This window comes from Macaca mulatta, chromosome X, assembly GCF_049350105.2.
Source record: "Macaca mulatta isolate MMU2019108-1 chromosome X, T2T-MMU8v2.0, whole genome shotgun sequence".
NCBI lineage: Eukaryota > Metazoa > Chordata > Mammalia > Primates > Cercopithecidae > Macaca > Macaca mulatta.
Genome location: NC_133426.1, coordinates 112,967,529 through 113,039,617, shown reverse-complemented (window position 1 = coordinate 113,039,617; position 72,089 = coordinate 112,967,529). Strand labels below are relative to the sequence as shown.

The following is a 72,089-nucleotide window of genomic DNA, read 5'->3' as shown; positions in this document are numbered from 1 at the left end:
TGTAGAGGTCTTTCACCTCCTTAGTTAGGTATATTCCTAAGCATTTTAATTTTTTTGAAGTTGTTTTAAAAGGGGTTGAGTTCTTGATTTGATTCTCTGCTTGGTCATTGTTAGTGCATAGAAGAGCTATTGATTTGTGTACATTATTCTTGTATCCAGAAACTTTGTGGAATTGTTTTATCAGTTCTAGGAGCTTTCTGGAGGAGTCTTAGGGTTTTTGAGGTAACCTATCATATCGTCAGCAAATAGTGACAGTTTGACTTCCTCTTTATCAATTTGGATGCCTTTTATTTCTTTCTCTTCTCTGATTGCTCTGGCTAGGACTTCCAGTACTTTGTTGAAGAGGAGTGGTGAGAGTGGGCATCCTTGTCTTGCTCCAGTTCTCAGAGGTAATGCTTTTAATTTCTCCCCCATTCAGCATTATGTTGGCTGTGAGTTTGCCATAGATAGCTTTTATTACATTGAAGCGTATCGGGGGAACACACCCCCAATATTTCAATGTAAGTTCTTTCTATTTTCCCTAAGTGTCGGCTGGTCTGAGAAACAAAGAGAAAGAGCACAAAGAGGAATTTTATAGCTGGGCTGCCAAGGGTAACATTACATATCAGTAGTTCCATGATGTCCACCTGATTTGCAAAACCAGCAAGTTTTTATTAGGGATTTCAAAAGGGGAGGGGGTGTACAAACAGGGAGTAGGTCACTTGCTTCAAGGGGCAAAAGGCAGAGCAAAGATCACATGTTTCTGAGGAAACAGGACCAGGGCAAAATCAGAAACTCCTGATAAGGGTCTATGTTCAGCAGTACACGTATTGTCTTGATAAACATCTTAACAGGAAATAGTGTTTGAGAGCAGAGAACCGGTCTGACCTCAAGTTTACCAGGGCTTGGGTTTCCTAATCCCAGTAAGCCTGAGGGTACTGCAGGAGACCAGGGCATATCTCAGTACTTAACTCAACTGCATAGGACAGGCACTCCCAGAGCGACTGTTTATAGAACTCCCCCCGGAATGCAATTCTTTTCCTAGGGTCTTAATATTATATTCCTTGCTAGGAAAAGAATTTAGTAATATCTCTCCTACTTGCACATCCATTTATAGGCTCTCTGCAAGAAGAAAAATATGGCTCTTTTTGCCCAACTCCGCAGTCAGTCAGACCTTATGATTGTCTTCCCTTTTTCCCTAAAATTGCTATTATTCTGTTCATTTTCAAGGTGTACTGATTTCATATTGTTCAAACACACATGTTTTACAATCAATTTGTACAGTTAACACAATCATCACAGGGTCCTGAGGTGACATACATCCTCAGCTTACAACGATAACAGGATTAAGGGATTAAAGTAAGACAGGTGTAAGAAATTATAAGAATATTATTAGGGAAGTGATAAATGTCCATGAAATCTTCACAATTTATGTTCCTCTGCCATGGCTCCATCCGGTCCCTCCATTCGGGGTCCCTGACTTCCCACAACAGAAGCGTGTCCTTTGTATGCCGATTTTGCTGAGAATTTTAGTCATAAAGGGATGCTGGATTTTGTCAAATGCTTTTTCTGCATCTATTGAGATGATCATGTGATTTTTGTTTTTAATTCTGTTTATGTGGTGTATCACATTTATTGACTTGCATATGTTAAACCATCCCTGCATCCCTGGTATGAAACCCACTTGATCATGGTGGATTACCTTTTTCATATGTTGTTGAATTTGGTTAGCTAGTATTTTGTTAAGAATTTTAGCATTTATATTCATCAGGGTTATGGGTCTGTAGTTTTCTTTTTTGATTATGTCCCTTTCTGGTTTTGGTATGAGGGTGATACTGGCTTCATGGAATGAATTAGGGAGTGTTCCCTCTTTCTCTATCTTGTGGAATAGTGTCAGTAGTATTGGTACCAATTATTCTTTGAATGTCTGGTAGAATTGTGCTGTGAATCTGTCTGGTCCTGGATTTTTTTGTTGTTATTGGTCATTTTTAATTACCATTTCAGTCTCGCTGCTTGTTATTGGTCTGTTCAGGGTATCTAATTCTTCCTGATTTAAGCTAGGAGGGTGGTATTTTTCCAGAAATTTATCCATTTCTTCTATGTTTTCTAGTTTATGTGTGTAAAGGTGTTCATAGTGGCCCTGAATGATCTTTTGTATTTCTGTGGTGTCAGTTGCAATATCTCCCGCTTTGTTTCTTACTGAGATTATTTGGATTTTAATTATAAAGATTTTATTTATCTTTTTGAATAACCAGATTTTTGTTTCATTTATCTTTTGTATTTTTTTTTTGTTTGTTTGTTTGTTTCAATTGTATTTAGTTCTGCTCTGCTCTTGGTTATTTCCTGTCTTCTGATGGGTTTGGGTTTGGTTTGTTCTTGTTTCTCTGGTTCCTAGAGGTGTGACCTTAGAATGTCAGTTTGTACTCTTTCAGTCTTTCTGACGTAGGCATTTAGGACTATGAACTTTCCTCTTAGCACCACGTTTGCTGTATCCCAGTGGTGTTGATAGGTTATGTCATTTTCCAACTCCTATTTCCTTACATTAAGGGAAAATACTCCCAAAATTGTTATTAATTTAAGAGTTGTGTTCAGCATTAAAAGGACAAGGGTGGCAGAGCCTCCAAAATGTAAATTTAAAGAAGATAATCTTAAATATTTTGATGCTTAAATTTATTTTTCAACTTGACTGGGCCATGAGGTGTCATATATTTGGTTAAACGTTATTTCTAGGTGTGTTTGTGGATAAGATCAACATTTGAATTGATAGACTGAATAAAGCAGATTGCCCTCCCTGATGTGGGTGGGCTTCTTTTAATCAATTGAAGAACTAAATGGAATAATAGTCTGAGTATGAAAGAATTATCTCACTTTCTGCCTTACTACCTCAGGCTGGGACACTGGTCTCCTGTCTTTGGACTTGAAATAGAACTTACACTATCAGGTCTTCTGATTCTCATACATTAGGATTAGAACTAGCACTATATGGTTGACTTTCCTAGGTCTCTAGCTTGCATGCTGCAGATAAGCCTATTCCTTATAGTCAGCTTATATACATAACATATATAATTATATATATATATATACACACACACACGCACGCATATACAATTGACTATATATGAAGATCAATTATATAACCAGTCATCCATGGAGGATTGGTTCCAGGAACACCCTCAGATACCAAAATTCACAATTGCTCAACTCTCTTATATAAAATGGCATAGTGTTTTTATATAACATATGCACATCTTCTTGCATATTTCAAATCATCTCTAGATTACTTATAATAGCTAATACAATGCTACAGTGCAAATTCTATGTAAATAGTGGTTATACTGTGTTATTTATTTATATTACTTTTATTGTTGTATTGCTTTTATTCTAATATTTTTGATCTGCAATTGGTTAAATCTGCAGACTTAGAATCTGCAGATACAGATAATTATATTATTACAGAAGAATTATCTTGGGCCACACATAAAATATACTAACACAAATGATAGCAGATAACAAAAACTCGCAAAAAAAATCTCATAATGTTTTAAGAAAGTTTATGAATTTGTGTTGGGTCACATTCAAAGCCATACTGGGCCACATGTGGTCCATGGGCCATGGATTGGACAAGCTTTATTTAGGGCTCAATGCCCCAGTTTCATCAAGGTCTTCTGACACGTCCCCATGAGTAATGTATTATTGTGTACCAAAGTGTCCTGAAGTTTAAAAGAAAGTTACCTTTATCCTGACTTCATTTCTTTTTCTTCATTGTGACCCCCACTTCCATTAAGGAATTTTCAGAAAGACTTAATCACACTGTTCTTTGTGTCTCTCTCTTAAATGTAATCACACTACCCTATTCAATAGAGGGCTAATTGTTTAAAAATAGAGTTCTGAAGCAAAAGCCTCAGGTGAATCTTTTTTTTTTTATTTCAATAGGTTTTTGGGAAACAGGTGGTGTTTCATTACATGACCCACAACCTGAGCGTTGTACCCTATACCTAATGTGTAGTCTTTTATCCCTCACCACCTCTCACCCATTCCCCTCACTTCCCAAAATCTAATGTATCATTCTTATGCCTTTGTGTCCTCATAGCTTAGCTCTCACATATGAATGAGAATATATGATGTTTGATTTTCTATTCCTGAGTTATTTCACTTAGAATAATAGTTTCCAATTCCATCCAGGTTGCTGCAAATGCCATTATATCGTTCCTTTTTATGGCTGACTAGTGTTCCATGGGAACATTTTCTTTATATACTGGTTGATTGATGGGTGTCTGGGCTGGTTCCATATTTTTGCAATTGCAAATTGTGCTGCTGTAAACATGCATCTGCTATCATGTTTTTCATGTAATGACTTCTTTCCCTCTGGGTAAATGCCTAGTAGTGAGATTGCTGGATAAATGGTAGATCTACTTTTAGATCTTTAAGGAATCTCCACATTCTTTTCCATGGTGGTTGTAATAGTTTATATTCTCACCAACAGTGTTAAAGTGTTCTCTTTTCACCACATCCATGCCAACATCTTTTTTTTTTTTTTTTTTTTCCTTCAGAGTCTCTATCGCCTAGGCTGGAGTGCAGTGGAGCAATCTAGACTCACTGCAACCTCTGCCTCCCGGGTTCAAACAATTCTCCTGCCTCAGCCTCTTGAGTAGCTGGGATTACAGGCTACTGTAATGTGTGACTTTCAACAATGAACAGATAATCCAGACGGAAAAACCATAAGGAAACATTGGACTTAAACCACACTTTAGAACAAATAGACCTAACACAGATATATACAGAACATTCCCTCCAACTGTGGCAGAATACACATTCTTCTCAAGTGCACATGCAACATTCTCCAGGAGAGATCATATGTTAACAACAAAACATGTCTTAACAAATTTAAGAAGAATGAAATCATATCAAGCATCTTTTTTGACCACAATAGTATGAAACTACAAATCAGCAACAGGAGGAAGACTGGGAAATTCAAAAATATCTGGAAATTAAACAACACACTCCTGAACAACCAATGGAGAAGGAAGCAATAAAAAAGCACATTAGAAAATATCTTGAGACTAATTAAAGTGGTAACACAACATACCAAACTTATAGGATGTAGCAAGGGCAGTTCTAAGAAAGAAGTAAGCAAAAAAATTAAAAATCTCAGATAAACAACTGACTTTATACCTCAAGGAAATAGAAAAAGAAGGATGTATTAAGCCCAAAGTTAGTGGAAGAAAGGAAATATCAAAGATCAAAGAAGAAATCTACAAAATAAATATTAGGAAGACAATAGAAAAGATCAATAAAATTCACAGTTGTTCCCATAGCCAGGATTTACAGAAAAAAAAAATGCCAGGCGCAGTAGTTTATGCCTGTAATCCTAGCATTTTGGGAGGCCGAGGCAGGCAGATCACAAGATCAGGAGTTCGAGACCAGCCTGACCAACATGGCGAAAACCCTGTCTCTACTAAAAGTACAAAAATTAACTGGGCATGGTGGCACGCACCTGTAATCCCAGCTACTCAGGAGGCTGAGGCAGGAGAATCACTTGAACCTAGCAGGCAGAGGTTGCAGTGAGGTGAGTTTGTGCCACTGCACTCCAGCCTGGGTGACAGAGCAAGACTCCGTCTCAAAAAAAAAAAAAAAAAAAAGAGCTCCTTTTCTTTTTAATAAAAAATTGACAAAAATTTAGCTAGACTAAGAAAAAAGACAGAAGATTCATATAAATAAAATCAGAAATAAAAGAAGAGACATCACAACTGATACCACAAAAATACAAAGGATACTACTATAAACAATTACATGCTAACAAATTGGATAACCAAAAGGAGATGAATAAATTGCTGTAAACACACAACTTAACCAAGACTGAATCATGAAGAAACAGAAAATCTCGACAGACCTATATGAATAAGGAGATTATATCAATAACTAAAAATCTCCCACCAAAGAAAATTCCAGGACCAATGTTATGCCCACTGTTGCCACTTTTATTCACTGTAGCACTAAAAGCCCCAGCAAGAGCAATTAGGCAAGGAAAATAAATAAAAAAGGCATTCAACTTAGAAAGGAATAAGTAAAATTGTTCCTGTCTGCAGATGACATGACCATATATATACTTGTAGAAAACCCTGAAGACTCCACCCAAAAAATTTAGAATAAACAAATTCAGTGATGTTGTAGGATGTAAAATCAACAGTCAAAAATGAATTGTATTTCTATACATTAAGAATAAAGTATTTAAAAAGGAAATTAAGGAAACAATCCCATTTACAACAGCATCAAAAAAGAGTAAAATATTAGAGTGTAAATTATAGAGGTAGTATATGAAAACCAGAATGAGGGTTCCTTAAAAAATTAAAAATAGACCTACCATATAATCCAGTAATCCCACTTCTGTATACATATCCAAAGAAAATGAAATCACTATCTTATTAATAATAACATAGTGCATACTTGAAGTTTGCTTAGAGTGATCTTCATTATTATCACCACAAGAAAGATAACTATGCGAGGTGACGAATATGTTAATTAGCTTGATTGTCATAATTACTTCACAATGTATACATACATCAATATGTCATGCTCTCCACCTTAAATATATATAGTGTTTACTTGTCAATTATATCTGAATACAACCGGGAAAAAACAACTGCCACCTGACCACTTCTAACTCTTCCGGTCTCCAAATCAAAACACAAAGAAGTGAGCTATTGTGCTGGCTGGGGTGATTGATCCTGACCACTAAAAGGAAATTAGACTTCTACTTCACAATAGAGGTATGGAAGACTATGTCTGGAATACACGAAGTCCCTCAGGGCAGAAGTCCCCCATTTTTTTGGCACCAGGGACCAGTTTCATGAAAGACAATTTTTCCGCAGACTGGGGGTGGTGGCGATGGGGGTGGATGGTTTCAGGATGAAACTGTTCCACCTCAGATTATCAGGCATTAGATTCTCATAAGGAGCATGCAACCTAGATCTCTTGCATGAGCAGTTCACAATAGGGTTTGCGCACTTCCATGAGAATCTAATGCCAAGGCTTATCTGACAGGAGGCGGAGCTCAGGTGCTAATGCTCACTCGTGTGCCACTCACCTGCTGTGCAGCCTGGTTCCTAACAGGTCACGAACTGTTTCCAGTTTTGAACCAGTCCACAGCCCAGGGATTGGGGACCCCTCCCTTAGGGTGTCTCTTAGTATTACCAAGCCTTGTGATTTAAGTGAATAGAAAACTATAACAACTGAATCCAGACAGGGCTACTAATGAACCCAGACCCTTCAGAAATGCAGGTTTTCGTCACCCCACCAGATAAAGAGCCACAACCAGCTGAACTGCTTGCTAAAGGCAAAGGGAATACAGAAGGGGTAGCAGAAGAAGGGGGTTATAAATACCAGCCATGACCATGTGACAAGTTACAGAAATAATGACTGCAATCGATATGAGTATTCCTCCTTATTTCATGAATATGTGCATGTATATATCTATTTTCGTAACTCTCTTATTCCCTTATTGTGTAACATAAGATATGTTGACAGTACATAACAGTATTTAAGTATTGTTAAATTTACTTTATAGTATTTAAGTTACAGGGTATCAAGGAGAGGAGTAAACATCACTCAAGGGCTTTACCTCCTTTTCTGGGGAAGGGGTTAGTGTGTTTTTGGTTGTACACAGGATAGGTACATCCTGTTAGGGAGAATTATGACCTAATTGTTGTCTTTATTTGGAGATTAAGTATGGTTTAAGGAGATGTATATGGGTGCCAAGCTGAAAAATGGTTGAACATGTGCTTGTTAATTTTATGTGTCAACTTGACTGGGCCACAGGTCCCCTAGATAGTTTGTTAAACATTATTTCTGAATGTTTCTGTGAGGGTGTTTCTGGATGAGATTAACATTTAAATTTGTGGACTGAGGAAAGCAGATTACACTCCCCAATGTGGGTGGTCCTCATCCAATCCATTAAGGACTGACTAGAAAAAAAGTCTAAGTAAATAAAAATTATTTCTCTTTGCTTGACAGTGTTCAAGCTAGGAAGCTCATCTTCTGCCTGCAGACTTGGACTTGGGGCTGGAAATTACACCATTGGTTATCCTGGTTCTCAAGCCTTGGGACTGGGAGTTTAGAACTATACCATTGTGTATATGTGCCACATTTTCTTAATCCAGTCTGTCACTGATGGACATTTGGGTTGATTCCAAGTCTTTGCTATTGTGAATAGTGCCGCAATCAACATACATGTGCATGTGTCTTTATAGCAGCATGATCTATAATCCTTTGGGTATATACCCAGTAATGGGATGGCTGGGTCATATGGTACTTCTAGTTCTAGATCCTTGAGGAATTGCCATACTGTTTTCCATAATGGTTGAACTAGTTTACAATCCCACCAACAGTGTAAAAGTGTTCCTATTTCTCCACATCCTCTCCAGCACCTATTGTTTCCTGACTTTTTAATGATTGCCATTCTAACTGGTGTGAGATGGTATCTCATTGTGGTTTTGATTTGCATTTCTCTGATGGCCAGTCATGATGAGCATTTTTTCATGTGTCTGTCGGCTGTATGAATGTCCTCTTTTGAGAAATGTCTATTCATATCCTTTGCCCACTTTTTGATGGGGTTGTTTGGTTTTTTCTCATAAATTTGTTTGAGTTCTTTGTAGGTTCTGGATATTAGCCCTTTGTCAGATGAGTAGATTGCAAAAATTTTCTCCCATTCTGTAGGTTGCCTGTTCACTCTGATGGTAGTTTCTTTTGCTGTGCAGAAGTTGTTTAGTTTAATTAGATCCCATTTGTCAATTTTGGCTTTTGCTGCCGTTGCTTTTGGTGTTTTAGACATGAAGTCCTTGCCCATGCCTATGTCCTGAATGGTATTACCTAGGTTTTCTTCTAGGGTTTTTATGGTATTAGGTCTAACATTTAAGTCTCTAATCCATCTTGAATTAATTTTCGTATAAGGAGTAAGGAAAGGATCCAGTTTCAGCTTTCTACTTATGGCTAGCCAATTTTCCCAGCACCATTTATTAAATAGGGAATCCTTTCCCCATTTCTTGTTTCTCTCAGGTTTGTCAAAGATCAGATGGCTGTAGATGTGTGGTATTATTTCTGAGGACTCTGTTCTGTTCCATTGGTCTATATCTCTGTTTTGGTACCAGTACCATGCTGTTTTGGTTACTGTAGCCTTGTAGTATAATTTGAAGTCAGGTAGCGTGATGCCTCCAGCTTTGTTCTTTTGACTTAGGACTGTCTTGGAGATGCGGGCTCTTTTTTGGTTCCATATGAACTTTAAAGCAGTTTTTTCCAATTCTGTAAAGAAACTCATTGGTAGCTTGATGGGGATGGCATTGAATCTATAAATTACCTTGGACAGTATGGCCATTTTCACGATATTGATTCTTCCTATCCATGAGCATGGTATGTTCTTCCATTTGTTTGTGTCCTCTTTTATTTCACTGAGCAGGGGTTTGTAGTTCTCCTTGAAGAGGTCCTTTACATCCCTTGTAAGTTGGATTCCTAGGTATTTTATTGTCTTTGAAGCAATTGTGAATGGAAGTTCATTCATGATTTGGCTCTCTGTTTGTCTGTTACTGGTGTATACGAATGTTTGTGATTTTTGCACATTAATTTTGTATCCTGAGACTTTGTTGAAGTTGCTTATCAGCTTAAGGAGATTTTGGTCTGAGACAATGGGGTTTTCTATATATACAATCATGTCATCTGCAAACAGGGACAATTTGACTTCTTCTTTTCCTAACTGAATACCCTTGATTTCTTTCTCTTGCCTGATTGCCCTAGCCAGAACTTCCAACACTATGTTGAATATGAGTGGTGAGAGAGGGCATCCCTAAAAGGATGAGTTCGTGTCCTTTGTAGGGACATGGATGCAGCTGGAAACCATCATTCTCAGCAAACTATCGCAAGAACAGAAAACCAAACACTGCATGTTCTCACTCATAGGTGGGAACTGAACAATGAGATCACTTGGACTCGGGAAGGGGAACATCACACACCGGGGCCTATCACGGGGAGGGGGGCGGGGGGAGGGATTGCACTGGGAGTTATACCTGATGTGTAAATGACGAGTTGATGGGTGCTGACGAGTTGATGGGTGCAGCACAGCAACATGGCACAAGTATACATATGTAACAAACCTGCACGTTATGCACAGGTACCCTAGAACTTAAAGTATAATAAAAAAAAAAAGAAAAGAAAAGAAAAGAAAATACCCACGAAGTAAATTCACCAAAAAAAAAAAAAAAAAAAAAAAAAAAAAAAAAAAAGAACTATACCATTGATTTTTCTGGGTCTCCAGCTTGCCTACTGCAGATCTTGGAATTCTCAGTCTCCATAATGCATAATGGTGTGAGTCAATTTCTTATGGTAAATCTTTTTATGTATGTAGGATAGCAGGTGACATAGATGATGACAGTAAAAATTATTGTTCACATCATATTGTAAGATTTTACATGGAAAATTCCTTTGTGTTTACATAGGCACCTAAAAATTTACTTTATAAAGTCTCTTAGGGGATATAAAATGATATATTGAACATAAGTGAATAGACACACCACAGCAGTAATAAATTATACCCGACCAAATGCAATTTAAGACCAACCATTCTCGAAAGTTCTTTGAGGGCTATCTCATATTGGTTCAAAGAATTTTTAGATATGAAAATTTATGTATCAAACACATAGCTTTAAATTTGGAGAGCAAAGTCTGATAGAACTAAAAAAATTAAAACTGATCCAAAAGAAAGTTCTTTATCCCAGAAGAAAATTTTTTGAAATGAAATACCTAAAATGATTTTTTAAATAATGTACCCAAGGATTTTATTCAATAGCAGCTTAGACACAGTAAGTGGTATAAAAGCAATTTGAAAGAGAGGTAAGCTATAATCCGAACAGCAACATGGAGTGACAACAAAGTTGGAAAATGTGGAAGAGTTAATGAGTGATTTACAGGACAAAAAATTAAGAGATATGTAATTAGAGTGTGAAACGGAGAGGGGAGAGAGAATTTGGAAAATGCATTATTTGTAGGATATGTGTTCAAGAACTTTCTACAAAGGATAAAAGGCATCAAGCAGTGGATTTAAGAAGTGCTAGAAAACTCACACATACCACATTAAAAACAAAGAAGTATTTAGTTTATGATTATTCTTTAAAGAACTGCCAAACTGCTTTCCAAAGTGACTTTGGATGTACGATTTCACACTGCCACCAGCAATAAATGAGAGTTTCTGTTGCTCTGAATCCTCATCATCATTTGCCATTGTTAGTTTCTTTGATTTTTAACTATTCTAATAGGACTAAAGTGGTAAGTCATTTATGCTGCCATAACATGTGTTTTTTTGCAATTTTTATATCTTCTTCGGTGAAGTGTCTACTCAAATCTTTTCTAAAGCTACTATTGGGATGTTGTCTTCTTGTAATTGAGTTATGTGTGTGTGAGTGTGTGTGTGTGTGTGTGTGTGTGTGTGTGTGGACATATGCTTTGCCAAAGTTTATCCCAGTTTGTGTCCTGCCTTTTCATTTTCTCAGTTGTGTCTATTGAAAAAATAAACTTAAAATAATTGGCTTTGATGAAATATAATTTACTTTGTTTCTTTTTATCATTCCTGATTTTTGTGTCCCATTTTTAAAATCTTTACCTAAACAAAGTTCGCTATGATATACACCTTTGTCTTCCCCTAGCAACGTTATAGTTTTCCTGTTATACTTAGGTCTATGATCCCTTTGAAGTTAATTTAAAATATTTAAAGTTTTATAAATGTATATATACACACTTTTTTTGAGCAGCTTTAGATTTAAAGTAAAATTGAATGGAAAGTGTAGAGATTTCCCATAAAGTCCCTGCACTCATAAATTCAAGTTAATTTTTTATGTAAGGTAGGTATAGGTCAAGGGTCACTTCTTTTCCACACATAAGATGTTCAAGCACCATTTATTGAAACGACTATCTTTTCTTTCTTGAATTGTCTTGGTATCTTTGATGAACAACGACTGACATTATGTGTACAGTTATATTTCTGGATGCGCTCTTTTGTTCCATTGTTCTACGTGCCTATATTTTTGCCAATAGCACATTGTCTTGATTATTGTAGCTTTATATAATCACAGATACAGTGAGTCCTCCAAGTTTGTTCACTTTCAAAATTGTTTCGGCTATTCTACGTTCTTTGCTTTTCCATTTTCTTAGTTTGTTTACTGTTACTATAAAGGAATACCTGAGGCTGGGTAATTTATAAAGAAAAGGGTTTATTTGGCTCATGATTCTGATGTCTGGAAAAGTTAATGTTTGAGCATTTGCATCTGGTAAGGACCTCAGGCTGTTTCCACTCATAATGGAAGGCACATAGTGAGATAGGACGCAAGAGAGAGGGGAAGGAGGTGCCAGGCTCTTTTTAACAACCATCTCTCTCAGAAACTAATAGGAGTGATAATTCACTTACCCCCTCTCCCAGGGAGAGTATTAATCTATTAATGAGGGATCTATCCTGATGACCAGAACACTTCCCATTAGGCCCCCCTCTGTCAACATTGGGGATCAAATTCAACATGAGGTTTGAGGGCACAAACATTCAAATTATGGAATTCATAAACCTTCTAGAATCAGTACTCCCATTTCTAGAGAAAAAGCCTATTGGAATTTTGATTAACAATGGGTATTTGATAACAACAGGTGTTTGATAACAATTTTGATCTAAGTATCAATGGATCCAGTCTGGGACATTTTAGAAATTTTTAGAATTCCAATGATAACTCCTCTCATGGTGTTATAATCTGTGAACACATTATAATTCTTTTTTATTCGGGTCTTTGACTTCCTTCTGCAAGATTTTGTACTTTTTGGCATAGAAGTCTTGCAAATAATTTGTTAGATTTATGCCTAAGTATTTCATCTTTTGATGCACTTGTTAAATTACTTATTGTTCATTTCAATGTCCAATTTTTATTGCTGGTATATAAAAATATCATTGATTTTTGTATATTTTCCTTATATCCTGAAATCTTGCTAAACTCAATTTATTAGACAGAATAGCTGTTTAATAAGCTCTTTGGCATTGTCTGCATAAGGAGTCATGACATAGAAAATAAAGAGAGTTTTATTTCTTCCGTTCAAATCTTTGTTTTTTAATCTTTTTTTGTTTTCCTTATTGCAATATCTGGGAACACCAGTATTATGTTAAATATATTTGGTGAGAGCAGACATCCTTGTGTAGCTCCCAAACTTAGGAGAAAAGCACTCAGTCTTCTATCATTTTATATCACTAACCATTACAAGTTGGAGGAAGTCCCTTTTTATTTCAAGAGATTGGAAGATTTTATCACAAATGGATGTTGAATTTTGTGAAATGCTTCTTATGTATTGGTTGATATTCCCTTGTATATGTATGGGTATAGCAAATTGTATTAATTGATTTTTAAATGTTTGAGCAAGTTTGGATTCTTGGGTAGTTCTTATCTTTGATAATATATTATCATTTTATACGTCCTTTAAATAATTGCACTTGATATTTTCTTAAGGATATTTGCATCTACATTAGTAAGAGTTATTGGTCTGTAGTTTTCATTTATTTTAATGTTGTCTGTATGTCTTCAATGAAATTCTGTTCTCATAAAATAAGATGTAAACTAATACTTTCTTTTCTGTTTTACAGAAATATTTCTATAGAATTAGTAATATTTATACCATAAATATTTCATAGAATTCCCCAGTGAAGATATCGGGATCTGTAGTTTTTATTGTTGGAAAGATATTTACTATGAATATAATTTCTTTAGTAAGTATAGAACTATGAAGGCTATAAATTCCTTTTCGAGTGATCTTTGGTAGTTTCTTTAAAGGAATTAGTTCATATCATTAATGTTGTTAAATTTGTTAGCATAAACTTTTAAATAATATTCCCTTATTATATTTTTAATGCCTGTAGTACCTGTAGTGATGTTACACCCTTAATTTTATAATTGGTAATTTGTTTTTTCCTTATAGTTTTTTTTTGTACCTTTTAAAACAGTAAGCTTGTGAATTCATTCATTTTCTTTATTGATTCTCTGCTTTTCAGTTCTTACTTTTACTTCTGCTCTTACTTTTACTATTTCATCCTTCTTTTTTCTGTAGGTACAATTTGCTCTTCTTTTTCTAGTTTCTTAATGTGGAAGCTTAGATCATTGATTTGAAATCTTTATTCTTTGTTATTCTGAAAATGTAATGCTATATATTTCCCTCTAAGTATTGCTTTAGAAGCATCTCAAAAAACAAGAATTGTTATGTTTCATTTTTTTTCCTTTAATACATTTTCTAATTCTCTTATGTCTTCCCCTTTGACATATTGAGTTATTTATGAGTACTGCTTAATTCTGAAATGATGAGGATTGTGAAATATATTTCTATAATGTATTTCTAGTTTGATTCTGTTTTGGTCACAGTAGGTACTTTGTACAATTTTAATTATTTTAATTTTGTTGATGTTTGTTTAGTGGTCCAAATAGGGTCTATCTTGGTAAATGACCCATGTGCACTTGAAAAAATGTTTATTATGCAAGTTGTTGGGTGGAGTGCTCTATAAGTATTAATCAGATCAGTTAGTTAATAGTTTTGTCTAGATCTGCTTCAAGCTTAAACTCTTTATTCTATTGATTAAGATAATCTTAATAAAATCTCCAACTATAACTGTATATTTTCCATTTCTCATTTAATTTTTGCTTTTTGCTAAATATATTTTAAAGCTTAGTTGTTAGGCACATATCCATTTAGGATTTTTAGATCTTCTTGATCAATTTATCCTTTACTATTGTTATGTCTGTCTTTATACTTGTTAATGTTTTTTTGTTCTGAAATCTAAGTTTTCAGATGTTAATATATTCACTCTAGCATTCTTTTGCTGAGTATTTGCATGGTATGTATTTTTCATTACTTTATTAAATGGCTTTAAGTGGATATAACTGACATACAATAAACTGTATGTATTTAAATTACATAATGTAGTTTTTGACACAGGTATAAACCCATGAAACTATCAGCACACTCAAAATAGTGAATATTTCAATCATTCCCAGAAGTTTCCTCATTCGTCTTTGTATTGTCTTACTATTTCTAGTCCCTGAAACTCCTGTCTTCTTCCCCAGATACCTACACATTTTGCATTTACTGTGATGTCATATTAATATAATCATATAGTAGCTACTTTATTTTGTGTGGCTTCTTTCACTCATAATAATTATTTCGAGATTCACCTATGTTGTAATATACACCAACAATTCATTTGAGTTAATCAGATATATTGATGGATGATAGTTAGCTAACTGGATACATGTAGCTATATCAAAGTTTGTATTTTATTCATCTACTTCTTAATAGACATTTGGGTTCTTCCCAATTTACAGTATTTGGCTAATTTAAGTGAAGTTGCTATGCACGTTTGTGCACAAATTTTTCCCACCAGCAGTGTATGAGAGTTCTAGTTTTTCCATATCCTCACCAGAACTTGGCATTGTCAATCCTTTAATTTTACTCATTTTGATAAGTGCACTGTGTTAATTCATTGTGGTTTTATTTTTTAATTTAATTTTATTTCTTTTTCTTTTTCTTTTTTATTATACTTTAAGTTCTAGGGTACATGTGCACAATGTGCAGGTTTGTTACATACGTATACATGTGCCATGTTGGTGTGCTGCACCCATTAACTTGTCATTTACATTAAGTATATCTTCTAATGCTATCCCTCCCTCCTCCCCCCACACCCCATGACAGGCCCCGGTGTGTGATGTTCTCCTTCCTGTGTCCAAGTGGTCTCATTGTTAAATTCCCACCTATGAGTGACAACATGTGGTATTTGGTTTTCTGTCCTTGCGATAGTTTGCTCAGAATGTTGGTTTCCAGCTTCATCCATGTCCCTACAAAGGACATGAACTCATCCTTTTTTATGGCTGCATAGTATTCTATGGTGTATATGTGCCACATTTTCTTAATCCAGTCTATCATTGATGGACATTTGGGTTGGTTCCAAGTCTTTGCTATTGTGAATAGTGCCACAATAAACATATGTGTGCATGTGTCTTTATAGTAACATGATTTATAATTCTTTGGGTATATACCCAGTAATGGGATCACTGGGTCAAATGGTATTTCTAGTTCTGGATCCTTGAGGAATCACCACACTGTCTTCCATAATCGTTGAACTAGTTTGGTTTTAATTTGCATTTCCTTAGTAATTAATGATGTTAGGCATCTTTTGATGTGCTAACTTATTGTGTATATCTTCTTTAACAAAATGATTGTTGAAAATTTTCTCATTTTATGTTGTGTTGTTTATCTTATTATTGAATTTTTAGATATTATTTTATGCTAGGGTTTTGATCTTCATATTGAGTTCTGAGGTTTTTAAAATATATTCTGGATATACGTCCTTTATCTGATACCTGATTGAAAAGTATTTTCTCTCTGCAGCTTGTCTTTACATTCTCTTAACCATATCTCTTGAGGAAGATAGCTTTAATTTTTATCATGTCCAGTTTGTTTATTTTTTCTGTTTTGAATCTTGCTTTTAGTGTTACACCTAAGAAAACTTTGGCCTATCTTTTCTTTTAGATGTTGTGCAGTCTCAGGTTTTACATTTAATTTGGTGATGCATTTTGTCAAAATTTTTCATATATGGTGTGAGGTATGTATCAAAGAAGGAAAGAAAAAGGGAGATTATCTGCGCTCTCTTCGAATATTAGGCATTTGCAATTCCTTGAGCCAGAACTAGATGGCGTTCTCTGGAGTTCTCATTTTCTGTGCCACAAGGCTCACTTCTCGGTTTCCGAGTACATTACATTTGAGTTGGAGGATGCCAAAACAAGAAAACATTAAACTCGCTGCCAGTTCAGGATACTTTGAATGTGGGCGTTCTTTCCCAAATTGCCTTCTGCTATTTACATTTCAGAGTCCTTACATAACTGCTCCATGCATTCTATTCAAGTTTTATGTTGTAGTCAGCGGCAGAGATAAATGAAGTGTCTTTATTTTATATTACCTGGAATCAGAACTGATATTCTAATTTCAAAACATTTCTACCACTACTTTTATCTCACAAACACACACACAACCAACAAACCAATGCCTTCTTTCCAAAGAGAATGAAATATCAGTGTTGCGCATACCCAGAAGCCAGTAACCAAGGCTGGCATTAGATGACAGAAACCCTGGCAAGTAAAGATATGTAAAATACTCTCCATTATTCAATGAACAGTCCCAGTAATACAATGGAAGAATTCTGTTTATCACAAATGTGCCACATAAAACTCTCCCTTGCATTAAAAACAAAATCCTCACATTTTATTATACTAAATAGTTCAACCACATATTTTTCAGCTGGACTCTCAATCCAGAAGCAAAATGTTTTTATTATTTTATGTCAGTCTGTGCCAGTAACTCACTACAAACTTTCCAAATTTAGAGAAAGATTTTTTTAAACTTCTCATTTAATACTTCTTTGTATCCTAAAATCCCAAATAAAATTGAATGTTCCCTTTTAATACAACGGCAGATTTATATTAAATGATATGTAAATACATCTGAAGATAATTGCTTTTGAAGTACACTTTGGGATTAGAAGTATCTCAGACTAATTGTTTCATCTTGCTCATTAAAGAATAGAACTGACAAAAGCCTCTCAAGGGAAATCCCACAGAAAGAGGAATATGCTCTCATGTCCGGTAGAGTGATTTTTATATTTCAAACTTTGTCTGAAATATCCCCCAAAGTTTCTAAAAAGTAATAATCCACAAAATTATATTTCTCACATTTCTCTTCATGCTTATTATTTATATTTATATTAAGCCCTTCTGGAAAACTCATGAAATTTAAACTACCTTTTTTTTTTCTTTCTGAGATTAATACAACAGAGATTTGCTAAATACTTCTGTGTTCCCTAGGTCAGAATTGACTAAAAAATAAAACTTGAGTGACAGAGAGATAGACATAAAAATTTTGGCTTTATTGCTAATAATCTATACCCAAAATGCTTGCAAATACTTGCTCCCTGAACTAAACAGATTTACTTATCCAGTCTCTGGCACTGCTAGAAAATCACTGCTTTCACCATCTTTCAGATGCACAGGACAGGTCCATTTTAAATTATGGCATAGAGAAAACCAGAATGAATCCTCCTTGCAGACAGCCAAAAACAAAAGAAGGGTCTAATCCAGTCATATTTAATTTTTTCTCCTAAAGTTCACCAAGCACTTCAATCATTCTTCCTAAGGAAGGAAAGTTGGGAGAGAGATTAGGAGTGTTGCTCTGAAATCAGTTTCCTTCAACAGTGAAACAAGCAGTAAGGAACATGGAGGATCTCCATCCCACTCTCATTCCAATGTTCCACCAGGTTTTTGCTATTTTAACACATATCTTAACCATTAATTAAGTTTTTGGTAAACCAAGTGTGTAGCTGCAACCTCCTGTCACCAGATCTAATTAGAGGTAAATTTCTTCCTATCCAGCATATTTAAACTTTCCTACTTGTCTGTTGAGCCTTGTGTTTCTGGCACTACAGTCCTGAATTGACTGTGAACTTCATCTAGCCACTTCTCCACACTCTCAGAAGCAAGATTTCCCACATCTCTAGCAGCAGACTATCCATTTACAAGCATAGTCTTGCTGTCTCTGTAGTCTCAATGTCTTGCTGTAAGTTTACTCCCTGTTCTACTTCCCATCCTATGTCCAGCTATGCTTCGCAGTGTGGTACGTTAGAGGTTCTAAGATTATAAGATCACATTTAGATAGACCAATAATAAAATGGCAACAATATGGAGATGCTCCAAATTTGGAAAAAAAAGCTCTTTTTCCTTATGAATTTCCAATAAATAAATTCCAAAAATTAATAAAATTATTCTGCTTTTGTGTGAAATTAAGTTAAAACCCAAAAAAATCTTAAAGTATTGCACCGTATCTTTTTTTCTATTTACTTTTGGCCAAAAGTTTTCCTGATGCTTGGATGGTGCTGAGCTTGCTTTAGCAGCTACATTCTGAGATGTGTTCTATTGGAATTGGATAGTGCTTTTAAGGTCTCAGAAATCACAGGAATTTTACCTTTTTTCCACATGCAAGAAAGAGCAGCATTCAAGAGATTTGACATCTATACTACTATACTACTCATTCATTCAATTCTTTCAACAAATACTTACTGGGTACCTCTTATGTGCCGGGCACTGTTCAAGGCACTATAGATGGAACAGAACAAAAGTAAAAATCTCTATAGTCCTGAAGCTGGTATTCTAGAAAGCTCTTCGTGGGTATGAGTAAAAAAGGAGAAGCAACTTCCAGAGTTTAAGACAATTATCCTATGCCAAATTATGTTCCCAGAACATAGTACATGGTTGTTGCCAAAGACCGTAGCAGCAATTGAATGATATATGATGAAAGGGGGGTACATGGGCAAAATATTGGCTTCATTATTGCCAAGTTGTTTTGATGATAAAACCTAATCAATTCAGTGTGAGATTCAATTCTAAAGTTCCAAAAAATGTTGATTCTGACAGTTTTTGCTAGCATTTGTATTGCCCCTGTGGGTTGATAGATCTTTGGAGTTCCCTACTCCACAATTTCAGTGATTCCAATAATTTTTTTTTTTTTTTTGACGGAGTCTCACTCTGTCACCCAGGTTGGAATGCAGTGGTGTGATCTCGGCTCACTGCAACCTCTGCCTCCCGGGTTCAAGCGATTCTCCTGCCTCCCGAGTAGCTGGGACTACAAGTGTGCACCACTACGCCTGACTAATTTTTGTATTTTTAGTAGAGACGAGGTTTCACTGTATTGGTCAGGTTGGTCTTGAACTCCTGACCTCATGATCTGCCTCCCTCGGCCTCCCAAAGTGCTGGGATTACAGGCGTAACCCACTGTGCCCAGCCTCCATTAAATAATTTTTAAACTTCTACATCACATATTGAAATCAACATTGTAAATGTTTATAATGTATTACAATTTTTATTTGTAATTATCTTGAATGAATGTCTGTCTCTCTATTAAAACATTAACTTACTAAGTGACAGGTAAGTGGGTAATGTCCCATCAAACAGGAAATGCAATATAATTTTTATTAAGGGAGTTTCTGCAAAGTGAAAGGGAAATTATGAAAGAGGTCTCATTTCCCCCATAAATCCAGGAGGATAGACTTCAACTATAATAGTCATTACTGTGAAAAAAAGAATATGTGTCAATGTCATCACAAATAAGGTGCAGTTGACTTATTCTACGAAGTAAAAATGCAGGTAGGTCTGGGTTAAGACCTTAGCATTTGTTTTCACATTCAGTTTTTTAAATAAATTGGACTTTCTAACATTTATTCTCACAAAAATCTTATTTCAAGTTAGGAAAAACAATTCATTTCAGATTTTAACTTTTTAATTGTGTGTATTTAACTATATTAATTGTCATATTTCCCCAAATGAAGGCTTTTTCTGTGAGCTATTTTCAAAATTCTAGGTTCTGGTCCATATACTCCTTCTAGCAGTTTGGAATGACTTACTAGTCAACATTTGTATTATTGGAACCAATTCAAACTATTCTACAATTAAGCAAGATGATAAACCTTGCTTGGTTTGGGACAAATGACTATTTGGAGCTAAAAGACTCAAAATAAAGTGCTTGCTTTTTCTACAGTTTATATTAGAATACAGGAACTCTTAAGTCAGCATGGAGTCATAGGTCAAGAGCAGCCAGTTCATGAATACAATGATGCTAGCTGCCTTCCACATAGGAGTAGATGGCTGTATTAAGAGAATCTCCCTCAGTGTCAGTGAGGAAGACAGCCAAAAAAGGCTGTCTGTTTTAAGAAACAATTCAATTGTTGAATAATGGATACTCCCAAAAATGGAATTTCAGGAAAATGTGGATGAACGATCTTGCTGACGGCTGCCCAAATGATTTATTGCATGCTGAGATTTTATTCACACACATATAGACTGCATACAGATAATGCATCAACTATATCTTTTAATTGCAGGTTGTTTTCTTGCAAAAACTGTTGAAATTAGGGATAATATATAAGAAAGTTTCTCTGCCATTGTTTTAAATTTTCAGAAATTTTCTTAAAAATAAAATCTAACAGTTTATATCAATGAGGTAAAAAATTCAATTAATATTTCTGAAAAAATGCATTGAAATTTTAAATTATTGTTGCTTAATATCTGACATCAGTGCTTTTCATGTAAAAAACGTGAATTCCATATTAAAATATCAAGTGTATTTCAATGAAATATTATAAAATAAAATGATATTTTCTTTAAAAATATTTGAGGACTTGGTCCATTTCATTTAAATTATTAAATTTGTGTGGATAATGGTGTTGATAATATTTTATTATTCTTAACAACCATAGGGTTAGTAGTGATGTCTCCTGTTTTATTTCTGTTATTGATAATTTGTGACTTTTCTTTCTCTTCCCCTTTTTTTGGTTACACTGGCTAATGTCTTATCAAATATATTAATCTTTTCAAAGAAACACCGTTAGGTTTTACTAATTTATTCTATTTTTTCCTGTTTTTAGTTTTGTGGATTTCTGCTCTAATAATTATTTTCCTTCTTCTGCTTATTTTAGATTTAATCTACTCTACTTTCTCTAGATTCCTAAGGTGAAAATTTAGGTTATTGATTTTAGTAGCAGGAATGGGGTGGAAATGTGTATACTTCGTCTTATCCAGAAGTGGAAAACTTATTAACTTTTAATAGCTTTCATTTATGAATGTTTAAAATGTTTATTATGTTACTATACAGTGGTACCTATTTATATTTTCTAAAATATACACATCATTATTGTTTTTCATCATTGCCTAAGTGTCCATAAAACAGAGCCTGATACAAGAGTTTGCATGCAAATAGTTTATTTGGCAAGTGGTTTTAGTAAGTCAGAGTGAGAAAAATTAGTGGCGAAATAAGGAAAGAAGAAAATTCAAACAAGGATGTGCTATTAATTTAGACATCACTACAGGCCGGTCATGCTCGATCTTATAGGATAGAAGTTGGTATCCACTTTTATTAGGATGAATAACTACTATGGGTGCAGTGCATTCAACATGGATCCAAGTAGCTGGATGGTGTCTTTGAAGGAAGGTATAGAATTGAGGGCACACCGTCAGATGTTGCTCTTGCAAAGATATACATTGAGCAGTGGCAGTAGCTTGATCACCTTTGACAAGAGCGAACCAATGCTGTTGAGCTCATGCTTAGGCTTAATCCCTGCCACCAAGACAATTCATGGATTTATGTGCCAGAAATAAGATAACTGAGGAAAGAAGTTGTTTGACATTCATGGCATGAGTCATTAGATCCACTTGGTTGTTGAGTGCCTTCTCTACAGTCAGTTCTCTTGCATGGCCATTAATATTGAGTCACAGAGATACATATGATTTGTTTTCATTCCCGTAATTCCATCTATGTGCCTTTAATCCATATTTTCTTTTTTTTTTTTCAGTTTCCAGCCCTTCTCATTCCAAGACTCAGACACAGCAGCCACGTTGTTCTCCACAGTCCAGGAAACAACTTCAAGCCACTAGTCCCTTTGTAAAGTGAAGTAGCAAGTGTACTGTTCACAGCTTTGCCAACTAAGAGTTTCTCCTTCGACACTAATCTTTAGGGCTACTCCAACTGAGGCTAAAGTGTAGGAGTAGTACATTTACAGCTATCTGTAGTGCTGACATCTGTGCATTCAGCTTGACATTTTCCTCTTCCGTCAGTTGGTCATAGATAACCTCCTAACCCATGATCATAGAAGTGTTTTGAGGGGGGCATTGTTGCAACAATGGTCAATGTCATGGCGGTTTTGTGTAATCTGCTGATTTATTGATACCTTCTCATGCTAGATCTCATATATGGCATTTCCATCATGGGGTGGATTGCTGTTTACCCTGTCAGACCTTATCACTTGGTGAATCTAAATGTACAACTTATGATGGGCCACTCATGTCACGTGCTATCTCTTGATTAGGCACTCTATTTCTATTATGCCTTAATAGCATATGAGGGTATGTTTTTAAATGGCAAGTCGTTACAGGAGATATGAGTTTTCTTCAGAACCTCAGAATTCTGTGTTATAGCACCTGTATAATGGCTAGATACTTCATCCTTAACCACCATAGATACCTTAAGCATTATCAGTTGTGCTGAGTCATATGGCTTAAGTAGCAGGACAATTGAGATGGTCTCGATCTCCTGACCTTATGATCGCCCGCCTCAGCCTCCTAAAGTCACATCTTTTATTTTTGTATGAAAGAAGTTGTACAGCCAGCTGTCTGTACATCTAGCCCTGGAATACTACTATCTATAAGGCATTGTCACAGCTTCTGACATTTCTGTCAGTCAAGTTAGCCAGACTCCACTCTGACCTTGCTTTCCATTATGGTAATGATACCTACCATGCCCCTGAGGTTTTATGCTGTCACCTGAGCCCTACCATCCATTTTAGAATCTTATAATCTCCATTGCAGCATAGTTTACTTCCAACCATGGTTTGCAGAGGAGAGCCAACATCAAGCTTCTAAAAAATGTCAGTATTCCTCCTCATCAACACATTCCTTATCGGAATATCTTCTCTGCCCTCTTAGGGAAAGTAGTTCAGAGATAGGTCCTCTTGTCTCACTCAATAAGTCACTTCTAATACTGCCACTTCATTTCACCTTCTCACCAATTCCTCAGTACTCTGGCAAGAAAGTTTGGGTGGGCTGTCATGGTTAAGGCTTAAAGATGACACCCTAGCAGTGTATTAGGCCAGCTCCAAATCAGTGAACTCTGAATCACAGGTGTGTGATCCCATGCCAATAAGTTCTCCCCTATGATTGCATATTCTGCTCCCTTTCCTTGCTAGTTTTACAATCTCAAAATCCGTTCTAACATATATTATCCTAGTTGATGTTAATGCATATTAGCCAGTTCCTGTATTTCCTTCTAAATATAAGGTGTTTTCCACCTGTTTAGAGATTATATTTTGCTCCTTGTGCTGTGTAACATGTTACTTTTGTCATGGGTTGGAAGCAATTAAAAATATCAGTGCTGGATATTAACACAAGCTATTTCTTTTGAGGTAGGTGTCTTAGATGAAGTTATTGGCTTGTCTCCAGGAACAGGGAGGCTGCTCTCCAATAGCATGGGTTTAAGGGGGCTGCTTCTGCTAGGCTGTGGGTTGAGGGGATTGATTCTTACACTCGGCTATTACCAGATTCATGGTTTTATTCTTTCCTTATCAGGATATCTCTATTTCTATGTATCTATGTATCTATCTATCAATCTATGTATCTATCAATCTATCTATCTATCTATCTATCTATCTATCTATCTATCTATCTATTTATCATCTATATATCGATCGATCTATCTAAATCTGTAAGCATTATGTATGTGGTGTTCTTGCAGCTCTGTAGACCTGGGCCAGATTAGAAGCTGGGCCTGATATTCAGCAGCCTGCCTTATGACTAGAAAAGATGAGGGTTTCCTTAACCCAGTGGGTTAGGGTGGATAAGAAGTCAGGCTCTCCAATCAGACACACAAACCTACATTAGAGATCCAGCTTAGGGCAATCTTAGAGTTGCCTTAACAGCTACTCAGGCTGGAAGGGATCTGAGTCCACAGTGTGTTGGAAGCCAAATTCATCCATTTTCACATCTCAAATGCCATTCAGTGATTCATTCAAAGAGGAGAATGGATGCATGTTTGAGGCATTCCTCCCTTAACTTCAATATGCCCCAAAATAAATGACATCTTAAGAGGGATCAGGTGTCCAATCTTTACCACAAACAAAACAGACACTTGGGAACTCACAGATATGAGGAAACTTGGGCTCTGGTTTTCAAGTACAGGCAGTCTGTGCACGAAGTTAATCAAAATTTCTCACTATGATGATGTAGTGCATCCTACTCATCTTAGAAATTAGATTTTCATCTGGGTCACAGAAGTAATATTTCCTTTCTATGGCACCTGAAATCTACCCTTGAAGTGGAGCTTTAGTCACATATCACTTGCTCTCTTGACTCACAATGCTATGAATGAATGAATGAGGTAATAACACAAATATTAGAACCAGGAGACAGAGATAGCTCCACTGAGAGAACTAAAGGTGGGTATTATATTGAAATCAGAGGGACACAACATTATTGATATGGTTTGGCTGTGTCCCCACCCAAATCTCATTTTTAATTCCCATGTGTTGTGGGAGGGACCCAGTGGGAGATAACTGAATCATGGGGGGAAGTCTTTTCCATGTTGTTCTTGTGATAGTGCAGTCTCATGAGATCTGATCATTTTATAAAGAGGAACTCCCCCACACGAGTTCTCTCTTTGCCTGATGCCATCCATGTAAGATGTGACTTGCTCCTCTTTGCCTTCTGCCATGATTGTGAGGTCCCCCACAGCCATGTGGAATGGGAAGTCCATTAAATCTCTTTCTTTTGTAAATTGCCCAGTCTCTGGGATGTCTTTATCAGCATTGTGAAAACAGACTAATACAGTAAATTGGCACCAGTAGAGTGGGGTGTGCTGTAGATACCTGAAAATGTGGAAGCAACTTTGGAACTGGGTAACACGCAGATGTTGGAACAGTTTGGAGGGCTCATAAGAAGACAGGAAAATGTGGAAAAATTTGAAACTCCCTAGACTTGTTGAGTGGTTTTGACCAAAATGATGATAATGATATGAACAATGAAATTCAGGCTGTGGTCTCAGATGGAGATAAGAAACTTGTTTGGAAATGGAGCAAAGGTGACTCTTGTTATGTTTTAGCAAAGAGACTGGTGGCAATTTGCTCCAGGCCCAGAGATTTGTGGAACCTTGAACTTAAGAGGGATGATTTAGGGTATCTGGTGGAAGAAATTTCTAACCAGCAAAGCATTCAAGAGGTGACTTGGGTGCTATTGAAGGCATTCAGTTTTATAAGGGAAGCAGAGCATAAAAGTTCATAAAATTTGCAGCCAGACAATGTGATAGAAAAAAACCCCTCCATTTTCTGAGGAGAAATCCAAGCCAGCTGCAGAAATTTGCATAAGTAATGAGGAGCAGAATGTTAATCCCAAAGACAATGGGGACAATGTCCCCAGGACATGTCAGAGGTCTTCACAGCAGCCCCTCCCATCACAGGCTCAAAGGCTTAGGAGAAAAAAGTGGTTTCAGGGGCCAGGCTCAGGATCTCCATGCTGTGTGCAGCCCAGGATCCCTGTGCAGTGTGCAGTGCTGGTGCCCTGTGTGCCAGCCACTCCAGCTATTGCTGAAAGGGGTCAATGTAGCACTCGGGCCATGGCTTCAGAGGGTGCAAACCTCAAGCCTTGGCAGCTTCCATGTGGTGTTGGGCCTGCCAGTGCACAGAAGTCAAGAATTGGGGTTTGGGACCCATTGCCTAGGTTTCAGAGGATGTATGGAAATGCCTGGATGCCCAGGCAGAAGTTTGCTGCAGGTGTGGGGCTCTCATGGAGAACTTCTGCAATGACAGTGCAGAAGGGAAATGTGGGGTTGAAGCCCCAACACAGAGTCCCTACTGGGGCACCACCTAATAGAGCTGTGAGAAGAGGGCCACCATACTCCAGACCCTAGAATGGTAGATCCACCAACAGCTTGCACCGTGCACCTCGAAAAGCCGCAGACATTCAATGCCAGCCCATAAAAACAGCCAGGAGGGAGGTTATACCTTGCAAAGCTGCAAGAGTGAAGCTGCCCAAGACCATGGGAACAAACCTCTTGCATCAGCATGACCTGGGTATGAGGCATGGAGTCAGAGGAGATCATTTTGGAGACTTAGGATTTGACTGCCCTGCTGGATTTCAGACTTGCATGGGGCTCATAGCCCCTTTGTTTTGGCCAAATTCTCCCATTTGGGATGGCTGTATTTACTCAATGCCTATACCCATATTGTATCTAGGAAGTAACTAACTTGCTTTTGATTTTACAGGCTCGTACACAGAAGGAACTTGCTTTGTCTCAGATGAGACATTGGACTGTGGACTTCTGAGTTAATGCTGAAATGAGTTAAGACTTTGGAGGACTGTTGGGAAGGCATGATTGGTTTTGCAATGTGAGGACATGAGATTTGGGATGGGCCAGGGGTGGAATGATATGGATTGGCTTTGTCCCAACACAAATCTCATCTTGAATTCCCATGTTTTATGGGAGGGACCCAATGGGAAATAATTCAATCATGGGGGGATGTCTTTCCCATGCTGTTCTTATGATAGTGAATAAGTCTCATGAATTCTGATTGTTTTATAAAGAGGAACTCCCCTACATGAATTATCTCTCTCTTTGCCTGCTGCCATCCATGTAAGATGTGATTTGCTTTCTGCCATGATTGTGAGGCCCCCACCCAGCCATGTGCAACTATAAGTCCATTAAACCTCTTTCTTTTGTAAAATGCCCAGTCTCTGGTGTATCTTTATCAGCAGTGTGAAAATGGACTAATACAATTATAGAGCAAATAAGTGTGTTTTATCCAGGGTATAAAATCCACATACAGTGTGATGATGGTTTGTTGTAAATCACTTCTTAGGGCAATGAGGAAGGTATGTGGATTGATAGAGGCTGTATGTCTAAGAAGTCTTGGTCTTTTTTAGTCAGGGTCCAGAGAGGTTTTGTGGGACATGCGGCTTATAAAATTCAGTAGGCTTTCTATTAAAGTAATACAAAATCAACATGAAAGGGAATACTTATTTAGAATGACAACTTATAGCAAGTATTAAGATGATGGCAACTACAAGAACCAAAAATTCCAAACAAATCATATATATACATTTTGTGTGTGTGTGTGTGTGTGTGTGTTAAATTTGGAGAAACACCACTTATGTAGCTGCACAGTTTCAAGTAGGATGATGTAAAAATCCAAGGTGAATAATATAATAGTTTTATTGTAAATCAAAACACCAAATTTTTGCAAACTTTACATAAACGCGTAGCCATGTGAATGTATAACAAGAGCCCAAGGGCGACCATTGTCTAACAGGTAAAAATGCAGACAGCTTCATGTTAAGCCCTTAGAATTTCCTTTCACAGCAAGTTTTTTAAATAAACTAACTTTTCTAACATTTTTTCTCACAAAAATATATTTCAAGTTAGAATAAACAACTCGTTGGCTTCAGACTTTTAATTGTGTATGTTTAACCATACTCAGACATTGTCATATTTAGCCAAATGGAGGCTTTTTCTGTGACCTATTTCCAAATTCTCAGATTCTGGTCCATCTACTCCTTCAAGCAGTTTGGAATGACTTGCCAGTTGGCATTTGTATCATTGAAACTATTCTACAAATAAGCCATTTTGATAAAGCTTGCTTGGTTTGAGACAACTATGTATTTGGAGATAAAAGACTCAGAACAAAGTGCTTGCCTTTTCTACAGTTTATATCAAACGAGATGGGCACTTAAGCAGTCAGCCTGGATTCATATGTCTAGAGTGGCCAGGCTGTAAATACAATAAGTCTAGCTGCCTTCCACATGTGGTCAGACACCTATATTAAGAAGACCCACTCACTGTTAGTTATGAAGATAGCCAGGAGCTTGACTGATTTAAGGAACTATTCAGCCATTGAAGGACAGACACTCCCAAAAATGGAATTTCAGGGAAGTGTAGAATGAACAATTCTGTTAAAAGCAGCCAAAATTATTTTCTGCATGCCAAGATGTTATTCACACACATAAATACTACATGCAGATAATCTTCATTTTTGAATTACAAGTTGTTTTATTGCAAAAGCAAGTGTAGTTATAATATATAGCAAAGCAAATCTATCTTTGGTTCTATACATCAGATAATTTTTTTTGCAAAAATAAATAGGCATGGCAAGAAAAATAATTCAACTATGTGAGGGAAAACCCAATATTTTATAAAAATTAAGCGAGGAATATAGAAATGATGTATCTTTTAGACTTTTTTCCAATCATCTTGGTTAATATCTAACACCAGTGCAATTTTAACATTAAAATAATTGTGCACAATATATTTAACAATACAGCATAGATTCTAAAGTGTCATAAAACAAAATGGTACTTTCCCTTCTAAATCATTTAGGAATTATGCTTTCTAAAAATGTATGGGAAAGTAGAACTGCTGAAATATGTTGACAAAATTAACTTTGAAGAAGCGCAAGAAAAGGAAATAAAGATGTAATTATAACCACAGATCCTAGATATCTCAAAAAAGAAGTGAACACATTATCCATTCTCCCATTTGCAGAAAATATGTATTAAGAGAGAATTGTTCAGAGATTTTTTTCAACTAGTATCTATGAGAGCTCCCTGTCATGGTTTCAACTTTCAGCACATTTAGTGAGCTTCATTTGTTGGTGGTTTTCGTCTCTTTTCATATATTATTTTTGCATCAAATAATTCTCTTTCCCTGTAGCCTAGACATGGTCCTTTTAGATACTTTGCTTCAGCTGCCTCGTAATCTAACCCATCAACAGCAGAAATTGAACAAATAATTGCTTCTGGCAGAAGAACTTCTAGGATAAATTTAATTTTGTCATCTTTTATCCAAGTTGGCATTATTTTATCTATTTGATTGTAGACTTCTTGTAAATATTTCACCACTTCATCCAACTGATCTTCATCCTCAAAGTATGTTTCAATACAGGGTGTGAACCTATTTGCATTCAAAAATGATTTCAGCCATCTGGATCCTTTAGTGCCATTTACAATGGCCAGAAGATGGTTCTCTGCTCCCTTCGCATTCACAATGAAGTCCACCAGGTTCTTGTTGGCTCGGTCCCGAGCAGCCTTCATCCGGTCAGGGAGAATTTTTTGGAAGGACATTTTCTTGGTCTGGGAAGTCACAGCCATCGGTTCCCTGGCATCTTCATTATGCAGCTTTGGAAATTTGTTCCTGAAAGTATCCTGTTTTATTTCTTTCCTAACTGGGTAACTAATATCAGCAGCATAATATTCAAGCAAAGAGCCTGTGAAAGAACCACAGCCTATTCTAACTCTGTAGTCACAAATTAGTGAGATGCACCAGTCAATACTCTCACTATAATCCTCCCTGGCTTTGTTCACTAGCATTTGTTTCTCTTTACAATCAAATTTCTTTAATCTTCTAAAATTTACTCTAATGCCCTTCTTTTCAGAATTCATGTTTGCCTCAATAAAAAGCACACTTGCTTTCCTCTCTTTTCGTCTGATACTTTTAATCACTGCTGGCCAAAATGGGTATTTCTGATATTTAAACCAGACTATCATTCCTGCTTCAAATGGACGTGTCTCATAATGTAAAATGAAGCGTGGAAGTTCTTCGTCTTCCTCATCATCATCTAATAGAGAAAGATTAATGCGACTTGGAAGCAATGACTTGTCAGAGGCTTGACCGTCTTCCTCAAGTTCTTCAAAATCCACTCTCTGAAAATTTCTTTCACTATTCATAAGACGTGAATAATCCCAGACAGGGTTAGAGGCACTAAATGAAACCTGGCATTCCCTTGAACAACTCCCAGGGCATGCTGCAGCCCCCATCTCTGATTCCACAGAAGGTTGATTCTGACTGGTATCTAAGCATGGATTTGAGGGACCCTCTCCAGGATCTTCAATATTCTCTGAGAAAGCAGAGCATTCAGAAGGAACAGCCAGGGTCTCTGGGCATGTATCCTGGCTCTCTTCTTTCAAAGTTTTGGGCATAGTGAGGATATCTGATGACAAGGGTGGAGCAAACTTTTCATCTTTAACATATGCACTTTCCTCTTTTACTGCAGAATGCACAGACATAACTGCTGAGATATCAATCTTATTCTTGTTCTCTTTTTCATCATTATCTTCTGAAAGTGAATGGAAAGTCTCGCACCAGCTAGAGTTTTGTAATGACTTTGTTTCCACTTCACTTGGAATAGTATTGGCCATTGTGTGCACTTGTGATTTATCATCATACAGGGAATCATCACTCTCTGAAGATGCTAATAAGCATGCTGAGTTTTCACTTTCCTGAAGACACTCTGGTAAGTCGGCTTCATCCTTCCGGTATTTTTTATGAGGGGGCGAATCAGACTGTTTTTGTGGTACATTTTGAGACAGCATAGTGATCTCCTCTTCATCTGAAGTGCTTGCTTGACTCAAATTTGTTCTCTCATTCAGAATATCCAGTGCCACTTTTAGTGATCTTCCATAGGCAGTTTCCTCTTTAGGCAGAGCACTGTCCTCTGACTGTAGTCCTAATGAGGCAGCAATGGCTTCAATTTGAGATTTATTTAGGATTTCTGTTTCTGTGCTGTCCATTTTAATTTTTTCATCTAGTGAGAGTATTTGAACTTCTAGAGAAAATCCCATTTTCCTCTTACTGTTTGATGAAGTTTCAGATCTGGACAAAACTTTTGCTGGCCATAACTGGTCTTTCCAGTGGCATAGGACATACTCAGACTCCATTATGTTTTATATTTGTGTGCCAAGGGTTATTACCAAAGTTGAGGTGGCTGTCTTTGTAACTGCTAATGCAAGTTCTACCCAAAACAATACTCTTAACAAAGCCTCTTTCGTCTTATGACTACAAAGGGTTTACAGTTTGTGTGGCCTGTTCTCCACCTCAATTTTCCAAGGAAGCTTGAAAACGTTGTTTGAATGGGACAATACCGGAAGATACTGAAATAGGGAAAAGGAAAAGAAGAAAAGTATCAGCAAATACAATTATTTTGCCAAAACAGGAGGTGAGTAATTACAAGTGGAGAGTAGATAAAAACACAATGCTCAGTGGGGCATGAGACAGAGGAGGCAGCATAATATAAGATTGCAGGGGCGGGGGTGGGCAAAAACCAGAAAAGTTGTTTTATAATACCTCAAATTCAAGAATTTGCCCTCATTATTGAACATGCATACTAAGAAGGGAATGCATGCACATGGAAGGAGAGGTGGGAGAGCTTGTGATGGGATGTCAGGAACTCTATTTATGTAAGTACATACTTTGGTACTTTTGTGTCCCTAATGTCATACCTATAGCAGTGGGTCTCCAAACTTAACATGTGTCAGAATCATCTGGAGGACTTATATTTCTAGGCCCCATCGTGAGAGTTTTATTCAGAAGGTTTGGCTTGTGCTCAAAAGTTTGTATTTCTAAAAAGTTCTTAAGTGCTTCTAATGCTACATGTTTAAAAATAACTCTTTGAGGAGCAGTGTTCTAGTTGAAAACACAGCTTTATGTTTTTTAAGCTGCAAGTGCTCCACTGTTCACCCAGAGCAGGCAGACAAAGACAACAGGGTCTGTATCTCCTGGACCCAGACAAAAATACAATGACTCTTCTAAAAGCATAATTTTAGAAGGCAGAGAGTCAGAATTACTGCTATGACAACTTGTTGGATAGGATCATTACAAAGGATTGGAGAGTCAGGCCATTGGCCTGAACCTCAGGAAGACACCTGAATAGCCTCTTGGGTGATTTCTTCATAAAGGTTTAAAAAGTGAGATTCTTCTCCAAACTAGAAGTTACGACTTTTAATTATAAAGTGTCATGGATGCAGAACAGGGAGCAAAATGAATTGTACCCCAAATTATCAACCTAACATGATTCTAACAGGAAATATGACTTTTAATTTAAAATGCTAGGACGGCTGTAGAGCAGGAGGCAAAATACATTATTCTCCAAGTTCTCAACATGTTTCTACCGTGAAATGTTTTGTGACATTGGAAGAGTCTTACCCACTGTCACGTGGATCCTGGTGGGTCTGGTCCTGTGGTCCAGTTGTCTTGATTCTCACTCCAACTGCTTGTCCAGAAGGGCCTTCACCAGACTCAGCACTTCTGTGGCTGTACTGTCTTCCCGGGGCTTGGCTGGTATCACATGCAGATTGCCCAGGTCATGTGCATCTCTGATATTAACCTATGCTGTTCAAAAGGAAGGCAGGGAATAAAACCAACAAAATGGGAAAGGTGTCAAGAATTTTCCCTACCTAAACTCTAACAGGTATGTAATTCTAAAACATAGGAATGAGGCAAAATTTCATCTGTGATGTAGATGCCATGTTTATTTTCCTTCTGATTTTTATAATTTGAAATGCTCTCTGGGATAAATTTATGCTATTTAGTTTATGTTGAAATCATCTCTGAAGAAAAGTATGGTGGAGTGGTATGAGTCAGCATGTAGATTTTGTTTGAATACTCACATCAGTTATCATGTGGAAGTTTTCTTTACACATACAGTTTTTTTTCAGTGGAATTGCAATTACATGCTGTCTCATAGTTTACTAATACAAAATAGATTCATTGCTTTGTTTGTCTACTTCATAACAATGGTTGGCTGGAGAAAATTTAGAAAATCTGTCAAGTGCCCTCTTATGATGACAACCAGAATTACTCATGAGTTGAAGGGAACTTCACTCACTATCAGATGTAGTTTCCATCCTTATTCCATAAGGACTACATCCAGTTAGCCAGGAGTCTTCTCAGGCTTCTAGAATTTTCTATGTTAAATTTAAGGTTTTGTTGTGTGGGATTCTAACCAGATCATAATGTCTTCAACTACAGTGTTTCTGATTATGAAAATATCCAGAAGCTTATTAAAAATTGAGAAGATGCAGAAAGATATATGCAAAATAAAGTACAACCCTAGAGAAATAACTGCTAGGAATATTTTCTATATGTATTTCTAGAACATTTTTACATATAAAGATAAATGTATCTCATTTGAAAATTTGAAACCATTTGAAACCAGCCTCAGATCCCACTCAAGAGCATAGCTTGAACATCTTTCACCTCAAGATTTTCCACATAATTTGATATAAATTACTTTAAATGAGGTTTTCCCCCAAGCCTGTAGCATTTTATCTCAATATTTCCCTGAAGATTTAACAAACCCCAAATAAATATATATAAATAATTTTAAAGAGTAGAAAATGGTAAAGCCATCCCTGTCTCTACAACTATACAAGTAATCCTGTTAAAACTTTCATAGATATGTTTTTCCTGATTTGGTTGTAGTAACATACATAGGTATACTAACATACATATTTTTTCTTAAGTGAGAACATATAGTATGTGCTATTATATAATTTTTTTCACCTTATACTGTTTCTCAGACATTTGCCAAATGCATAGTATTTCATTGTATAGATGTACCATGCCACATATTTTGAAAACTGTGTATAGAAATAAACCAAATCCTCTGTTTCTCACTCTTAAACTTAGATGATACAGAAAAATGGCTCTTCCTGACCACGCTGGTATCTGTGATCTGAAAGAATAAACTGCAGGGAGGACACATGCAGGACTGTAGTTGACACGGCAACTACACTACCCACTTGATCAGGTCCTGGAAAATTTCCACTATTGGCAGAAGATGGGGGGATATGGGAGCATGTCTTTGTGTGTCTATGTGTGTTTATGTACTTGAAACAAAATGGGTATGCTGCTTCAGCTTCATTTTTCTTTCATGATTATAAAAATAATCACTGAGTAATCTACTCTAAAGATGCTGAAATAGGTTAAAAAATAATATTGCAATGGTGACCTGGTCACACAGAAATGCTGTTAACATGAGAGATTATTTTCTTCCAGATTTTAAAAATCACATATATACATGCATATATTATGTGAAAGTATCTTCACTCAACTACATATTTGATCCCTTTTCCATGCTCATGAACATGTGACACATACAGTCTTTTTATGTAACAATCAACTTATAGGTGTATTTCCCCCCATGTTGTCAAATACTTCTAAGTTATTTTTCTGTGCAAATTAATAAATGCCTAAACATTCAAACAATAACGGAGTGTCTAACAATATAAACAGGGAATGCCAACTCAATAAATTAGCAGGAAAAGTCATGCTGCACTGAAGCCTTAATTTAGAGGCTGTAATCTGATCACCCCTTCTCCCACTGTGGACTTGTAAAGCATTGGAAGATACAAAAATTCCAGAGGATTAACTCCTTGAAAATGCCAGCACTTCTCAAAACCACACACCTTTCCCACCACTGCAAGACTGCCACTCCTATTTTTCTCATCTTTACTCTAAGATCCTGAGAAGTCACTAGAAAATAAATAGCTTTAAGACAGCCATTACCTTGAAGCTTCTTGTCAGCTGCAGCCTGGTGAAATGCAGCTCCTCCCCCAAGACTGGCCAGGCACAGCTCCTTTCCTAGAGGCTCAGAGAAGGGTCCGCCCCCTGGCTCTATGAAGAACAGAAAGCCCCTCCCTGAATCAGGGGAGGGGGAATTGCCAAGAGAAACCGCTGAAGTGTTGAACTGCAGGAATGTTCCTTTTTAAAAAACTTTTGAGTGAAATGTCAACAAGTGTGCTTAATTTCTATTCAAACCCTTAGGGTGTGTGATTTCTTGAAGAAAAGAGGCAGCAAATCACTTTATCATATAATCAAAACCCAGGTACTAATATTCCTTACATATTTTTTTCTTGCCATCTCTGGCATCTTAACCTCATAGGTGAATTTTAAATCCAGCCGGTCAAGCTCCATTAAAATGGACCGCTAAGGATATTGATTTGGATTACACAAAAACTGTACATTATTTGAGGGAGACTTTATCTCTTTATAATTCTTTTTTTTATCTTTCTGTTTCCAGGACATGGTATGTCTCTACTTTTATTCAGTTCTTCTCTTAAACTCTTCAGGAAAGTTTCAGAGATCTCTTCACATATGTGATTATTTCTTGCTAGATGTTAAAATCATTGGCTTACCAGGAAAGCACTCATTTCATATGTCCTCATCAATAATCGACAATTCTGTTTCTTAAGTTTTGTTGTTTTTACTTGGGTGATTCAATGTGAGGGGAATTAATTTTTTTAGATTTATGTTTTTATTTACAGGTCTGAAATATATTTTGCACATTCTGTTCATCAAAATTCTATGTTAAATTTAAGTATAGATTTCTGATTTAACTCAGAAAGTCAATTTTAATTATCACTAGTGATAATTTGGGGAATAAAGCATTTTATTTGGCCTCTGTATCATATAATATGTAGTATTACTCATATATATATAATTACAATTTTAACATTTACCTTTATATAAGCATTAATATTAAAATAAAAATATCAATAAATCAATGAAAGCCATCTCTAGGCTGGTGTATTACTGGGGACTCTAATAATTAAGAGTATACAATGCTTTGTGCTATAAACAACCCTTAAATCTCAGAGGTTCAATCACCCAAAAGTTTATTTTGCTGATGTCAAGGTTCAAGGCATCACGGGGCCAAATAGGGGCAAGTTTCTCTGTTCTAAGCAGTCATTAAGAGATCCAGTCTTCTTCCATCCTGTGGCTCTACCATCTACTTGGGTCCTAAAGACCTTCATTGCATTCTTTACATCTAGCTAACAGCCTAAACAAGAGGGAAGATGGAGAGCCATATGGAAGGTTTTAGTGGTCAGGTCTGGCAAACATCACTGCTAGTTAACAGTCCACTAACCAGAATTTAGGCATGGAGCCCTAACAGGCATAGAGGCTGGGGAATGTAATCTCCCGGTGACTCCAGGAGAAAAATGAGACAGAGGTTGACAAACATGTAGTGTTCTCTCTGCCATAGGAAATTTTCCCTTCCAATCTTTTATAGACTTCTGTTACTGGTTTAATGCTTTTTTTTTTTTTTCAATTGTATATCATATTTGTAATGAATGAGACAGAAGCTTCTAGTTGCTCACCCAGGATCCACTCTTTGCATTCTTCCTCATTAGCAGAACACAGTTGTATTGAAGGTGGCAGTTTAATCTCCTAAAATATTGTCTCTTCCAGACTCCCTCACTGCAAGCCATGGTCATGTGATGGAATTTCTTGCCAAAGAACGCAAGCAGAAATTTGCTGTGAAGATTCTAGAGACGGCATCTCTAAAGGGGGATAAATAGCCAGCTTGGGCATTTTTTTTTCCACTTCCCCCCTTTCTCTTGCTTCCCAGAATTTGATCATGATAGAGAGAGTTCAGGCAGCCTTTCTAGACCACAAAGTGACTTCAGAAAAGGATGCAACTCACTAGGGACGTGTGACCCTAAACCACTCAATAATGGGATCACCTCATTCCAATCTCTTTAAGTTAGTGGAACATTAAACTTCTATCTTACCAAAGTCTCTCTGTTTTCCAGTCTTTTTTTCTGGCTAAGACGGTGAAACCCCATCTCTACTAAAAATACAAAAAAAAAAAAAAAAAAAAAAAATTAGTCGAGCGTGGTGGCGGGCGCCTGTAGTCCCAGCTACTCGGGAGGCTGAGGCAGGAGAATGGCGTGAACCTGGGAGGTGGAGCTTGCAGTGAGCCAAGATCAGGCCACTGCACTCCAGCATGGGCGACAGAGCGAGACTCTGTCTCAAAAAAAAAAAAAAAAAAAAATACAATGAAAATAATATAATTCTTATTATACAATTAATTCTTTCAATGCTTTTGAGGTATTAATATATAATCTAAAGAGGATTATCAGGTCAATATATATATGGCTTTATTTAAATGATGAAATTTATTTTACTATATATTTTATAATGTAATATTTTTCATTCTGTCTTCATTTCACATGTTTGGAAAAAAACAACTGCATACAGACTATGATAATTATGTTAAAATTTTTTTTTGCTTTATTTTGGATATTTTCTAGATTGCACATAATTCAGGAAATGCTATACTATGGCACCATTTTCAAAATGAAATGCAAAGGAAAAGATTAATTCCATGAATAATATTTTCTATTTCACCAATTTGTAGAAGGAGGTGGAGAAAAATGATAACCAATAATAGCAAATGCTAATATTGTACTATTAATATTTTTATGATAAAGATAGATATCATTACAGATATAATGATATCTAATACCTAACAAGTTTTCTATATGCCAGGCAATGTTCTCAAGCACTCGATATATGATCTTATTTAATAATTAGATGGTTATTTCCTGGAAGAGAGGGCCATAACGAACTCACTCTGTATAACAACATTAGTATTATTATTAATAATGACAACAATGATAAAAGCCAAAAGTGTTTTCTTACCATGGGGAATATATAAGGGGTGGGTCACCTAGGGTGTGTTTATAATACCTTATGATTTCATTTTTATGACATTTTCAAAAAGACAAAAGTATAGCTGTGGTGAAAAGATCAGTGTTGCCAGGTGTTACAGGTGGGGAAGGGTGTGGCTATAAAAGGACAGGCCAAGGAAGTTGTGAGGGTGATGAAACTTTTTTGACTGTGGTGGTGGTTATATGAATCTTTATAAATGTTAAAATCCAGAGAACTGTATACAAAAAATGGTCAAGTATAGTGTATCATACTTTAAAGTATAATTTTAATGTATAGCAATTCAAATAATAAAAATTTAAATGAAAAACTGTAGTAATAACCATTATATAAAAAGCAAGTCTTTGCAAGTATGCCTTAGAAAGCATCTGCTTCTTCCTAAAGCATACTTAATAACAAAAAATCCCCAAATAACACCCATACACATATTTTTTTCAAAAGCACCAATTGCACTTCCACTTAGGATATAAAAAGATGTAAGAGAAAGTCATTCATAACTTAATAATGATAAATGTCTAGACAACCTACAAAATCATAACTTTCCTTGAGCCTATCAGGGAACGGAGTTAAAGTGAATTCCAAAGGGTGACCAGCCCCTTTAAAGAAAGACAAAACATATGAACCTTTGTCCAAGCATGGAGACAGAAGTGACTGTCATACAAGCTGAAATTTTAATGAACTTTTAAAAGTAAAGCAATGGTTAGCTTTGTCAGTTTGGAATATCTGGAACCCCAGACACTCACACACTTACTACCAAGTTCTTTTTCACAGTCTTTAACCAGAAGCTCAGAAAAATTACTCGGGACAAAGGAGGAGACCTAAAAGAGTCCACGTCACTGGTTCTGGTATGCAGAAGGTAATCAGCTGTTGCTGGGGGACAGACATACAACCCCACAAAACCCTTCTGTCATGAGAAGCAAAGACACTAGAGGAGAAGCAGCAAACCCTCTCCTGAACCCAGGCAAAAATCTCTTGCTTCTGGTGGAGGGGTAGAAGCAAAACTTACTTGCCTGGGAGGGAGAGATAGGAAACCCCCTAATTTCCAGGACAAAGGCAGAGATCCATTGCTGCTCCGGGAGAAGTAGAAGGGAAAAACCCCTGCCCTGGAGGAAACCCTCTGTAACCCAGTTCTTACATGAATGAAAAGCAGTGTTCACCTATTGCTGAGAAAGAGGCAAGAAGATATATCTGACCAAAGACCAACCACATATACAAATCAGAGGTTAGCTGCCATGGGGAGAGGAAAGAATGCTGAGAAAGGCTTACCCTAAAGGTCCATGTTCATAGAGCCCCGCTAAGACTGTAGCTAGACAGGACAACAGACAGTAGTTCTACCTTACCATGAGCCTAGCACCTGATAATAACGGCAGTGAGCTGCTGTCATGTGAATAAGAGTAAGAAGAGAGACCCTCCGCTGGTGGCACAAGTATGAAGAGACTACTGAAAATTTAGAGTGGAGAATCATTGAAAAAAATCCTGTAGCACTCCAGGCTCCAACTGAAGCACAAATAATATAAGTTATGCAAGCCAGATGACAATTGAGTGAGGAAAGGAGGAAAAACTCTCCAACATATTTTATAATACCAGCATTAACCTGATACCCAAACTAGAAAATAACAAATAAAGAAAACTTCAGATCAATATCTCTCATAAACATAGACACAGAAGTCCTTAACGAAATGCTATTAATCAAAGCTGATGATAAAGAAAAAGAATAATACATTATGACCAAATGGAGTTTATCCTGGGAACGTATGGATGGTTCAACATTTGCAAATCAATCAATCAATATTATTCACCATATCAACAGATTCAAATGGAGAAAAAAAATCTCAATTTTTACAGAAAAAGCATGAACAACATTCTACAAATAATGATAAAAGACATTTAGCATAGTAAGAGTTTAATGGATCTTCCTCAACCTGATTAAAGGCATCTACAAAAAAAAAATAAATAAATAAAATAAAAAACCTATGATTAACATATAGTGAAACACAGAATGCTTTTTCCCTAAAATCAGAAACAAAGCAAGGATGTTTGCTTCCACTGCTTTTATTCAGCATTACATTGGTGATCCTAGCCAATACAATAAGGCCTGAAAAATAAATAAATTGCATATGGATTGGAAGGGAAGAAGTAAAATTGCATTTACAGACAAGATGATCTATGTAGAAAATCCCAATAGATATACCAAAAAAAAAGCTACGAAACTATGAAACCTAATAAATAAGTTTAGCAATAATGCCAGACATAAAGTCAATATAAAATAATTTATTTTATTTCTATACAATACAATTTGGAATTTCAAGTTTTAAAAAGTACCATTTGTAATATCATCAAAAACTGGGAAATACTAAGGGAGGATAACTATGTACAAGATTTGTATGCTGAAGACTTCAACACACTGATGACATAAATTAAATAAGACCTAAATAAATAGAAAAATATACCACGTTCTTTGACAGAATAATTGAAATACTGATTTTTAGGATGTTGTATCTCCCCAACATTCCTGTAGAATTATTGCAATCTCAATAAAAATCCCAGTAGGTTTTTCATAGAAATTGAGAAGTGAACTCCAAAATGTATGTGGAAAAAGCAAAGGAACCACAACAGCCAGACAAATTTTGAGAAAAAAATACAAAAGTTAGAAGATTCATACTACCTGATTTCAAGACTATGGTAATTAAGAGAGTTTGTTATTGACATAGGACTGACCTATAGATCAATAGAATCTAAACAGGCCATCAAATATGACCAACAGATTTTGGACAAAGGTAATTAAATGAAGAAATGGTAGTCTTTTCAACAAATGGTACTGGAACAACTGGACATCATATGCCAAAATATTCTTCTTTTCCCTTCAGCTAAGAAGATATACAAAATTACTCAAAATGGGTTAGTGACCTGAATATAAAATCAAAAATTATAACTTGTAAAAAAAGTAGAAAATCTTTGACATTTTGGTCTAGGCAAAGATTTATTAGGATTTAAAAAGCATGGACCATAAAAAATTAATAAATTGAACTTGAAAACAACCTCTTTTCAAAAAATAAAATGAAAAGGAAACCCAGAGTGGGAGACAATACTTGCAAAACACCTATGTAATGAAAGACTTTTATCCAGAATATATAAAGAACTCTCAAAATTCAAAAATAAGATTATTATTGAATAACCAAATAAAAATAGACAATTTAAATAGACACGTCATCAGAAAAGACATATGAATGGCAAGTGAACACATGAATATATGCTCAACACCATTAATAATTGAGGATATGCAAGTAAAACCACAATGAGACACCACTAACACCTTTATAAGAATAGCTAATATTAAAAATAAAATAAAATCCTGACAGTATGGACTTCTAGCAATGATGTGTAGCAACTGGAACTCTCATACACTGCTGGTGGAAATGTAAAATGTCACAGTTACTTTAGAAAACAATTTGACAATTTCTAATGTAGTTAAGCACACACCTATAATAAAAACAAGAAATCCCACTCCTAAGTATTTACTCAAGAGACATGAAAACTTGTGTACACATAAAGACCTATTGTAGAATGTTTAACAACTTTAATCATAATTGCCAAAAACTACAAATCTACTGGTGAGTGGATACTCAAATTGCAGAACATCCATATGATAGAATACCTCTCGGCTACATTAAGAAATAAACTACTGATATATGCAACAACATTGGTGAATATTTAAAAAATATGCTAAGTCAAAGAAGCCAGATGTAAAAGGCTATATACTTTATGGTTCCGTTTGTATGACATTCTGGAAAACTAAAAACTATAGGGACAGAAATCAAATCAGTGGTTGTCAGGAACTGACAGAGATAGGGATTGACTACAATGGGGCAGGAGGGAACATTTTGGAGTAAAGGAAAGGTTATACAGATTGTCTGTATTGGTAGTTACATGATGGTATATGTTTCTCAAAGCTCATCAAACCGTACATCTAAAAGAGTGACTTTAACTCTATGTAAACTATACCTCTTTAAACCCGAGTCTTAAAAAGTCATCCAATCAGAATATGACAATATAAGACATTTGTATTTTTCTGTGAGAGTAATCTGGATACATACAGGGATTTTGATTTGTACTTTGAATCAATGATTGCCAAAGAAGACTGTGGGTTCCACAAGATATGTGTAAAAATACCCTCTGTAGTGCAGAAATAATATGTTAAAAATGTAAATTATTTTGATCTATTTTATTAATTTTTATTAACTTCTATTTCTGAATTGCTTTAAAGCATGGGGGGCATCTACAACATGTGACTTTTGATGCAGTTATATAACTTTTTAAAAATACATGTCTTCACTAATTATCTCTTTCATTGAGGGTTAGTTAGCACAGGACATATGTCAAGAAACCAGATGACATCAGCATTATACAGTACATGAAATTTATCCCCACTGGCAGAGCCTCTAACCACACTGAAGTTCTCACATGCCACTAAATCATATGAGTGGAAAGAGAGGAAGGAAGGAAGGAAGGAAGGAAATAGGGAGGAAGAAAGAAGTAGAAAACAAAATGCTACAATCTGGAGATAATGATCTAGTTAAGAATATGTACCCAGTTAAAAGCAGAAGCTGAGTAACATATGACAGGGAAACAGAGTGGTTATAGAATAAATAAAAGTCATTATTTTAGTGCATAAGGCCCATACAACAAGCATAAACAGTCCAGTTAGAACACTCCCAAAGACAATGAGGAGGCCACGGACATTGGTAAAGCAAGGAATCTTAGACATTTCATAGATAATCAAAATATTCAATGACCTCCCCAAGGCAGAAGCACAGACAAGTAACAACTGAATCTCACTGTAAAAAAAGAGTTCAATCTTATTAATGTCAACTGGCTGAATATCAGCCCACCTGAAGAGGAAGAACATCAGGAAAACCTTAGTAATAATGAGCATCCCAAGTTTAGAAAATGGTAAGCCAGATATAGTGATTCACTGCCAGGGTGAAAGAGACTCCATAATCCCTGGTAAAATGTATATGAGTAAAAAGAAAAATTACCAGCTAGTGACTTAGAGGGATAAAGGGATAAACCTGCCACACTGGAGATTTTATACTTCCCAGGTAATGTGTAGATATTCCCAGGCAAAACTTACACACGCCAATAAATAAAACTATTAGGAGTCAAGACAGGATGATGGAAAGGGAAACATTTTTTTAAAGGAATAAAATGGAAACAAGTTTGATGAGGGCCTGACAATCCCATCATTACAGTGCATAGACAAACAAAGCTCTACTGCACGCTGCATATTCCAGTAAACAGACTAAACTGCAGTGTTCTTCCTGGCATAAACAAGCAAGAAGGAAAATCCATCTGGGGTTTGCCCTGGGGAATTTAAAGTAAAAAGGAGTCCTCTCTTAACTCCACCATTCTCTGAGATACCCATAGAAAAAGAGCCAGGACAGGACAAAAATTATTCCTGCCACTGAGAGATGAAGCCAGCTGGACTTCCTGGTTCAAGTGGGGACTTGGATAACTTTTCTGTCTAGCTAGAGCACTGTAAACGCACCAATCAATGCTCTGTGTCTAGCTAGAGGATTGTAAATGCACCAATCAGCACTCTATAAAAATGCACCAATCAGCGCTCTGTGTCTAGCTAAAGGATTGTAAATGCACCAATCAGCACTCTGTAAAAATGCACCAATCAGCACTCTGTGTCTAGTTAAAGGATTATAAACACACCAATCAGCACTCTGTAAAATGGACCAATCAGCAGGACATGGGCGGGGACAAATAAGGGAATAAAAGCTGGCCACCCCAGCCAGCAGCGGCAACCTGCTCAGGTCCCCTTCCATGCTGTGGAAGCTTTGTTCTTTCACTCTTCACAATAAATCGCTGCTGCTCACTCTTTGGGTCCATGCCACCTTTAAGAGCTGTAACACTCACCAGGAAGGTCCGCAGCTTCATTCTTGAAGTCAGTGAGACCAAGAACCCATCAGAAGGAACCAACTCTGGACACACCACCACTCTAAATAAAGGTACTTATCAGTTCTTTAGTAAAGAGATATGAGACACTGTTAAAGATTCAGTGTCTAAACCTCAGAGTTCCTCAGGCAAGTATTATGGCAAAGTTCTTACGTATTACAAATTCACAAACAGATATAGAGACATGGGTTTAGGACCGAGTTCTGACTTTACTAGCAGACTGGAGGGACAACTAGTGCTACCAAATATCAAAATATTTTAGAATAATTTTTTAAAGTTCAATGACAATTTAAGTGTGAAGCAAGAGGTAGATATGGACATATAAAAAAAGGGGACAAGAAAAAAGTTTCAAATAAACCATAGATCTGAATTATTATCTGGATACAGGTTAGAAATCAATCAGTGAACTTTCAATCATCTAACAAAAATTCTTACGTCACTAGTCTGTGTTTGTCTGGTTTAACCAGAAAAGCAGTGGTTTTAGAGGCCTCTATTGTCTTAGGGCTACTAAATAGTTTTCTTCTTCTGTGGCTTGTTCATGCCTCCCTGAAAACTGACAAGGAAGCTTGAATAAGTAATTTCAAATAGGCAATACTAGAGGGTATACATTTAAAGGAAAGGCAAAGAAAAAAGAATAAGCAAATGGATTTCTTCTCTCAAAGGAGTAGGAAGATGGACAATGGAAATGGAGAAGACAAAAGATGAATAAATACTGGGCACAAGACAAATAAACATATTGTGGTTGGGGGAAAATATTTAAAAATCTAAGAAAAGAAGAGTAGTTCTATAATGCCCCAGCTTGTAGCCCTTATTATAGTTATTACATCTAAGGAATGGATGTATGTGTGTATGAGAGGGTGGTGGGAGATGTCCAGGGAAAGCTGGGGAATATGTTGGGGACACTATTCCTATTAATGAATATTTTTGTACTTTGGAGACTCTTAAGGCTTACTCTAGAGGAATCCTCTTTCGACTCTTCTAAGCTAACAGTGCTGCCCTGTATACCCAATGCAGCCAGACACAGATACTGGGGGTCTGCGCCCCCTGGACTAATCCAGACAACAACGACCTTATTAAGAGAATAAGCTTAGAAGTCAGAGACTCAGAATGGTTGCCATGGCCACCCATTGGAAAGGATTGTTTTTAAGGATTTCTTGAGAGTCAGGCAGATGGCTGGGACATCCAAGTCTTCCATAATTAGACATCATTATGACTGGTTGCATACTTTTCCTACAGGAGTTTAGCATATATAATTCTTTCCCAACATTAGAATCTGTAGTTTTTAATTTAAAATGTTATGGCTACTGAGCCAGAGTGAAATCAGTTGTATCCCACATTCTCAACTTAGAATGTTTTTACCATGAAATGCTTTGTGAAATTGGAAGAGCCTTACCCACTGTCACATAGATAGTAGTGTGTCTGGCACTGAGATTCAGCTATCTTAATTCTTACTCCAACTGCTTGTCTGACAGGGCCCTTACCCTGCTTGGCACTTTTGTGGTTCCATTGTTTTTCTGAGGCTCACCTGGCATCACACGCAGATTTCCCATGACAAGTGCATCTCTGATAAAGGCAGGCAGAGAATCAAACCAATGGAATGGAAAAGGTGTAAATAAATTTCCCTGCCTAAACTTTAACAGGTATGTCATTCCAAAACACAGGAATGAGGTGAAATCTCATCTGTGATGTAGATGCCATCTATTTTTACTTCATGTTCTTATAATATGAAATGCTCTCTTTGTCAGTTATGTTATTTGGCTCATGCTAAGATAATATCATTCAGGAAAATTACAAGGTGGAAAAAGGAGAGAAGGGAAAGGACAATTGACTTGTTTCTACTATGGGGCAGATTATGTAGCAGCATTTTTTAAGATTTCTGTTTAAGCCCTCACATCAGTTCTTGAGTGAGGCTTTTCTTCTAGACATATACAATTTTTTGAGTGGAATTTGAATCACACTCTACGTGCTGTCTCACAGTCTGATAATAAAATACATTTCATTGTTTTGTTTGCTCACTTCATAAAGATAGTTGTCTGGAGAAAATTTAGGATATCTTGCAAGCGCCATCTTGTGATGAGAAACAGAACTGTTACTACAACATCCTTGTGGGAGAACGGTGGGAACTACATCCTGCCAGCAAGCAGCTTTCTCAGGCTTCTAGAATATACCATGCTCAAATTTAGTTTTGTTATGCATTACGTAAAAAACGGAATCCGAATCTCTTCACCTACAATGGTCGGATTGTAGAAATATAATTGCATGGTTACTGAAAATGGAAAATGAGTAAGATATATAAAAAGAAAGTATAATTCTGGAAAGATATTATTTCCTGTATATCTTTCCATATTTTTTCTTTACATAAACATGAATGCATATGATTTCACATCAGCTTTTTGTCCTGCTTAAGCTCATGGTTTAAACATTTTTGCATACTAATAAGTATTTTCAATGTGATTTTTTTAGTGAATCACTTCAAATGCAATTTTCCCCCAACTTTGCAACATTTTACCTCAATCTTTTTTCCGATTTTGTTTTTAAAAAAAGACTAAATATGTATTAAGAATTTTTTTTTAAATAGTGATAGTAAAGCCTGCCCTATCTCTTCAACTGAACAAATAATTCCATTAGCAGGCTGGTTTATTTTTTTTCTGATTTGGTTACACATATATTAATGTAGTCTTTTATGTTTAAATGACATAATATGGTGCTTACCATTCTGCAGTTTGCTCTTTTTACTTCTCAGACATCTTTTCAAGTCACTACAAGTTCATACTTTCATTTGTCAGCTATATAACATGCCATTGTATGGATGCACCATAGTACATAATACTTTTAAAACTGTTCATAGAAATAAACCAAATCCTATCCGTTTCTCACTCTTAAACTTAGATGATATAGAAAAGTGGCTCTTGCTGACCATGGCTGTACCTGTGGACTGAAAGGACGGGCTGCAGGGAGGACACATGCAGGGCTGTAGTTGACACAGCAACCAGGCTACCCACTTGATCAGGTCCAGGAAAAATTCCACTATTGGCAAAAGACAAGGGAGTATGGGAGCGTGTCTGCGGTGTCTATGTGTGTCCACGCATTTGAAACAAAATGGGTAAACTCTTTTGGCTTTATTTTGCTCTTATTATAAAAATGAGCACGAATAAAAACAACTCTAAAAATGCTGAAACTAGTGAAAAATAGATTTTAAAAAAACTTCCATAATCTGAACACTCAGAGATGAACACTCAGAGATGCTGACTTTAACTCGGGAGCTTAGTTCCCTTCCTAAGGAAAACTAATACACATCTTTACAAGTGTTATCACTCGACGGCATATCTGAATCCCTTTCCATGTTCACGTACATTTATATTTGTGTCCCTATATGTCATTCTCTTTGTGTGTTTACATTTTTCTATCATTTTTTTTTTTGCGTAGAATAATGCGTTTAAGTCAAAATATAATAAAATCTGTAACAAAGGTAGAAATATGTAATGCCACGTAAAAAATTAACAGGAACAGCACGTCTTACCGAAGTCTTAATTTAGAAGCTGTAATCTGATCGCCCACTCCCACACGGAGGACTTTAAAAATATCGGGCGAAACAAAAATTCCAGAGGATTAATTCCGTTCCAATAACAGCAGTTCAAACAAAACCATATTCCATTCCCACCTCTGTCAGGCAACAATCTCTATTTCTTTTTTTTCTTCTTTCTTTTACTTTAACACCAAGGCCCGAAGAAATTCCCAGAAAATAACTGGCTTTGAGACAGCCATTACCTTGAAGCTTCTTGTCAGCTGCAGCCTCTTGAAATGCTGCCCCTCCCCCAATACCGGCCGGGTACAGCTCCCTTCGGAGCGGCTCCGACGAGGCTCCGCCCCCTCCCAGTGATGGGAATAGCAGGGGGCCTTTCCCTCAAAGGGTGGAGAATCACCAAGTTAAACTGAAATTCCCTTAAAGCGAAAAGATTATCATTTTTAAAGCAATTGAAAGCGGAATGGCAACATGTGTCTGTGTAATTTACATTCAAACTACAAGAGTGGGTGATTTTCTGCGGTAAAAAAAGGTAGAAATGCCTTTATCATAAAGACTCAGTAAAGAACATCTTTTACATATTTTTCTTGCCTATTTTGGCAACTTATTTCTAAAAACGATTTCAAGATCCAACTGGTCAAGCTCTATTAAAAAACCCCTCTACATTCTTATTTGTACTGCAATGAATTAATACATTATTTTGGGGATAAACAATTCCCTGAAATTTTAATTCTCCTGGCCCTGGCTCATGATGTATGTCTCCCTTTTTATTCAGGTCTTCTCATTCATCTTTCAGAAAGTTTCATCGTTTTTTCAACTAAAGTCATTTCTAAATATAAAACATCAACAAAGATCCTTAAAGAGATATGTATGTATCTGAATATCCTGAAATTGGAGACAAAAAAATTCTTATTGGTAAAAACACAATAAGCCAAATTTGAAAATATAGAACAAACTTGAAAAAAACTGTTTTCAATGCAAAAATATTGCTAAAGTAGCTCTTACATATTAATAAGAAATAAATTAGAGTAAAAATGGGCAAAAGACATAAATAGACCATTCACAATGTTCTGAGATAATAATTTTTCCCCACTCCTAATATTTACTTCCTTCAGAGCAAGCTCATATGGTGCCACCACAGGAATCTCTGTCCTTTCCTGTACAGCTACAAACCTCTAGGTTATTTGGGTAGGTTTGCTTAAATTTGGAGTTCTGTTATCATGCCTGTAATCCCAGCACTTTGGAAGACCTAGGTGGCAGATTATTTAAGGCCAGCAGTTCGAGACCAGCCTGGCCAACATGGTGAAACCCCAACTCTACTAAAAATACAAAAATTAGCCAGGCGTGGTGGTGGGTGCCTGTAATCCCAGCTAATCAGAGGGCTGAGGTGGGAGAAAGACTTGAACCCAGGAGGCGGAGGTTGCAGTGAGCTGAGATCGTGCCACTGCACTATAGCCTGTGCAACAGAATGAGACTCCATCTCAAATAAAATAAAATAAAATAAAGTAATAATTAATAAATAAGCCCATTTGATTCTCACAATAATCAATACCCTGCAACTTCCTCTTCCCCTTGTACTAATGTTGACATTTTGGCTTCCATCTGCAACTCCGTTTGTTTTATATCTGTCTATCCAGTTTGTTCAGTGGAGAAAGGGAGGTGCTATATATCGGGACTCCTCAAAACCCAAATATTCAAAATAAAGATGAAAACTAATACATAAAAGATATTCACCTTCCCTAATAATCAAAGAGATGCAAATAGAAAACAGCAATAAGATGGCATTTTTCTACCTAAATTGACTGACAAAGAAGCAAATAAATGATACAACTAATAGAGATCCAGGAAACAAGGAAATGGGCACTCTTGCTAATGACCATGGTCACAAAACTAGGAAGAGGGTGAGACAAAATCAGAGCCAAAGTCTAACTCCAAAACAGGAGGTATGCCCTCTCTCCACCATTATTCACTCCCTCCTGGGCTTGGAATCCTGTCTCTTTGGTAGAACCAAAGATGATGTCACTCACTTTCGAACTGTGAGGAAATTGGTGAATATAACTCCAGCGTGGTCGGGTGCGGGGGCTCACGCCTGTAACCCCAGCACTTTGGGAGGCCGACGGGGCAGATCACGAGGTTTGGAGACCGAGACCACGATGAAACCCCGTCTCTACTAAAAATACAAAAAATTAGCCAGGCGCGGTGGAGGGTGCCTGTAGTCCCAGCTACTCAGGAGGCTGAGGCAGGAGAATGGCATGAACCCGGGAGGCCGAGTTTGCAGTGAGCCAAGGTCGCGCCACTGCACTCCAGCCTGGGTGACAGAGCGAGACTCTGTCTCAAATAAATAAATAAATTAATTAATTAAAGAAATAACCCCAGCGTGAGTATTGCTTAGTCTCACGTCTCTGTGAACATATTGGTGAACTACAACCATCTTCGGCAACTACCATACTTACTATCCTTGACCTCTTTCTATCTCTTACATCCATCTACATTCCCACACAAATTAAAATGTATTTTCATGTACTATGCTTTTTTTCTTTTCTTTTCTTTCTTTCTTTCTTTTTTTGTTTTTTTTGACAGTCTTGCTCTTTCACTCAGGCTGTGGTGCAGTGGCACAATCTCGGCTCACTCTGCCTCCTGGGTTCAAGTGAGTCTCCTGCCTCAGCCTCCTGAGTAGCTGAGATTACAGGCATGTGCCACCACACCCAGCTAATTTTTGTACTTTTAGTAGAGATGGGGTTTTGCCATGTTGGCCAGGCCAGTCTCAAACTCTTGACTTCAGGTGATCTGTCTGCCTCAGCCTCCCAAAATGCTAGGATTACAAGGTGTGAGCCACCACTCCCGGCCTGCACTATGCTTTTGCACTGACCGTATCTGCATGATAGCATTCACTTGGCCTTAGATCAGTTATGAGAAGTATCTTATGTGTTATAGGGCCTGGCAGCAACTTCCCTTTCAGATACGGTGATTCCTGGATAGGGGTTGAAAATCATTTGTTATACAGAGAAGTGCCATTTTCATTCTACCCTCATTAACAATTGGCAATTCCTTGCTCCTGTGCTTTGCGGTTTGCAGCTGCCAATTCAGTATGGGAAAGTTGCATTTTTATCCTCTTTTGCTGGGCTTTTTTATTCGCAACATACTCACAAAATTAAGCTTTAAATTTAGACTTTTATTGCCTTTAACGTTCAGGTGTTATTTCCCAGGAAGCATTAAAACCTACACATTGCTAATGGATAATGATTCTGAGGTTTAGGTCTCTTAAGATAATGTTATAAAAAATCATAAAACTAGGTAAAGTTGGTGAGGCCCTCATAGCCCCATTTATTATCACAGTGAGTGGGTAAACACATCTCCTGCCACATTCTCGCTATTTAGGTTAGAGACACAGAGCTGCATTTGACACATCTCTTCCTGTAATGATGAAATGGAAAAAAAGAAAACTGTCTGCGTTGGGGACTCTAAAGAAAGAAGCCATCATTCTTTCAGAGACTCATAACGGAAGGGTCAGCCTGGGTCAAAATTTTCCTGGTAACCAAATTTAAAATGACACAGAGTTCTTTGGTCAGATACGGATTTCTGTTGGCAGGACCCAGTGTTTAGCTTTTAAGAGTTTATCACCAAGGCATTATGACAGGGTTATGTTTCTTAAGTTTTCAGACAGCCAGCCAAAAAATCAGACAGTGCGGGTTTGAAACCTTTATTAGCTCAGTGGAGAGAAAACTTTCCAATCCTTGACAACAATGCTAGGTTGTCATCTCCCATATCCTAGATAGCATAGTCAGCAAGGATGCATGGGTCACCTGTATCTCTATATTAACCTAGATTGTCCAAATATTAAATATTAAGCCATTAATATATTTAAAAATATAATAATAAAAAGAGTTTTAGCTACCTACTTGTCTAGAAAAGCCGTTTTTTTGTTTGTTTTTGTTTCTGTTTTTGTTTTTTAAGAAGGCTCATTCTATTGCTCTGGGGATAGTAAACGTTTCTGGTCTGTTGTAGCCTCTTTTATCCCCCTGAACCTTCACAAAGTAGCTTGAATAAAGTATTTTCAATGGGTGATAATTGGATTGCATTAAAACATGGCAAAGAAGAAAAGAGATCACATAAAAAATTTACTTTCGTAAGTAGGACGAAGGTAGACGATCAGAATATAGACAAGATACAAGTCAGAAGAATGAATAATGGGTATCAGATAGGTGGTTTTAGATATGTGGAATATATTTGGGGGGGTACAAAAAAGAGAAGTATAACACAAACGCAATATCCCATCGTTATTTTCTCTGTTGTGTAATAAAAAGGGAATTGTGTGGGAAGAGCTTTGGCGGTATCAGGGACATTGTTTTTGTTCTTGGATAATTTGACCTTTTGTAACCCTCTGAGTTATCATAAGTGAATGCTGGGTTCTAATCTTTTCTAAGCTGCCACTACTGCCCTGTCTATCCAAGGTAACCAAAGGAGAGCTCACGGACACAATGAGGCTCAGCATCAACAATCTCACTGAGAGCACAACGTTACGAGGCACAGATTTGTGACGGTTGCTGGGAAAGAATTAAGTTTGTCAAACCACTACAAAATATTAAGAGAATATAGTCATGTGGTGCATAGTGACATTTCAGTTAATGACAAACTGCATATATGACGATGTTCCTGTAAGATTATACTAAAGCTGCAAAATTCCCGTTGCCTAGTGATGTCGGTCACAGCCATCGTAACACTGAAGCACAACTCATGACTCACCTGTTTGTGGTGATGCTGGTGTAAACAACCTACTACACTGATAGTGGCATAAAAGTATAGCACATACAATTATATGATGTACCTAATACTTGATAATGATAATAAATGACTGCTATTGGTTTATGTACTTCCTATACTATACTTTTTAATCTTATTTTAGTATATTCCTTCTACTTAGAAAAAAAAGTGTTAACTATCAAATAGCCAAAGAGCAGGTCTTTCAGGGGGTATTCCAGAAAAGGGCATTGTTATTCTAGGAGACAACATCACCATGAGTGTTACTGTCCCTGAAGACCTTCCAGTGGGACGAGATGTGTAAATGGAAGACAGTGTTGTTGATGATCTTGACCTTGCGTAGGCCTAGGCTAATGTGTGTGTTGGTGTTTAACAAAAAAAAGTTTGAAAACAAAAAAAATAAAAAATTTTCAAAAATAGAAAATAAGCTTATAGAACAAGGATATAAAGAAATAAGTTATTTTTTTTTTTTTTTTACTGCTGTACAATGTGTTAGTGTTTTAAGGTATTATTACAAAAGTGTTAAAAGATTTAAAAATTTAAGCATTTATAAAGTAAAATGTTACCATAAGCTAAGGTTAATTTATCATTAAAGAAAGAAAATTTGTTTTAATAAATTTACTGTAGCCTAAGTGTTCAAGTCTACAGTAGTGTACATAATGTTCTAGGCCTTCACTTTCACTCACCACTCACTCACTGACTCACCCAAAGTAACTTCCAGTCCTGCAAGCTCCATTCATGGTAATTCCCCTATACAGGTATGCTGTTTTTTGTCTTTTATGTCATATTTTTACTGTAACTTTTCTATATTTAGATACGTTTGGATATACAAATACTATTGTGTTGCAACTGCCTACAGTATTCAGTACAGTAACATGGTACACAGGGTTGTGGTATAGAAACAATAGGCTATACCATATAGCCTAAGTGTGTAGTAGGCTATACCATCTAAGTTCATGCAAGTACACTCTGTAATGTTCTCAGATAAAATCGCCTGTTGAAGCATTTCTCAGAATATGTCCCTGTCATTAAGCCATGCATGACTGTACAGGTGATTCAAGAAGGTCGTGAGACCTTAAGCAGGTTCTAAGAAACCTTTAAAACTATGTTATCTAGTTTATGGTATGACAACCTAACATAGTTGTCAAGGACTACAGAGTCAGTCCTCAGGGAGACACCTGAATAGCCTCTTGCATGATTTCTTCATAGTGGTATAATATATAAGATTCTTTCCGAAAACTAGAAGTTATGACTTTTAATTACAAACATGATAGCTGTAGAACAGGAAACAAAATGAAGTATACCCCAAATTCTCAACCTATCATGATCCTTACATGAAATGTGGCTTTTAATTTAAAATGCTATGATGGCTGTAGAGCAGGAAGCAAAATACATTGTTCTCCAAGTTCTCAACATGTTTATACCGTGAAATGTTTTGTGAAATGGGAAGAGTCTTACCCACTGTCACGTGGATCCTGGTGGGTCTGGTCCTGTGGTCCAGCTGTCTTGAGTCTCACTCCAACTGCTTGTCCAGCAGGGTCTTTACCTGGCTCAGCACTTCTGTGGTTGAACTGTCCTTCTGGGGCTCGGCTGGCAGGGAATCAAACCAACGAAATGGAAAAGGTGTAAATAAATTTCCCTACCTAAACTCTAACAAGCATGTCATTCCAAAACACAGGAATGAGGCGAAATCTCATCTGCAATGTAGATGCCATCTGTTTTCCTTCATGTTATTACAATATGAAATGCTCTCTGGGTCAGTTATGTTATTTCATTCATGCTAAAATAATATCCTTCAGGAAAATTATGAGGTGGAGAAAAGAGAGAAGGGAAAGAACAACTGACTTGTTTCTACTATGGGCCAGACTCTATGTAGCAGCATTTTTTATGATTTCTGTGTGAATCTTTATGTCAGTTATTGGTGGGGATTTTTCTTCTAGATATTTACAATATTTTGAATGGAATTTCAATCACACTCTACATGCTGTCTCATAGTCGGCTAATACAAAACACATTTCACTGCTTTGTCCACTTCATAAAAATATTTGCCTGGACAAAGCTTAGGAAACCTGGCAAGCACCATCTTGTGACCAGAACTAGAACTGCAGACACTCAGGCTTCTAGAATTTTTCATTCTCAGTTGAAGAGTTCTGTGCATGTGTTATACAAAAGTGGGATCATAATGTTCTCGTTTTAATATTTTTCATTATAATATATCTCATGCATATTGTATATATATTTCTACATCTTTTGGATTTCCAAAGAAGAAAGGAAATCTCCACAACAATGGTCAAAATGTAACGGTTTGCTCTGTATATGTCTAGATTTTTTTCTGTAGATACTTATCAATGTGGAAGCTTTTTGAAACTAGACCCTTTATTCCTCCAGTAATATATTTGAACATCTTTCCATATCAATAATTATTTTCCATATCATCTTTTTGTGAATTGCTTTACAAAATTCTTTCCACATTTCTAAAATTTTGTTTTTCTCTTGATGAAAATTATTCAGGCTTGCTCTTTTCAAAATGAAATTTTTAAAATGGGGAAATGTAACAGATAGAAGGTTAAAATATTCTATTAATTGGAGATATGTGTGGAGATACAAGAACACTTATATCTCCAATTAATAAAGTGGTATGTATATTTACAGATTTTTATTGCATACGCTGTACTAATGCATGCACATTTTGTTTTTGGTAAACAAATAGGAGTACATGATACAGGCCATTCTTCAATTTGCTTATTTTTAGAAACCACCTTGGACATTTATTCTAATCATTGCATTTAGAGTTAGCTCATTCCTTTTACAGCTGCGTAGTATTCAACATTATAGATATACTATACTATACTATATGACTATATCACAATATGTTTAAAACATTTTATGAATTATTCCTCAGGAGTATAAAGATAAATATGTTCTGCTTGAATCAGAGTCTGGACTATAGCCTCAATAGTTGAATTGCAAGAAAAGCACAAGCAATCAGGTAATGAGCCTTCTCAGACCCACAGAAAAATCCTACTGCAGCTAAAGACAATGGAATGTGTGTGTAGCTATTCGCTCAAGTGTCTGTAACAAAAGTGATTATTCCCTTTTCAGCTCCACTATCATTTCCAAAAGAATCTAAAAGTACATAAAAATCTAAAGATGAAAATACACATCATCAGTACTCAAACTGAGTTGTTCATGGCGTACATTTGAGTCTAATCATTTTAATTTTTTTCCTCATCACATACATGTTTGAATATACTATTTGAAATGACATTTATTTAGCCACATATTTGAACACCTTTCCCTGTTTATATGAGTTTACACTATTTTGGGGAAAGTAGCTTTTCCCCCATGATTTTAAGTTCTCATCTCAGTTTCTATGCTGACATAGGAACTACATGCTAAGTAAAATGTGGAAGAAAGAAGTGGAAAATTTCCTCCTTTTTCCCCTAACGTCCTTTTTTATCAGGCATCCTTTATTACTAAGTATATTGTTTGTTGTGTTTTATTATATTAAGGTATGTCTGTTATTGTTATGATCTTTTAGATTTTTTCTATTGCAGTACAAATAGGAATGTACAATTCTCTTGACAGATAAGTAGAAATACAGACAAAGATCATATTTTGCACATTATTTAAAAAGCTATTATATTAAGTTATTGTGTATCCCTTGACTAATAACCAAACTACTAATTCTCAGAGATACTCGAATTTGTACAGTTATTCATTACTTTTAATTACTAACATACTCCACCAAAACAGTAAGATTTGTTAGAAACACAATCAATACATTCAAAGTAATATAAAAAACCAACATACCCAACCAACAATTTAATTTTCCATTTAAGACTATTATAACCTTTTTCAAAATAAGGAAAATTAACCTCCCAAGTTTTGTTTCATCATTTATCTCAGCCACCACTGCCTTTTGATGGAAACATAAAATGCTCTATTAAAAAGTTAGCTTTTGCTACCTCTTTAAGAATATTTTTCCGCAGGTGTAATGTTGATTACCACCTCTCCGACTGTGGACTTTTAAGATAATCTGAAGGAACACAAAACACAGATATTAATTCCCTCACAGAAACAGGGACTTTCACAAAACGACACTCCTTTCCCGTTATTCCTAAGCAGCACTCTCTTCTTTTCTCACCTTTATTCCAAATCTTCGAGAACTCTCTGAAAATAACTAGCATTTACGACAGCCATTACCTCCAAGCTTCTCCACGGAAGCCTCCGAAGCCTGTGTGTAATGCAGCTCCTCCCCGAAGACAGGCTGGGCGCAGCTTGCTTCCAAGCTCCTAGAGGATGCTCCGCCCCCTCTCCGTGATGGGGAAAGCACGAGGTTCTTACTTCATTTAGGAGAAAAATGACCAACTTAAACCGAAATACAGTTAAAGGGAAGAAATGTTCCTCTTAAAGTACTTTAAAGTGTAATGGTAACCTATGTCTGTTCAATTTCCATTCAACCCCCTAGGATAGGTGTTTTCATGGGGAAAAAAAAGAAGCAGCAGCAAATCTTTTTTTCATACAATAAAGTTGTGGTTAAAATGTTCCTTACATGTATTTTTTTCTGATCCTCTTTTGTACTTTATTTCTGGGAAATTTAAGACCTACTGGCCAAACTTCACACACACACACACACACACACACACACACACACACACACACACACACAATACGCTAAGTATTTTAATTTGGATTACAGTGAATTAATACTTTATTTTAGGTAGAATTAATTCTTTACAATTTTGAATCTGAACCTGGGACATAATATATCTCTCCTTTTATTCAAGTTTCTTATACTTCTTTCCTTAGGTCATTTCCAAAGAAAAATCCTCAAACAAAATGTGATTATACTGAAATCGGAAAAAAAAAAAAAAAAAAAAGTATTAAGAGTAAAATCACCATAGGCCAAATTAAAAAATCAGTTGCAAACTTAGGAGTGCTTTTCAAGTGCTTTTGATTGCCCATATGATTGCATAAACAAAAATATACCCAAGCTAGTTCTTACATTTCAATAATTAAGAAATGAACAACAAAGTAGAGAAAGGGGCAAAGAATACAAGCAGAGAATTCCCAACGTCCTTACCTACTCCTGATATTTACTTCACTGTGAAGAAAGCTCAAAGCAGCATAATTTGAGGGCTCTCTGCGTCTTCATCATTTCACTCTCACAAGCAAAGTCCTGCAATTTATCTTCCCCTCTTAATAAAACTGACAATTTTGGTTTCATCTGCTATTCAACTTATTTTTACCACATTTTCTTCATTGTTTTTAATATATGACAATTGTAAACTTTTTGCACCCATGAAATTACCTCAAAATGTATAATAAGGCAAAAATGGATAGAAATGCATTTTTGGGCAAGTAAGAAAATTTTGATTAGCTCTTATAGAAGTAAAAGGAACTGGTGGTCAGTGCCTCCTCCTGAGGCTCTTTTACCTACAAAGTATTTTGATCTCTCCCAGATTAATGTCTGTCTAGTTTGGTCTTGAAATGTCTCATATGATTTCTTTGTACAATTGACAAAAATTATATATATTCAAGATGAGTAATGTGATGATTTAACATATGTGTACACTGTGAAATGATTACCACAATCAAGCCAATTAACATATCCATCACCTCACATAGTTACCATTTCGTGTGAGATGAGAACGCTTTAGATCTACTTTCTTAGCAAATTTCAAATATACATTACATATTATTAACTACAGTTTTTTCATGTACCTTTTGACTGTTTGTACGTTTTCTTTGGAAAAATTACTACCCAGGTCCTTTGCTCATTTTTAAAATCAGGTTACTTGCTAGTTTTTTCTTGACATTGCATTTTATAAGTTTCTTGTTGTGGGTATTAATTTTATAAGTTTCTAATTGTGGATATTGACTCCTTATTGGATGCATGGTTTGCAAATATTTTCTCCCATTCCATGAGTTACCTTTTCATTCTGTTGACTATTTTCTTTGTTGTGCAGAAACTTTAGTTTGATGTAGTCCCACTTGTTTATTCATGTGATTTCTAATAGCAAGTTATCTCAAGAGCTCTGATATAATTTCAAAGCCCAAAGCTTCTTAATATTGCAATTCTATAAAAACCACTTCTGTTCATGAAAAATTCTGCAAAATTTGGGACAAATTCTGCTAATGTGTAACAAGGACATAATACTAAGAATAATTGTTTATTGAAATACAGCAACATCAAGAACAGAGAACTGATAAACTGTGTTCTATAAAGTCACAAGACCTTGAGAAATATTGCTATTCAGAATGAAAAGACTCTACTCTAAAGAGTTGCTTTTTTATTATTGTTGACATTAGTTTTATTTTCTTTGGTATTAAAAAGTGCTCTAAAAAAATGGTTGGGGCGGGGGGAGGGATTGCATTGGGAGTTATACCTGATGTAAATGACGAGTTGATGGGTGCAGCACACCAACATGGCACAAGTATACATATGTAACAAACCTGCACGTTATGCACATGTACCCTACAACTTAAAGTATAATAATAATAAATAAATTTTTAAAAAAAAGGTTGTAGAACATAAACATACCAAAATATAAAATAGTGAAAATACCAAATATTGGTAAGGATAAGGAGCAATTGGAAGGTTCATACACTTTTTACAGAAATGTAAGTTGGAACTCACATTTTGGGAACTGTTTTGGCACGATTTGCCTAAAGTTGAGCATTATAGAGGTTAAGAGAGAACCATTTAGTGCTTTAAGTAGCAGACTGGAATATCTAAATTGGTAATAGAGAAATGGTCTCCACAGAGACCTATGGGTACCCAGATGATGCAGTGGGACATAGAAAGTAAATGTTTAAAATTCAATTTCTTTCATTTTGATTTATTTTATAAGCTTCTACTTGTAAATATGTTAAATGCGGATAAATACTGTAATGTATTATATATTTTATAAAAATGTCGAACAATTGGGAGATGTCAATTTTTTTTTTTTTACAGTGGTGATAAAAATATATGTGGACATCTCTGCTTTATGGCACTCACATCCCACATAGGCTTCCCACTTGTCCTTTCCCAAGCCATTTGCATGGTTTGGGATTGTTTTCTCATAAAAAGACTAAGCTGAACTTGCTAAATTTTCTGTGTACTGTTTTCACTGCTCAGGTAAGCTAAAGTTACTCCCATTAAATGTTTAAGGTAATAATGAGAAACTGAATTATAGTAAGCCATGTCTTTGCAAAACTATTGGTTCTCTCAAACTTCAGGTAAAGCCACAAAATATGTGGGTATGCAGTAATTCTATTTGGACTCTGTAAGTGTTTTCACTGTAATATTGTAAAGCCAAAATTCTTTGTTTTAAGTTCAAGGGTACATGTGCAGGATGTGCAGGTTTGTTACATAGGTAAACATGTGCCATGGTGGTTTGCTGCACCTGTCAACCTATCACATAGGTACTAAGCCTGGCTTGCATGAAACCAAAATTCTAATACTAACAGTGATTGTATTTTTCTTTAATGTCAACCTAAATTTAATTTCTTAGTTCTGTAATTGACTTTGAGACCTTGAAAATAATGAATAAATTTTTTTGGATATCTGGACAATTCCTAAGAAAATCAGAATTCATAAACACAAAGCACCAAACGTACCAAATTCCAATTAACAATTTTTATTTAGATTCTTACATATAAAAGTATTCGTATAAAGCTCAAAATAAAATAGTAAAATCAATATTGTATATGTATCCTCTACTAATATGTTGAGAGGTTAATTGTATTTTAAAGCTCATATTTACACCTTTCTATGATATGTATTCATGTGTGTGTATTTGGGTGTGTGTTTAAATATACACATATGATGGTATATTAAGTTAAATAAGAGTAGTTTAGGAACAATAAAGAGGATTAAATAACTAAAATGAATAATGATTTTAGAATATGTAATCTGACCTCACAATGAGGTTATATAAACTTATTATTATCATTTTATTTATTTATTTATTGAGACAGAGTTTCCCTCTGTCACTCAGGCTGGAGTGCAATGGTGCTTTCTCAGCACACTGCAACCTCCGCCTCCCTGGCTCAAGTCCTCAGCCTCCCGAATAGCTGGGATTATAGGCATGCACCATCATGCCCGGTGTTTTGTATTTTCAGTAGAGACGGGGTTTCGCCATGTTGACCAGGCTCGTCTCTAACTCCCAACCTCTAGTGAGTCACCTGCCTTGGCCTCCCAAAGTGCTGGGATTACAGACTTGAGCCACCATGCCCGGCATAAACCTATTATTTATATTTCACATATTCTATCATGATGGCGAAAGGTTTAATATGCCTCACCTTCATGTACACTTTCAATCCACACAAGGTTATTCGTATCCTTTTGTGCTACCTCTTGTGCTCACAGACTCTTAATTTCAGGAAGAGCTAAATTTTTATTTATCGTCGTGCTTCTTGCTGCTATGTTTATTTTAAATATTGCATTGTCACTATAGTTAATGAGGTATCCATGGATAAAACTGTTTCTTGCTGTTAGGTGTCTATTTTCTAATTTTAATTAAGCAGCTGATTTCCTCTAGTAGTCTCTTTAGTTATTTTCTTCCCCCAAATTTTATCCTAAATTGATTAATCAATTATCAATTTATTTTTTGTAGAGACGGGGTCTCACTATGTCAACCAGGCTGGTCTGAGACTCCTGGCCTCAGGCAATCCTCCCTCCTCAGCCTCCCAAAGTTCTGGGATTAGAGGCATGAGCCACCATGCCTGGCCTAACCCTAAATTGTCTTTAACCCTAAATTGTCCCATTGTCTTATACACCCAAATCATCTTTGGCAGTTTTCAGATGGCTAGAAAATAACACAAAAGGCATACTCCCTCACCTAATAAAATAAGGAATGAAAATATACTTAGGTATATTTGGCATGCTATTTTAGAAGTAGATTTACAGTGTTAGAAGAGCTACTATCTTTTTTTACACACACATTTTGGAAAAACTGCCAAATCAAAAAAAAGAAAATCAGCCTCTCCTAGATTAATTTTGTATAGGTAAAGGGCTATTGATATAAATGTTTCACTGTATCTTTTTCAGATAGATATAAGCATGCTCTTATTCATGTGTACATGCTGACACAATAACATTTTACAAATTGATGTACATTATAAGATTTCATTCCTAGGTTCTTATTCTTTGCTTTTTAGTGATAATTGTGGTCCACACTTTATAGGAAGATTTATAAAGCCCTATAGATTTGTCAATCACAGTCCATAAAACATAGACCGACTGACTTACACTTACTTATGATAATTATTACCTAAGTTCTCAAGAAAAGGTCATGGTTAGGTCCATATATGTATTATACCATATAGGGAAATCCATGCTCTTCTATCTGATATATTCAATCACTCTACTAAATTAACCCAAACCTGTCAGTCTTGCATCTTTCATTGTGATAGTCACAAGGGCATGTGTCACAAACTACAGGTCAAAGATTGGGTATTATGAAATACAGGTCTAAGAAAGTTAGCCTTAGAGCCACAATGAAATGCACTGTACAAAGGACCCAAAATTCAAAATTTCCCAGAGTATGTCAGCCCAGAAGCAGGGGACTTCAGGAGGTAGACCATGATTCCAAAACAAATGGAACAAGAATTTGTTGCATGAGACTAGGGGAGGGCTGAATGAAAGGAGGGAAAAATCTAATTATGATTATTTTCATGGGGATGTTTTAGATACTGTGTTTATAGCTATTCTCTATTCTGATGGTTTTATGCCATAGTCTTTTCTTTTTCTTTCTCCCTCTCCTTTTCCTTCTCTTTCTCCTCCTCCTCCTCTTCCTTTCATATTTTAACTCTCCACATCACAGCATACCAGAAATATCTCACTCTTTAAGGTAAATTTCTTGATCTTTATTCTCTAACTTTGGAGAAAGTAAGTTCATAAAATTGGTAAAGAACATTTCTGGAGTAACTAGGACTTTTTAAAATAGAGCTTCGGATTTTTTCACAATCTTCAGAGAAACAGTTATCAGGGCTTCATAGTTTCTCACCATGAAAGGGTTGGCAACAATATAACAAGGAGATGTGGGTATGTTCAGTAACACATAATGCACTTATGTAAATATATCAAGATATGTAAATATATCAAGATATATAAATAAAATACTCTAAAAGCCAAGGTGAATTGACAAATTAATTTGTTACCATTAAGATTGATTTACTTGGTTATTTAATTTGGAAATTGCTCCAAGATGTTGGAAACTGAGTTAAATGATTAATATAAATAAGTACAAACCTTGCTGATAATCATGGTTCTAACAACAGTGTATAAAGTAAGACTGTCTAAGTTTCACTATATTAAAAAATTATAACAAACATTTAATCAAGCAATATGTTAAAATGTGAATGATTATTGTCTTTTGGGAGAGGATACCAAAAAAAGAGATAGTCAAAAGGAAAAAAAAATATTGCCAAGCTAAGAAATGGGCAAACTATATATTCTACGTATTTATTTTCAGATTGAAAGAAAATCACTGGCAATAACTTGCATTTTGGTGCTCTGCTTCCTATTTCTATTGACTTGATTTCATGCCTTCTTGTTAGATGTCCCTATTCTACACTGTTGCTGGAGGATGAAAACTTTTAATCTCAAGCAGATAAATTCTGAACGTTTGCTGCTTAAATACAAATGTTTTTTGTTTGTTTTCTGACTGATAGCATGTACTGAAGGTGCTTTTTATTTTCTGACTAATGGTCAGCATGAACTGTACTGCCACAAGCTTCCTTTGTAACAACTGGAAAGGACATTAAGTCTTTTAAGACTTTATGAAAGGACACTTTCTTCATTATTATGAAAACCTACTTGTTTATGTAAGCATTCTTAGTTTCCAAATTTTTAATCATTTGATTTCAAAGCCCTTTCTCACCTGGCATGCTCTCTTTTACATGTTTCTGTTGTTTTGCTGGTTCCCTTGCTGGTAAATTAACAAAATTTGACACATGGTAGAAATAAATTTGTCCAAAGCAAATTTGTATCAGGTGATATACAAAGTATATAACAATTCCGAAGGCATAGACTTTCACCTATCTAACACTGGCTATGAACAAACAATATGTAAGAATGCCAGCCGGCTGCGGTAGCTCACGCCTGTAATCCCAGCACTTTAGGAGGCCAAGGCGGGCGGATCACGAGGTCAGGAGTTAAAGACCAGCCTGGCCAATATGGCGAAACCTGGTCTCTACTAAAAATACAAAAATTAGCCAGGCGTGGTGGTGCGCACCTGTAGTCCCAGCTACTCAGGAAGCTGAGGCAGAAGAATTGCTTGAACCCGGGAAGGGGAGGTTGCAGTGGGCCGAGATGGCGCCACTGCACTCCAGTCTGAGCGACAGAGCGAGATTCCGTCTCAAAAAAAAAAAAAAAAAAAAAAATTATACTGGCTGAGTGTCTGGCCACCTTAAGCACAAGAGCAAGAAAAGAATGTACTGGAGTTGAGCTTCTGGATACTGAGAAAGGCAAACTAGTCAATGACTGCTAGGGCCAAAGGAACCTGAGAAATCTCCTGGAAAATGTGTGGGAACAGGGTGGAGAGGGAAGAAGTGCTTCCAGTGCTCCAGTGAAGAGAGATGAGCTCCCACAAAGAATCTGCTGACACATGACCCACAGGAATATAAGTTTGAGTTTGCCATATTTGGGAATTTTTGTGTTTCTGAGTCAATATGTAAAACCTGCACATTGCCAATGGCTAATAATAATATGAGTTAGACTGCTTAGGTTAATATTATACTAAGATTTTAAAACAAACTGCTAAGGTTTCTGAAGACCTGACAACTACATCATCACAGTGTACACATAATTACAAACAAACAGTCCTAGCTCTTGCCACACTCTGAGATCACATGTTAGAGAGACAGAGCTTCAGTGAGACACAACTCTTCTTGGGATTGACAAGCAAAGAGCAGGACCTTCTGCGATCAATCTTGGTGATTCTAAAGCAAGAAAGAGTCATCTTATTCTCTAGGGGATCCATAAAAGAAGGGCCATCTGGACCAGAATTATTCCTGTATCTACTCTGCGTGAAGGTCATTATCATTTTCTAGTGAGGATATTTGGAGACTGTTCACAAGTTGAGCTGTTTAGCTTTAATAAATTGTCAGGGATGCGTATACCCAGATGGTTACATTTTTGATTTATCAATATTACAGGCAGTCTGATAGATATGAATTTATTTCCCAGCTCTACCACTTGTCATGTCATCTCAAGTTTCTTAATTTCTGTGCACCTCAGTTTCCTCATCTATAAAATGTGAATAATTTTAATATCTAACTCTAGCGTTGATAGAAGTAATCAAAACAATACTGTAGTTCACCTGAAATAAAAACATGTTGGAATTTCCAGGAAACTTTTGAAAAATAAGTGTAAGTAGGGAAAACTAACACTGCCATATATAAAGCCATATAAGCGAAATTACAATAATTAAAAGTCTTTAGTACTACTAACCCTACCTAGGCATGGAGCAAGCAACTAATGAAGACACAGCAAGAATGGGAGAAAGGGAAAAAGAAATTCAAATGAATCGTGGAGCATCTGAAGATATACATGGTTTGTTAATGTACAGTCATGCATTGCTCAGTGACAGGAATACATCCTGAGAAATGCATCATTAGGCAATTTATTAGTTGTGTGAACATTATAAAGTGTACTTACACAAACCTAGATGGTATAGCCTAACATACTCCTATGCTATAAACCTGTACAACATGTTACTGTATCCTATAGGCAGTTGTAACACAATGGTAAGTATTTGTGTATGTAAACATAACTAAACATATAAAAAGTACTTTTAAATAAAGTATAAAAGACAAAATGTGGTATACCTATATAGGGCATATACCATGAATGGTGCTTTCAGGACTGGAAGTTGCTCTTGGCGAGTCAGTGAGTGAGTGGTGAGTGACTGTGAAGGCCTAGGACATTACTGTACACTACTGTAGATTTTATAAACACTGGAAACTTAAACTAAACTAAAATTATTTTTCTTCAGTAATAAATTAAACTTAGCTTACTGTAACTGTTTTACTTTATAAACTTTTTAATTTTTAACTTCTGATTATTTTGTAATAACATTTAGCTTAAAACACAAACACATTGTATAGTTGTATAAAAATACTTTCTTCTTTTATATCCTGATTCTATAAGCTCTTTCCTATTTTTACAACTTTTTTTTTTTTTTTTTTTTTTTTTTTTTTTTTTTTTTTTTTTTTACTTTTAAAACCTTTTAAAAATAACTAAAACACACGCACATTAGCCTAGGCCTATACAGGGTCAAGATCATCAATTTCACTGTCATCTAGCTCCACAACTTGTTTCACTGGAAGGTCTTCAGGGGCAATAACAGGCATGGAGCTGTCATCTCCTATGATAACAAGCCTTCTTCTGGAATACCTCCTGTAGGAACTGCTTGAGGCTGTTTTATAGTTAACTTTTTTAATAAGTTGAAGAAATACACTCTAAAATAACAATAAAATGTATAGTAAATGCATAAATGAATAGCATAGTCATAATTATTATTATCAAATATTATGTACTGCACATAATTTTATGTGTTAAATTGTGCTTTTATACAACTGGCAGTGCAGTAGGTTTGTTTTCACCAGCATCACCACAAGCAGATGAATAATGCTACTACAGCTACTGTGGACTTCACTCAGCCATGGGAACTTTTTAGCTCCATTATAATCTATGGGACCACTGTTGCATATGTTGTTTGTCGTCGACCAAACCATCGTTATTCAGTGCATGACTTTACATAAATATACAGTAGAAATCTATCATAAATTATTAATATCCTTGGAAAATCCTTGGGATATTGACATGTTTTAAATTCCTGGTTCTCTACTAACATGAGGCTTTTAATATGGCTCCTTTGTTTTAGGATTACTGATATCAACTTTGGTACCCTCATCTTTTCCTCCTAAAACTCCAAAGAGGTTTAAACACTTGTTTTGAGTGGGCAATACTTGAAGATACTGGATTAAGTCCAAGACAGAAAAGGAGAATCAGAAAAAAAAAGTTTTATATCAGAAAAAGAATCTTGTCAATAAAGATGCAGTAGAGATATGAGAATAAAAAGAGTGGGGATCATACAGAGGAGATCTCATACATGGAATATATGTTAAAAAAGAACTATAAGGGTACTATCATAACACCCTAAGACCAATATATTCTTATTATTGTTCATTTATTTTAAGTTGTGAGTATATTTGTACTCGTGTGTCACAGCAACACTGATGTTACAGAAGCCCACAAGCTCAAAGTCACCTGCCACTTTTGTCATCAGAGCCAAAGCCCATGAATGCCATGAAGCTATAGGGATCAAAGTTAACAAGTGCTGTGCTTCCAAGCCTGCTAGAACTCCCACTGCCTCTTTCAGAGCCAGAGCTAGGAGCACACTGCTGTGTAGGCTGCCAGACCATCTGTGACACCACAGCCAGGACCATTCTGCCTGAGCAGGAACCCAGGAGACTACATTTCTACTGGGGAACCCACAATCCTGCTGAGGAGTCTACCTCCCCACTCCTACTACTGCAGTTATAGGAAACTTATATTGCCAAAAAAAAAAAAAAGAGAGAGAGAAAAAAGAACAATGGCTTCTCTCCTTCTTCCACCTTCTCAATCTCTTACCAGTTTCTCCCATTTACATAATCTAACAGATATCAAGGTAGCAAGGGAGTCTGGGCGAAGTAGTCTATGAGCTTCCATCACATAATACAGAAGAACGGAAAAAGAACTGCGAGAATCAGATACAATAGGATTATAATGTCTTTATTGTCAATATTTCTCTGTAAAATAATTATATATGCTCATAGAAAATATAAAAATGCAAAAATACAAGATATATGAGGAAGACAGTATAACACACCAGAGATGCCCACTGCTAATATTTGTGGTTTTTATCCTTAATAAATTTTCACACATATATGTGAATATTATTTGATACTATGGTTTTTAAGTTCAATGATTTATTTAAATATTTTTGTATCAAAAGTATTATTTTCATCATGTAAAGATTATTTTGAACAAGACATTCTTTATATTTCTAAAATATCTCATTTTTCTGGTAGCAAAACTAATGTAAATTTTTTTTTTTTTTTTTTTTTTTTTTTTTTTTTTTTTTTTTTTTGAGACGGAGTCTCGCTCTGTCGCCCAGGCTGGAGTGCAGTGGCGCGATCTCGGCTCACTGCAAGCTCCACCTCCCGGGTTCACGCCATTCTCCTGCCTCAGCCTCCCGAGTAGCTGGGACTACAGGCGCCCACAACCGCGCCCGGCTAATTTTTTGTATTTTTAGTAGAGACGGGGTTTCACCGTGGTCTCGATCTCCTGACCTTGTGATCCGCCCGCCTCGGCCTCCCAAAGTGCTGGGATTACAGGCGTGAGCCACCGCGCCCGGCCTTAATGTAAATTTTTTAAGAAAAATCGAACCAGGAGAATGTTATAATATAGATGTTGATATAATCCTGTATCTCCATCACCCCTGGTCTCTGCCTGCTTATCCAGATATGTTCTATTAATTATTGGCATATATTTTCTAGATTTCTTTTACACATTGTTCAAAAACAAGTATTCTGCTTTGAAAATGGGGCCATATGATGATACATTCCATTCTGCATTTTGCCTTTTTAAAAACATAACATGACATTTCTATATCACTACATATATAGCAACTTCATAGTTTTTAGAAACAACATATCGTAAAATCTTGTGGATAGGCTGTCTACTATGGTTTGAAAGTATGTTCCTCCAGAATTCATATGTTGGAACCTAAACCCTAAGGTGATGGTATTAAGAGGTGGGGCATTTAGGGAAGAGATTAAGTCTGAAGTTCTCTGCCCTTGTGAATGGGATTGATGCCCTTAAAGAAGAGGCTTCAGTAAACTGCCTGGCCCTTCCACATCTTCTGCCATGTGAGGACACAGTGTTTCTCCCTTTTGCCCCTTCTGCCATGTGAAGATGCAGCAAGAAGGTGCAAGCCCTCATCAGACAGTGAGTCTGCTGGCATCTTGATCTTGGGCTTCCTAGCCTCCAGAACTGTGGGAAATATTTATATTATTTATCAATTACCCAGTCTAAGGAGTTTCTGCTATAGCAGCAGGAAAGGACTAAGATACCTTACTTACTGTTTAATAACCTGCTTTTTCTTTAAACTGCTTTACTGATGTATAATTGACCTAAAATAAACCACCTGTATTTAAATTACATAATTTAATATGTTTTGACATATGTGCAAATTGTTAAACTGTCACCACAATTAGCATAACGCCTTTTCCTTGCACCTCTTTTTAATCACCCCCCCACTCAGTCCCTATCCCTAGTCAACCACTAATCTGCTTTCTGTCACTATAGATTTGTTTTTCTAGAATTTTATATACACACACTTGTGCAGTGAGCCACGTTCTTTATCAACTTCTTTTACTCAGAATAATTATTTTGAGATTAATTCTTCTTGTTATATGTGTCAATAGTTTATTCCTTATTATTGCTGATTAGTAGTCCATTGAATTTGCACGCAACAGTTTTTTTAGCGACTCACCTATTAATGGGCATTTTGGTTGTTTCCAGTTTGGGGCTGTTACAAATAAAGCTGCTACAAAATTCATGTAACAGCCTTTGTGCAGTCATATTTTTTCTTTTGCATAAATACCTAATGGTGGAATGACTGGATCATATAGTAGATGTATGCTTAACATTTTAAGAAACTGCCAAGCTGTTCCAAAGTGACTGCATCATTTTACATTCCCATCAAAAATATATGAGAGTTCAGTTCTCCACATTTTCACCAACACTAGGTATACACAATTTTTAACTGGTCTATTAAGTGTGCAGTTGCTTCCTTATTATGATGTTAAACAACTTTCATGTTCTTATTTGCTATTCATTTATCTTACTGAGTGAAGTGTCAATTCAGATATTTTCCCTATTTTTATTTGGTCATTTGTTTTCTTGTTATTTAATTTTGAGAGTTCTGTATACATTCTGTATAGAAGTCCTTTATCAGATATATTATTTTAAAAATTTTTCTTGCAGTTTATGAAGTCTTTTCATCATTGTATAGCTCTTCAAAGAGCACAACTTTTAAATTTTGATGAAGTCTGATTTATTATTTTATTCCCTTAAGGATTATGCTATGCCGTCATATATAAGAAGTCTCTGCCTAACTGAAAGCCATCAAGGTTTTCTTCTTTTTGTTTTCAATGTTTTGTGGTTTTATATTTCACATTTAGTTCTATGATTTATTTTAATTTTTTGAACACAATGTGAGATTTTTATGTGTATATTCAATTGTTCCTGTGTCACTTGTTGAAAAGAATGTTTCTTCCTCTGGATTGCCTTTGCATCTTTGTAAAATATCATATCAATTGTTCATGTATGTGTAATGTATTTCTGAACTCTCTTCTATTTCATTGCTCTACTGTTTATTTTTACGATAGCACTACACTATTTTGATTAATATACCTTTGCAAGACATCAGAAAGTATGTTCTCCAACTTTGTTCCTTATCAAAGTTGTTTTGGCTGTTCAACTTTCTTTGCATTTTCATGTGAATTTTAGAATCTGCTAGTTAATTTCTACAGAGAGACTGCTGGGATATTGATTGGAATTGTTGTCAGTCTAGTGATCAATTTAAGTGGAATTGAGACCTTAAAAATTGAGTGTCCTGATACTTAAACACTAATTATGTCTCTAAAATCTATATTGTTGTATATCAATATAGTCATTCCAGCTTCCTTTTGATTACTGTTATCATGGTATATTGTTTCCATCCTTTCACTTTTACTTTTTGGTGTGTCTTAATGACTGTAGTGGGTTTCTTTCGATCAGCCTATAGTTTAGTCTTGCTTTTTTACCCAACCTTACATTTGGGTTGTTTAGACTGTTTATATTAGATATGGTTGTTGATGTGATTGGGTTAAAACCGACCATCTTGCTATTGTTTGTTTGTTTGTTTTATTTTAACCTATGGGATACATGTGCAGAACGTGTAGGTTTGTTACATAGGTATACACGTGCCATGGTGGTTTGCTGAACCTATCAACCTGTCATCTAGGTTTTAAGCCCCACATGCATTAGGTATTTGTCCTAATGCTCTCCCTCCCCTTGCCCCCACACCCTGACAGGCCCTGGTGTGTGATATTTCCCTTCCTGTGTCCATGTGTTCTCATTGTTCAACTCCCACTTATGAGTGAGAACATGCGGTGTTTGGTTTTCTGTTCCTGTGTTAGTTTGCTGAGAATTATGGCTTCCAGCTTCATCCATGTCCCTACAAAGGACATGAACTCATTCTTTTTTATGGTAGGATAGTATTCCATGGTGTATATGTGCCACATTTTCTTTATCCAGTCTATCATTGATGGGCATTTGGATTGGTTCCAAGTCTTTGCTATTGTGAATAGTGCTGCAATAAACATATATGTGCCTGTGTCTTTATAGTAAAATGATTTATAATCCTTTGGGTATATACCCAGTAATGGGATTGCTGGGTCAAATGGTATTTCTGGTTCTAAATCCTTGAGGAATCACCACACTGTCTTCCAAAATGGTTGAACTAATTTACACTCCCACCAACAGTGTAAAAGTGTTCCTGGTTTTCCACAGCCTTGCCAGCATCAGTTGTTTTCTGCCTTTTTAATAACCACTATCCTGACTGGCATGGTATGGTATCTCATTGTGGTTTTGATTTGCATTTCTCTAATGACCAGTGATGTTGAGCTTTTTTTCTTATGTTTGTTGGCCACATAAATGTCTTCTTTTGAGAAGTGTCTGTTCGTATCCCTTGCCCACTTTTTGATCAGGTTGTTTGTTTTTTTTCTTGTAAATTTGTGTAAGTTCCTTGTAGATTCTGGATATTAGATCTTCGTCAGATGGGCAGCTTGCAAAAATTTTCTCCCATTCTGTAGGTTGCCTGTTCACTCTGATGATAGTTTCTTTTGCTGTGCAGAAGCTGTTTAATTTGATTAGAACCCATTTGTCAATTTTGGCTTTTGTTGCAATTGCTTTTGGTGTTTTAGTCATGAATTATTTGCCCACGCCTATGCCCTGAATGGTATTGCCTAGGTTTTCTTCTAGGATTGTTATGGTTTTGGGTTTTACATTTAAGTCATTAATCCATCTTGAGTTACCTTTTGTATAAGGTGTAAGGAGGGGGTCCACTTTCTGTTTTCTGTATATGGCTATCCAGTTATCCCAGCCCCATTTATTAAATAGGGAGTCCTTTCTCCATTGCTTGTTTTTGTCCAGTTTGCTGAAGATCAGATGGTTGAAGATGTGTGGTGTTATTTCTGAGGTCTCTGTTCTGTTCCATTGGCCTATATATCTGTTTTGGTACCAACACTATGCTGTTTTGGTTACTGTAGTCTTGTAGTATAATTTGAAGTCAGGTAGCGTGATACCTACAGTTTTGTTCTTTTTTGCTTAGAATTGTCTTGGCTAAATGGGCTCTTATTTATTTATTTATTTATTGGTTTCATATGAAATTTAAAGTAGTTTTTTTTTTCTAATTCTGCGAAGAAAGTCAATAGTAGCTTCCTGGGAATAGCACTGAATCTATAAATTACTTTGGGCAGTATGACCATTTTCACAATATTGATTCTTCCTATCCATGAGCAGGGAATGTTTTTCCATTTGTTTGTGTCCTCTTTTATTTCCCTTAGCAGTGGTTTGCAGTTCTATTTGAAGAGGTTCTTCATGTCCCTTGTAAGTTGTGCTCCTAGGTATTTTATTGTCTTTGTAGCAATTGTGAATAGGAGTTCACTCATGATTTGGCTCTCTGCTTGTCTATCGTTGGTGTATGGGAATGCTTGTGATTTTTGCACATTGATTTTGTATCCTGAGACTTTGCTGAAGTTGCTTATCAGCTTAAGGAGTTTTTGCACTGAGACGAAAGGATGCCCTCTCTCACCACTCCTATTCAGCATGGTATTGGAAGTTCTGGCCAGGGCAATCAGGCAAGAG

General features: G+C 36.2%; 1 protein-coding gene across 3 annotated transcripts; it reads right to left on the bottom strand.

Annotated features, from left to right (window-relative positions):
• Positions 1-27,804: 27,804 nt before the first annotated feature.
• On the bottom strand, positions 27,805-56,402 carry PWWP3B (PWWP domain containing 3B). 3 transcript variants are annotated; one of them, XM_015127952.3, is made up of 5 exons: positions 56,283-56,402; positions 56,104-56,174; positions 53,594-53,725; positions 32,584-32,769; positions 27,805-31,532 (listed from the first exon to the last, which is right to left on the bottom strand). In XM_015127952.3, the coding sequence occupies exon 5, from the start codon at positions 31,317-31,319 to the stop codon at positions 29,238-29,240; it is 2,082 nt and encodes a 693-aa protein (XP_014983438.2). In that variant the 5' UTR covers positions 31,320-31,532; positions 32,584-32,769; positions 53,594-53,725; positions 56,104-56,174; positions 56,283-56,402; the 3' UTR covers positions 27,805-29,237. The 3 variants fall into 3 exon arrangements, with proteins under 3 accessions (XP_014983438.2, XP_014983441.2, XP_014983442.2); XM_015127955.3 differs by lacking the exon at positions 56,104-56,174; XM_015127956.3 differs by lacking the exons at positions 53,594-53,725; positions 56,104-56,174; positions 56,283-56,402 and adding an exon at positions 34,948-35,128.
• Positions 56,403-72,089: the final 15,687 nt, after the last annotated feature.

Bases quoted from the DNA above. Each gene is read 5' to 3' on its own strand.
- PWWP3B (XM_015127952.3), bottom strand. From the start codon at position 31,319: ATGGAGTCTGAGTATGTCCTATGCCACTGGAAAGACCAGTTATGGCCA.